A 72,089-nucleotide genomic window follows, 5' to 3' on the forward strand; every position below is an offset into this window, starting at 1 on the left:
TAGGTTGTTTACATTTTAACCTTTTGATATATGGTTCTTTCTTGAATCTTGCCTGAATACAAAATGTTATGAATAATACTAATAATTATGTTAATGGTAACAATAATAATAATACTAATACCACTAAATGCTTAAGTAATACTCTAGCTATACTAAATTTTTGATATATTTCAAAAAGATGTATACATTACTAGCTAGTTACAATGTTAGGGAGTTCTTAATTTTAAATCTTTTTATTTCACACTTAATGATATGTTTTTTTAAAAATATAAGAATGACAGAATTGGCAATAAGAAAGAAAATATTAAAGTATAAATATGTTTAGTTTGTTGTGTATATTTAGTCGGTAAATCATTATTTAAAATTCTTTCTTAAATTTCATGCTCAATAATAGTAGGATATACCTAATATTTTTTGTAGAATTTTTTCACAAGCTATTATCATTATATACGCAATATTCTTATTTCACATTCTATCAGAACATCAAAGTGCATTTAAAAAGCGAAATTATATTACATATGTTATTTATGATAAAAGTTTCATTAATTGTTCCAATAATATTCTTTAATCGATCTATTATTATATGGATCATATGAATATATACCACTATCTAGAAGTTCCCATGTACAAATATGATCACAATTTTTTGTCTGACTTTCAGAATTATAAACCTCAAAACTACCCTCAGTATATTTTTCATAATTAGGATATTTCTTATACCAAATTTTGCACCAAAATAAAGTTGTGCCCCAAAAATTTGTTTTGAATGAAAATTTATATGTATTACCGATCAAAATCTCATGATCTCCTAAATAGTATGAGACAAATGTAGATCATATGAAATCTTGTACTACTCATCTTTTTAAATTAGATGTATTAGAATTTAAGAAGTAATTGGAGGCAATTAAGCGTTATATATGTATATATATATATATGAAGAAAACAAAACAAAATAATCATGAATGATGTAAACATGTGATATTATGTCTTAAAAAATAGTTTTGTAAGTTGATGCTTTATGATTGAAAAATTTAATCAATATTGTTTCATTTTCTTTTTACTTTTGAACACTTACTACAACTAAAACTTGTACTATCAACTATGCAAAATATTATGAGATAGGTTTAAAGGGAAAAATTAAATATAATCGATTTTAATTTATTTGAAATTAAAAATTCGTATATTATTATCTAAAAGACATAAAATAAAATCTTTATCCCAAGAACAAATAACTATTATTACACTATATGATATTGTATTTTAATATTCTTGAGTTGAGGTAAAAATCATTCCTTTGTAATTGTAATTTTTTTTTTCAATCTTTCAACCTTATTCACATTAAATGTCTATATTTAACCAATAAATAATTGACATGCATTTTGGTTGTTTGCAACTATTCATATACATTTTTTAAAATTTAGTTAATTATGATTAAATTCTACTTTACTTCTCCCAAATTATATGTGATGATTTCCTTTGCAATTTGATTGCAAAAAGATTGTTTATTTAATCAATTTTAAACCATCCATTTTATTGATATTATTTACTAGCACACGATCTTTTAATAGCGCACAATTATTTATGAGTATTCTACTAATTTTATTTACATATGTCGTTCTTATAAAAAATAAGTGTTGTTTAATATTTATCATTTTATAAAATCTATATATATATATATAAATCTGGATATGAAAGTGCTGATGTGGCACCCCTCATAGGCCAGCATTATAATTTATATATTTTTATCTTTTTTTTAAGCTTTTTTTTCTCTTAATTTTTTCTTGATATATTAGTTAAATAAAATAAATATCCTCTATTCATTATTTCTCTTTAAATTCCTCTATCAATACCTTTATTATTTTAGGTATATATAAGTTACAATTTATCCCTTTAAATATTTAAACCTTTCCTGTAACGACCTGTTTAGTCGTTTTGAGCAGCAGACTTCAATTTTGGAGAAACTGGCAGAAACGATGGACCCCACGACGGACCGTCATGGGCACGACGGACCGTCGCAGGGTCTCGTTTCAAAACACTTAGAAAATCTGAAATTGGGTACTGAAAATCGACTCTTTGAACTTCGTGACGGAATGGCAGGACGGACCGTCACAGGTGTAACGGACCGTCACAGACCCTTCAGAGAAATTGAGTCTCTGAACTCTGTGACGGGCAGCAGGACGGACCGTCGCAGGCGCGACGGGCCGTCACAGACTGCGCAATCCCAGTCTGGGTCGGATTTCTTGATACGTTTTAAGGGACATTTTTGACTATTCTTGCCTTAATTATAAAGTTAGTGGGTTAATGTTAATAAGTCTAATTACTTGGGGGTTAAAAGAGGTAACCTTAAGTTAATTAGTGGGACATTATTGTCATCTTTTATTCTTAATTATATACTAATTAGGGTAAAAGAAAGAGGGTTGGAATAAGAAAAAGAAAAGAACAGAAAGAGAGAGAAGGGAATCGATAGAGAGAGAGACGATCGAGAAGGGGAAACACAAAGCTTTGGAGAAAATTTGCTTGCTTGATCACTAATCTTCGGTGGAGGTAGGTTATGGTTTTCATGCTATTCGTAGTAAACTCTTAATAGCGAATGATATGTGTTAGTAGTATTGTGAACCTTCTATATGCTTAATTGTATGCTTGCATGAATGATGTGATTATGTAATTATGAATAAATAAGTATGATGAAGCTATTGAATCCCAAATCTTGAAAAGAAACCCTAATCTACTTTGTTAATGATGATGCCTTGGTATAAAAGAAGGCTTGATGAATGAAAGTAGTGAGATTAGGGGATCGGGTGCCACGTTCCGGTACCAGGATAGTATATGAGGATCGGAGTGTCACGTTCCGACACCAGGATAGAATATGGATCGGGTGCCACGTTCCGGTACCAGGATAGAATATGGATCAGGTGTCACGTTCCGACACTAGGATAGAATATGGATCGGGTGCCACGTTTCGGTACCAGGATAGAATATGGATCGGGTGTCATGTTCTGACACCAGGATAGAATATGGATCGGGTGCCACGTTCCGGTACCAGGATAGTATATGAGGATCGGAGTGTCACGTACCGACACGAGGAGAATAAAGATAAAGAATCTTGAAAGATGTTAATATATTCAATCTAATGAACCTAATTCCCAAATGAGTATGATGAGAAGGCGTGAGTCCTCATTGATGAGCTTGGTGTTGTAACCAAGGGCTATGGTAATTGTAAATGCTGCATGCTAAGGATATTAGTTGATTTTATGATATTATCTAATATATACTGTTTTCTATTTTGAGTTGGCCGATGATATCTACTCAGTACCCGTGTTTTGTACTGACCCCTACTTTTATGTTTTCTTCTTGTTTATTTGTGGAGTGCAGCAAACGTGCCGTCGCCTTCGACTCAAAAGTAATTCAAGCCAGTCTTACTACACCGGAAATTCAGGGTGAGCTAATGCTTCTAGCTTGGACTGGATCTTCTTCTTCAAGTCTTGATGCCTTGAACTTCCGGCATGGACTAGCTTCTTATGTATTTTTAGTTTTTAGAATACTCTTAGTTTAGTCATTTGATCGTAGATGTTCTTGTGGTGATGACTTCCAGATTTTGGGGATAATAATAGTTATTGATTTTATTAATGAGTTTAAGTCTTCCGCATTACTTTATGTTGATATTACATTGAAATGTTAAGGTTTAGATTGGTTGGTTCGCTCACATAGGAGGGTAAGTGTGGGTGCCAGTCGCGGCCCGAATTTGGGTCGTGACAAACTTGGTATCGGAGCATTAGGTTCGTTGGTCTCATCACACAAGAACGAGTCTAGTAGAGTCTTAAGGAATGGTAGGGGGACACCTTTACTTTTCTTTAAGAGGCTATAAGACTTTAGGAAAATTCCATTCTTTCTTTCTTTCGTGCTACTACTTGAATCCAATTGGTATCTAGGTGATACAAATTGGTATCTGACCATCTTCACTCTCTTTCGCAGATGGTTAGAACTAGAGCAACGACTACGCCAACACCAACACCAGCACCGGCTGGACAGGGTGCGTCTGAGCCAGCTACTGGGGCTGTAGCTCGAGGAAGAGCAGCGGCAAGAGGCCGTGATAGAGGTCGTGGGAGGACGTCCTCTAGGGGAAGAGGACAAGCACCTAGCCCATCTGATACTAGGGCAGTGACTCCTCCACCGACTGAGGAAGTAATAAGAGAAGGAGAGGATGGGGAAAATGAACAAGTGCAGAATGAGGGATTGCCACCCCAACCTACCCCAGAGATGATCAATCAGGTTCTCGCCTATCTCAGTGGGTTGTCTGATCAAGGTCAGGCACCTCTAGTGTTTTCTGCGCCAACACCTCCGGTTTCAGAAGTACAACATGCAGCCACTATGGCTCCTCGTATGGATGCCTCATTGGACATAGGCACATTTCCACGTCTGGCTACTGGGCCTATAATGACAAATGATCAGCATGAACTTTTCAGTAAGTTCTTAAAATTGAAACCTCCGGTCTTCAAGGGTGCTGAATCGGAGGATGCTTATGATTTTCTGGTTGACTGTCACGAGCTACTATACAAGATGGGTATAGTAGAACGGTTTGGTGTGGAGTTTGTGACTTATCAGTTTCAAGGGAACGCCAAAATGTGGTGGCGGTCGCATATTGAGTGTCAACCAACAGAGGCACCACCTATGACTTGGGCCTTATTCTCTAACTTGTTTATGGAGAAGTATATCCCCCGGACGTTGAGGGATAGGAAAAGGGATGAGTTCTTGAGCCTAGAGCAAGGTAGGATGTCGGTCAATGCATATGAGGCTAAGTTCCGTGCACTATCCAGATATGCCACCCAACTTTGTTTCAGTCCACAAGAGCGGATTCGTCGTTTTGTTAAGGGGTTAAGGTCAGAGTTGCAGATTTCAGCCTTACAGGTAGCGGCTACGGCAAAATCCTTCCAAGAAGTGGTAGATTTCGTGGTAGAGGTGGAAGGAGTGAAGCCAGATGAATTCACCATGACATCGACATCAAAGAGGTTTCGAAAGGGAGGTAAGTTTAATGGTTCTTACTCTAGAGGACAGGGTTCCGGAGGTTACGCAGTTTGACCCATTCAGTCTTCACTACAGACTGTAGTTGGGGGTCCACCTCCGACCGGTCAGCACTTCTCTGAGAGACCTATGCATGAACCAGAGAGTGCTATGGATGTGGGGAGATTGGACATATTAAGAGATATTGTCCAAAACAGAGTTACAGACCTCCAAATGTTAGAGGTAGAGGTGGTCATGGTAGAGGCCGTTATTCTGGAGGACATGGTGGCCGAGGTAATGGTGGCCACCAGAACGGCCGAGGTGATGGGCAACCTGTAGCCACTACATCACAACATGGTAGGGGCAACGGACAGACGGGTGAGAGGGCCCATTGCTACGCTTTCCCTGGGAGATCTGAAGCGGAGGCATCTGATGCTGTCATCACAGGTAATCTTCTGGTTTGTGATTGCATGGCTTCTGTATTGTTTGATCCTGGATCCACATTTTCTTATGTATCTTCCTCATTTGCTAATGGTCTAAATTTACATTGTGAATTACTTGATATGCCTATTCGTGTTTCTACTCCGGTGGGTGAGTCTGTGGTAGCTGAAAAGGTATATAGGTCCTGTTTGGTGAACTTTGTGGGGAGCAACACTTATGTAGATTTGGTTATCTTAGAAATGGATGATTTTGATGTAATTCTGGGTATGACTTGGCTTTCTCCGCAATTTGCGATCTTGGATTGTAATGCTAAAACTGTAACGTTAGCCAAGCCTGGGACAGATCCGTTAGTGTGGGAGGGTGACTACACTTCCAATCCGGTGCGTATCATCTCCCTTCTTCGTGCTAAGAAAATGGTTAGTAAAGGGTGTTTAGCTTTCTTGGCACATCTCAAGGATGACACTACCCAAGTACCTTCAATTGAGTCGGTTTTCGGTGGTCCGTGAGTTTCGGGATGTGTTCCCTGCAGATCTTCCTGGTATGCCACCAGATAGGGATATTGATTTCTGCATTGACCTTGAACCAGGTACTCGCCCCATTTCTATACCCCCTTATAGAATGGCTCCCGCGGATTAAGAGAGTTAAAGGCACAACTTCAAGAGTTGTTGAACAAAGGCTTCATTAGACCAAGTGCATCCCCTTGGGGTGCTCCGGTTTTGTTTGTGAAAAAGAAGGATGGGAGTTTTTGGATGTGCATAGACTACCGACAGTTGAACAAGGTAACCATAAAGAACAAGTACCCTCTTCCTCGCATTGATGACTTGTTCGATCAGTTACAAGGTGCTTGTGTCTTCTCTAAGATTGACTTGAGATCCGGTTATCATCAATTGAAAATACGGGCAACGGATGTGCCAAAGACTGCTTTTCGAACGAGGTATGGGCATTACGAATTTGTAGTGATGTCTTTTGGTCTTACGAATGCCCCTATTGCGTTCATGAGCTTGATGAACGGGATTTTTAAGCCATATTTGGACCTCTTCGTGATCGTATTTATTGATGATATACCGATATACTCAAAGAGCAAGAAAGAACATGAGGAGCATTTGAGAATGGTATTGGAAATGTTGAGGGAGAAAAAGCTTTATGCCAAGTTCTCTAAGTGTGAGTTTTGGCTAGATGCAGTGTCCTTCTTGGGGGACGTGGTTTCAAAGGATGGAGTGATGGTGGATCCTTCTAAAATCGAGACAGTGAAGAATTGGGTAAGACCTACTAATGTGTCAGAAATAAGGAGCTTTGTTGGGTTAGCTAGCTACTACCGCCGATTTGTCAAGGGATTCTCTTCTATTGCTTCCCAACTGACGAACTTGACTAAGCAGAATGTTCCATTTGTATGGTCGGACGAGTGTGAAGAAAGCTTTCAGAAGCTCAAGACTCTGTTAACTACTGCACCGATTCTCACCTTGCCAGTGGAGGGTAAGAATTTCATTGTCTATTGTGATCCATCCTATTCGGGTTTGGGTGCAGTGCTAATGCAAGAGAAAAATGTGATTGCTTATGCTTCAAGACAATTAAAAGTGCATGAACGTAACTATCCAACTCATGATTTGGAATTGGCTGTGGTAGTGTTTGCATTAAAGCAATGGAGACACTATTTATATGGGGTTAAGTGTGAGGTCTACACGGATCATCGTAGCCTTCAGTATGTCTTTACTCAGAAGGATTTGAACTTGAGACAAAGGAGATGGATGGAGCTACTAAAGGACTACGATATCACTATCTTGTATCATCCGGGAAAGGCGAATGTTGTAGCGGATGCTTTAAGTAGAAAGACGGGAAGCATGGGAAGTCTAGTTCACTTGCAAGCTTCTAGACACCCATTGGCTAGAGAGGTTCAGACTCTAGCTAATGACTTGATGAGATTAGAAGTAAATGAGAAGGGAGGATTGTTGGCTTCTGTGGAGGCAAGATCTTCCTTTCTTGACAAGATTAAGGGAAGACAGTCTGATGATGAGAAACTGCGCAGAATTCAAGATAAGGTATTGCGAGGAGAGGCTAAGGAAGCACAAATTGATGAGGAAGGTGTTTTGAGGATCAAGGGAAAGGTATGCGTACCCCGCGTCGATGATTTGATCAACACTATTTTGACAGAGGCTCATAGTTCAAGGCATTCGATACATCCGGGTGCAACCAAGATGTACCGTGACCTAAAGCAACACTTTTGGTGGAGTATAATGAAGCGTGACATTGTGGACTTTATTGCCAAATGTCCAAACTGTCAACAAGTAAAGTATGAACACCAAAGGCCCGGAGGAACACTTCAGAGAATGCCCATTCCGGAATGGAAATGGGAGAGAATCGCAATGGACTTCGTGGTTGGTCTTCCAAAGACGATGGGTAAGTACGATTCCATCTGGGTGATTGTTGATAGGTTAACTAAGTCTGCTCATTTCATTCCGGTCAAGGTGACTTACAATGCAGAGAAGTTAGCCAAACTTTACATCTCGGAAGTAATGCGATTGCAGGGGGTTCCACTCTCCATTATATCAGATAGAGGTACGCAGTTTACTTCTAAGTTTTGGAAAACACTGCATGCGGAATTGGGTACTAGGTTGGACCTTAGTACCGCGTTCCATCCTCAGACCGATGGTCAGTCTGAGCGAACGATTCAAGTGTTGAAGGATATGCTTCGCGCATGTGTGATAGAGTTTGGTGGCCATTGGGATAGCTTCTTACCCTTAGCGAAATTTTCATACAATAATAGCTATCACTCAAGCATTGATATGGCTCCATTTGAAGCATTGTATGGTAGGAGATGTAGGTCCCCCATTGGTTGGTTTTATGCGTTCGAGGTTAGACCTTGAGGTACTGATCTTTTGAGGGATTCGATGGAGAAGGTGAAATCTATTCAAGAAAAGCTTCTAGCGGCGCAAAGTAGACAAAAAGAATATGCAGATCGAAGGGTTAGAGACTTAGAGTTCATGGAGGGAGAACGAGTCTTGCTGAAGATTTCGCCCATGAAAGGGGTGATGCGGTTTGGTAAAACGGGTAAGCTAAGTCCAAGGTACATTGGACCATTTGAAGTACTTAAGCGAGTAGGGGAGGTGGCTTATGAGTTAGCCTTGCCTCCAGGGCTGTCCGGAGTACATCCGGTATTCCATGTGTCGATGTTGAAAAGATACCATGGGGATGGAAACTACATTATCCGTTGGGATTCAGTTCTGCTTGACGAGAATTTGTCTTATGAGGAGGAACCTGTTGCCATTCTAGATAGGGAAATTCGCAAGTTGAGATCAAGGGAGATCGCATCCATCAAGGTGCAATGGAAGAATCGGCCGGTTGAAGAAGCAACTTGGGAGAAGGAGGTCGATATGCGAGAAAGATACCCACACTTGTTTACAGATTCAGGTACTCCTCTTCGCCCTTGTTTTCCTTCTTGTGATCGTTCGGGGATGAACGATGGGTAAATTAGTATCTATTGTAACGACCTGTTTAGTCGTTTTGAGCAGCAGACTTCAATTTTGGAGAAACTGGCAGAAACGACGGACCACGCGACAGACCGTCATGGGCACGACGGACCGTCGCGGGGTCTCGTTTCAAAACACTTAGAAAATCTGAAATTGGGTACTGAAAATTGACTCTCTGAACTTCGTGACGGAATGGAAGGACGGACCGTCACAGGTGTAACGGACCGTCACAGACCCTTCAGAGAAATTGAGTCTCTGAACTTTGTGACGGGCAGCAGGACGGACCGTCGCAGGCATGACGGGCCGTCATAGACTGCGCAATCCTAGTCTGGGTCGGATTTCTTGATACGTTTTAAGGGACGTTTTTGACTATTCTTGCCTTAATTATAAAGTTAGTGGGTTAATGTTAATAAGTCTAATTACTTGGGGGTTAAAAGAGGTAACCTTAAGTTAATTAGTGGGGCATTATTGCCATCTTTTATTCTTAATTATATACTAATTAGGGTAAAAGAAAGAGGGTTGGAATAAGAAAAAAAAAAGAACAGAAAGAGAGAGAAGGGAATCGATAGAGAGAGAGACGACCGAGAAGGGGAAACACAAAGCTTTGGAGAAAATTTGCTTGCTTGATCACTAATCTTCGGTGGAGGTAGGTTATGGCTTTCATGCTATTCGTAGTAAACTCTTAATAGAGAATGATATGTGTTAGTAGTATTGTGAACCTTCTATATGCTTAATTGTATGCTTGCATGAATGATGTGATTATGTAATTATGAATAAATAAGTATGATGAAGCTATTGAATCCCAAATCTTGAAAAGAAACCCTAATCTACTTTGTTAATGATGATGCCTTGGTATAAAAGAAGGCTTGATGAATGAAAGTAGTGAGATTAGGGGATCGGGTGCCACGTTCCGGTACCAGGATAGTATATGAGGATCGGAGTGTCACGTTCCGACACCAGGATAGAATATGGATCGGGTGCCACGTTCCGGTACCAGGATAGAATATGGATCGGGCGTCACGTTCCGACACTAGGATAGAATATGGATCGGGTGCCACGTTTCGGTACCAGGATAGAATATGGATCGGGTGCCACGTTCCGGTACCAGGATAGTATATGAGGATCGGAGTGTCACGTACCGACACGAGGGGAATAAAGATAAAGAATCTTGAAAGATGTTAATATATTCAATCTAATGAACCTAATTCCCAAATGAGTATGATGAGGAGGCGTGAGTCTTCATTGATGAGCTTGGTGTTGTAACCAAGAGCTATGGTAATTGTAAATGCTGCATGCTAAGGATATTAGTTGATTTTATGATATTATCTGATATATACTTTTTTCTATTTTGAGTTGGCCGATGATATCTACTCAGTACCCGTGTTTTGTACTGACCCCTACTTTTATGTTTTCTTCTTGTTTATTTGTGGAGTGCAGCAAACGTGCCGTCGCCTTCGACTCAACAGTAATTCAAGCCAGTCTTACTACACCGGAAATTCAGGGTGAGCTAATGCTTCTAGCTTGGACTGGATCTTCTTCTTCAAGTCTTGATGCCTTGAACTTCCGGCATGGACTAGCTTCTTATGTATTTTTAGTTTTTAGAATACTCTTAGTTTAGTCATTTGATCGTAGATGTTCTTGTGGTGATGACTTCCAGATTTTGGGGATAATAATAGTTATTGATTTTATTAATGAGTTTAAGTCTTCCGCATTACTTTATGTTGATATTACATTGAAATGTTAAGGTTTAGATTGGTTGGTTCGCTCACATAGGAGGGTAAGTGTGGGTGCCAGTCGCGGCCCGGATTTGGGTCGTGACATTTCCCTATTCCTTCTTAAAAGTATTACTAAATTATAATTAAGACACTAATGACCAATATAAGTTACAATTGTAGGTATTGATTACTCCATTACTCTTTTAATTTATTTATTCAATAGTTAAGAATTTATGGATTACTATAAATACTAAAACCATGTCATCTTCACCAATGCAAGAATTTTTTTTCCCTTTCTTCATCATATTTATACTAAAGTACATCACTTTGGTTATTTCTAATTTTATAATATATAGTTTATTTGTTACTAACTTTTACAATGTGGAAGATAAGATGCGCATTTGACAATTTTGTAAATTCAAATTCAATGAGAACAATATCTAATTTGAGTTACCAAGGTACATCACTTTGATTATGTCTATTTATATATATATATATATATATAGATTCTTTGTGACTAACTTCTATTGTTAACACTTAACAGTGTGGACGAGTAGACGAGTATATGACAATTTTAGAAATTCAAATTCAATTTTGATGAGTACAATATTTCACTCATGTTACTCTTTTTATTTCAGTTTGTTTGATGTCTTTTATTTATAATATTTTTTTTAATTCTTTTTTTTGTTTTTATTGCTTTTTTCCTCATTATTGATGATTTTAGTGTACTTCTTATTTTGCGCATTTTTTTTAATAATCTTTATTATTTATAATGGAAGACAAGATGAAGATATGACAATATTTAAGTTTAACTTTCATAAACTCACAAGGAAAAGGAACCCTACATTAATGTTTATGTCCATTAATCTTCAAATGGTGTAAGTGAACATTGAGAGTGTGCACAAATTGAATAATTAGAGGCTAGGATAATTTTCTTTGGTATTCCTACAAAGATTATTTTGTTTATTTGTTTAATTTTAATTTATTTTAATTTTCTTTGGTACTCCAACAAGGATTCTTTGATTAATTTATCTAAATATAATTTATACCTACACTAAATAATATTGTTGAAATTTCAGGTATATTAATTTTAACTTTGAAGACTTGAATCGTTTTGTTTATTATCTTTTAAGATTTTTTTAATGGTTTCAACATTGTATATATTTTATTTTGAATAATGAAATCAATTTTGAGGATTAGGAAATTTCACAATTTTTATTTATGTTTACCTTTTAGAATAATTTAGAAATTGTAACTAAAATATAGGTAAGTTTAAAGTTGTATTTTAGTTAATACATATATATAATTTGAGTTTAATTTATTTGAATACTTTATATTATTTACGTATTTGAGACTATTTATTTTTCAATCTATTCATTTTTATATAAATAATAGGCAGTATATTATAATCGTAGTAAAATTAGTCAAGATAGAAAATGATTTACAAACATTTCATAATTTAAGATTAGTGAAAGATAAAAAAAAAAATTCATTACTAAAGGAAAGTATAATACTTTTGAAGGAAAAGAATAGATATTAGAAAAAAACTATATTTACATTAAGCTTATTATATTATTAAATTAAATTTAAATTTCATAAAGAGTTCAACTTATTACATTAAATTTATTTTTCTTATTAAAATAAAGAGAATAAATTTAGGATTTTTTTTATAATTTCGAAAATTCTTAAGCGATTTCAAATTACAAAAGATATAAAATTTAAGTTTTAATAATAAACTTAATTAAGACTTAAAATTTGATATATTTAGATTAAAGACTATAAAGAATCTTTAGAAATATATTTAGTAATCAACTATTCAAAAAATTAATTATTTAGCAAATTTAACGAGTAATTTTTTATCGCGCAAAGCGCGGCTAAGTTCACTAGTTAATGGATAAAAGATAATATTTTTCCTATTTTATTCTATAGAGTATTAAGCATGAATTATTTTATTCATGTTTATTAGTCAAATTAATTAATTAAAACAAATTAATTTCATGCTCATTTATTGAAAAATTCACTTCAAGAAAACAATAAAAATAAGGATAAAATAGTAAACTAGCCTAATTTATTGAGGAGCGTGAAACTTAAAATGATGATGATTAAATAAGAACGAGGAGAGTAATTAGATCACAAGTTTACCAAGCTCCCTTCATTCAAAGATTTTGTATCTAGTCAAACTCCATTATTTAATTATGATGATAATGATCATAATCAATATAACAATGACATTATTTTTCTTGTTTTATCCTTGAGAGTTATTAACTTTGAGAGTTATGAATATGACTTTTTAAAAGACTGTGAAATCTAAAATGGTGATATATAAATATTCCATCTTTTTCTATTTAATTGTTCACTTTAGAAGTGATACACATATTAAGAAACCAATTACTATCATATGTTAGTTATAATTTTTACTCTTTAACTTAAAAGGTTACGCAACTCCCGAGGTATAATAAATGTATTTTCTGGTTTCAAAAATCATGCATTATAACTTAGTAATACTAGAAATTTTCTATTAATTAAATAAGGACATATTAGAAAAAAAATTGTTATCCTTTCTTGATTTATTAAAATGGACAAGTAAATAGGAACAAATATAAAAAATATATGAACAAGTAATTAGGGACAGAGAGTAGAAACAAAGTATAATTACACGCCATACGATGACGTTGTTATAGAAAATCAAACGACGTCATATTAAGCATGATTGGCCTCTTATCTTTACGCGCGTCTGAAAAGCATGGGGAATGGCAAATTTGTTATTCCCAAGAAAGGTCAGGGGTATTTCTGCATATAAATGAATTCATTTCCATCGTTCTCAATTTCACTTTCTCCTGGACATTTCATCGAACAGGTAGTAGTCAAAACCCTAAACTTCTTCAGAAATTGTAAGCATAATCGGAAGAATTTGGAGCAGGAGAGATCAGAAATGGGCGATGTAGCTGATAAAGTTGCTTATTTTCAAGCGATTACTGGACTTGATGATCCCGATTTGTGTGCGGAGATTCTCACTGCACATAATTGGGATCTCGAATTAGCGTTATCAAATTTCACTTCCAATCCTCGTGCTGCTGCTGATGCAGATGCATCTGAAGCTACTACTTCTAGCACGAATCCTGAACAAGTAGAAACCGGACTTGTTGGTGCTGCTGGTGGTCCGCCGGGGCTTGCTTGGAAGATTGTTACGTTGCCGTTTTCAATTATTTCAGGTAGTTTAGGGTTAGTTTCAGGTGCGGTTGGATTTGGCGTGTGGGCGGTTAGTGGTGTTCTATCGTATGGGTTAGGTATGATTGGGCTGAATTCGGGACGGAATGGTGAGTCGTCGTCGTCGACACGTTTGTTGTCGGTATCTGCAGCGGTATCAGAAGCTATGGATTTTGTTGCGTGCTTCGAGAGGGATTTTGGTAGTATAAGGCCGAATTTTGTTGCTGAAGGTTTTATGGATGCATTGCAGAGGTCTAGGAATGAGTATAAGGTACTGTTTGTTTATTTGCATTCGCCGGATCATCCAGATACGCCTGTGTTTTGTGAGAGGACGCTATGTAATGAGGATTTGGTGGCGTTTATTAATGAGAACTTTGTTGCTTGGGGTGGGAGTATTAGAGCTAGTGAAGGTTTTAAGATGAGTAATAGCTTGAAGGCGTCAAGGTTTCCCTTTTGTGCTGTTGTAATGGCTGCAACAAACCAGAGGATTGCTCTGCTTCAGCAGGTATGACAATTTATGCCACTAGTCCTACTTAGCCTTGGAAATTTCCGTGAACTTATTTGGTTTGACACTGTAGTTATATTATTGACATGCTTACTGCAAAATGCTCAAACGTTTAATAAAAACACTTTATGAGGAAACAACATCTCTACCTTGCAAATGTTGGTAAGGTATGCTTACACCCTACCCTCCCATTGCCCACTTGTAATTTTTTCCCCTTTAATAAATTTTAGACTTTATGGATGACCACAAGTAACAAATTTGTATTGTAAACCGATATTTAGGTAGTTCTGTAAACCCCTCTACAAAATAAAACCATGAACACTAAGAAGCTATGAAAATAAATTCGTAGCACCAGTCAAAGACTTCTAGTTTGATTCTGCATTTACAGAGGAATTCTTTGCACACCAAAAACATGATAGCAAAATACAGTCTTGCTTGATCTTCTATGGAGTTCTACTTTTATCCTTTCCATATATTCCACCATATGCAGCTGGAATGATCCTCCAGTAGCTTCTATTCCTTGCCCCAATCCCAGCGTCCTCCCAGATAGAAAGAGTGTCATCAATCTTGCTAGGCATTGTCCATGATATGCCTCCGAGATGGATAAAAATCTTGTACAGCTGATGAGTAATGCTGCAGGGTAAAAACAGATGTCCTACTGTCTCAGCTGCTTTCCCACATAAGCATCAATTTGGAACTAAGATAATACTTCTCTTTTTCAAGTTTTCATGTGTCAAAACAGCCTCTTTGGCTTGCAGCCATGTAAAACATGCAACCTTAGGAGGTATCTTAACTTACCAAAGTTGTCTCCAAAGGCACTTAGAGGTCTGGGGCTCAGTCATGTTCATGATCTTATAGCCTGAACTCACGTTGTATTGCCCCTTATTATGTCCAGTCCACCACAAGCAGTCCACCTCCTCCTTCAGTCATTGGAAAGATTACAAATGTTTATAAAGATGAACTAGTCTAGGTATTTCCAACTCATTAACATTCTTTTGAGAATCAACTCCCGGTCATGAGATGACCACATTTCAGCCGCTGTTGTGTTCTGATGTTGTGCTAGAGCAAACGTTTCAGGAAATAGCTCATCCAAATTTTTGTTTCCCAACCACCTTTCTTTCCAGAAAATTGTTTTGTTTTCCATTATATACTTTGATAACAAAGGGGCTCTTTAAGAAAGGCCATCATGCTCTGATTGAGCCCAAATGTCTAGTTAGTTTATTTAGTTGGCATTTTTTTGCCACTGTAAACAATGTGGATAACTTTTTGGATTTTGTTAGTTCCCTATCTCTAGTACAGTAGAGTAGTTAGGGCCCTTTTGACTGTTTCTCAAGTTTTTGCCAAGCTAGCTCCATATATTGCTGTTTGTAGCAGCTTTCTTGCACATTGTGCTTTGTGACTTTGCATCTTCTTGATGCTTTCTAATATCATTTAATTTCGTTAACATAAAAAAAACAGTTTCACCATATGAGTCATTGACCTCCTTGGTAGCACAAAAGTCTAGCTCCCCATACTTTTAATTTGATCATATTTTCCCCATAAATAATGTGATTCCTGAGCATACCCAGTGTTTGGAAGGCGTAATTGATAGATACTAATAATAACGTAATATAGAAATTAAAATATAACAGATCTTCTTCTCACATGCTCAAACGCACTCCAATTTTGCTCTCATCAGAATGAGCTACAAGTTAGACTTAATACTTTCATGGCAAACTAGTTTGACTACCACCAAGTCAACTATATAAAAATAAATTTAAAGGTAAATAAGTATAAATGAGTCAATTTACTTTACACTATAAAGACAACTAAACCAAGTAACTCTACCTAATTCCTAAAGCTGAACGCAACCAAACACCCCATCTGCTATTTTGTACTTACGAAGCTCAATGACCAGTACATCTTGTGTTGCTTCAGCGTGGACCATCTTCTCAAGACATTTATGGTAATCCATCCACACTTCTTAATCTAAAGTGTCATTTTCATTGGTATTATAAACCAATCCCGGGTTCTAATATGGCTCACTATATGCAAAGGTCGATGGAATAAGTTGCTTAGACTTCACTTTTGGTGTTGCACTCATGTCAACACGACGTGGGTGTGGGATTGGTAATGGATTTGGTCAACCAATTTTGGATTGTTGATTAAAATCGATGGAGAAATTTGGGACTCATACCTATGTTTCTGAAAATTAAAAAAATAATAAGGTGAAATTAAAGAAAATGGAATAGCTTGTACGTAGGAACTTCTATGTCTATTCTTTTCCTTCTATATCCTTTTGGGATTCTCCTCAAAAGACCTTGTTATTCGCATAATGTCATTAGTTAAACATATAACTCTATTCTTAGATCTTTGTATTATTTTTAGCCGAATTCCTATCTCTTGCACACATCCGTATCCTTAAATTTAGATCACGAAGGATCCAACCTCTAGATCCACATAAAAATGGACACACGCACTCGCGTTCGGGCAAGCTAATTACACCATTGCCTTCATGTTTGAATGAACAATCTTATATCCTTTTGGTTCAGTATGCTCAATGACCTGAAATTATTTGGTACTTGTTTCAAAATAAGTTGCATAAACCTAAATGACCTCCTATTGAAGTAATATAATAGTAAAGATGGAATGCTAGAGTATATAATATTCATTTAAAAGGTAGAAAAAGTAAGTTTACTAGTCACATGGTTGTACAAAGGAATGAGATTAAGGTGAGAATAGGAGAATACAACTAATTTATTCACAATGAATTTGAAAACCTGCATGCCTTTTGATGCTTACATATTTTCTCAGAATGATTTTAGTGTGGACTTACTGTTTGAAATGGTATATGGTCAATTTGTTAAACATATTGTCCTCCCCGTTTCTTGTAGTTTGTTTACCTTGTTCTCATGGTATTTTTTTTGTCATTAAAGGTCAACTGATTCTGACTTCCATTATCATTTATATGAAGCTAGTATTTGACCATAAATTTTCAAATACTTTTGGCAAGTCATTTTTGAGTGAAGTTTCACAATACAGTTGGCCATAAATTTTGGAGGAAATATTTGACTTTTTAAAGAAATATGATTTATACCCATAAGCTCCACAAGGCTACTAAAAATATTCATAAGTTTTTATTATCATTTCATGTTTCGTGAAATAACATGACAACAAGAACAATTAATATGAATCTGAAAAGAGAGGGAGAAAAGAAAAGGAAAATACCATTGATTTGTATGCGAAAACTACTATTACTACTTGTGATTGAAAGTGACTTCAGAGAGCATGCTCGAATAAAAACTGTATAAAATATGTATATAACTGTATAAATTTGTTACAATGAACTAGGACTGAATTTCGGTCCAAAATTATAAATGATGGGTGTTTATATAAAACATAAAAGTATGAGCCTATGGGGTAATTTTCAACCCTTAAAGTTTCCAAATAATATAATTTGGCACAAATACTAGTTTTTTCTAGTATTTGTGAATTTGGATTGTATGCCAAAAATATTTGCCAAATAATGGCAAGTTGTATGGCCAAACTATATTTGCCAAGTTTTTTTCCAAATATTTTTGGGAATGTGTATGGCTAAACGAGTTCGAAGAATTAACATGCTAGGCAAAACATCACACTTTCTTTGTTTTGATAAGGAGCAAACATAACACACTTGTAGAATATATTCTCGGTTTATTATTAGAGGCAATTGTGATTAGGAAAAGAAGACAAATTTACCCTTGAAATTTGATAAATGGTACGCCTATGCCCTTCGTTATACTTTGCGTTTCATCTTAGCCCCTGCTGTCCAATTATCGGTACACACATGCCCCTCTCACTAACGCCCCCTCATTCCTTACACGTGTCTAAATCCTAAGCAAATACCTGTTTGACCATTGCTTTTAACCCATAAACCAACAACCCGCCCCATAAATCCAGTACCTACCCAATTTCCTCTCAAACATCCTTAAGTCAATTAAAAGACCCAAATATTTTAAGTCTCGTTCGTATCTCACAAATCCTAGCCTTCATCAGTGTAAGCTCGTTGATTTCATATTTTTTCTTGGTTTTCACTACATGTTCGTTTATTCATTTTGTGTTCGTCATATCACTGAGATCCTAAGTCACTTTCGTATCTCACATATATTGTTTTCCTTTTTTGATTTGCATTCATAGGTAGTAAAGAAATGTGTTGTTGCGTTTTGCTTTTCACTTTTCATTTGTTTCTTTAGCTTTTGTGTAGAATATGCTTTTTACAGTGAAAATGAAGTTCACGTTTTAGGGTTTCACTTATTCGAAAAATGAAGTTTGTTTTCGAGGGTTTCACTTTAGAGTATTTTTATGTTGCTTGTTAGCTTTTGGCAACTTTTTGTCAAACAAATAATTTTTTTGTATTTATTTGTTGGTGTGGTAATTTCATTTTCTATTCCTTTAGTTTCAGATTCCGCCGACTTTATTCTATTATTTTGTCTTCATATGTCTACTTTATCCATTACTTTGTCTTCATGCCTTTATGTTGTAGGTCCATAAGAAATAATTAATTGTTATTAATTTCATTCTAACTGTAGGACCACTTGTTTAATTGTTAATTACTAAACGTGGACTGCTTGATTAATTGTTAATTGGGATCTTTGTTAATTACTAAGTGTGACTTACTAAATTAGTATGTGACTGTGATTTACTAACTTTTTATGTAACTGTGACTTATTAACTGTGACTTACTAACTTACTATGTTACTTTGACTTGCTAACTAATTCCTAATTGATTTAATAACTAACTAATATGAATATTGCAAATGTTGCATAGTTAGTTAATAACTAAACTAATGTGAATGTTGCATAGTTAGTTACTCCCTCCATTGCATATTAAGTTAATTTTTAGGTGTTTCACACCCTTTATTTAAGTAGATTAAAACATAAATTGAACTTAGTTTTTCATTTTTACCCTTATTAATTATTGTCAAATTTATGATTAAAATAACTAAAAATTAGTTAATCACTAATTCCAATACTAATTAATGAAGGAAAAAATTGAAAGAACACTCTAAAAGTAGCTTGAAAACTGAACATTTAAATTAATTTGAAAAATGAAAATGCCTCAAAAATTAACTTGATATGAAATGGAGTGAGTAATAACTAACTATGCAACATTTGTAACATTTACATTAGTTAGTTAATAACTTGTTAGTTATTAGCTAACTATGCAACATTCACATTAGTTATTTATTAAGTCAATTAGGAATTAGTTAGTAAGTCACAATAACATTGTAAGTTAGTAAGTCAAAGTCACATTGAAAATTAGTAAGTCGCAGTCGCATAGTAAGTTAGTAAGTCACAGTTAGTAATTAATAGGTTCCAATTAACAATTAAACAAGTGGACTGTCTACCGTTTGTAATTAACAATTAAATAACAATCAATTATTTTTTATGGACCTACAACATAAAGCATGAAGACAAAGTAATTGAATAAAGTAGACATGAAGACAAAGTGATGAAATAATGTCAGTGGAATCTGAAACTAAAGGAACATAAAATGACATTACCAAACCAACTAATCTTAATACAAAAAAAAACAAACATTTTTTAACAAAAAGTTGCACGAAAGTCTAACAAACAACATAAAAATACTCTTAAGTGAAACCCTAGAAAACAAACTTCATTTTTCGGATACGTGAAACCCTAGAAAGTGAACTTCATTTTCACTATAAAAAACATATTCTACACAATAACTATAGAAATAATTGAAAAACAAAACGCAGCAACACATTTTTTTACTACCTATTGATGCAAATCAAAAACAGAAAAAATATGTGAGATACGAAAGTGACTTAGAATATTTGGGTACCTTTGACCAGATCTCACTGATATGACGAACACACGTTGAATCGACAAACATGCGGTGGAATCGACCAAGAAAAACTATGAAATTGACAGGTACCTTTGATCGGATCTCAATGATATGACGACTACACGATGAATCGAAGAACACGCGGTGGAATCGACCAAGGAAAACCATGAAATCGATGGGTACCTTTGACTGGGTCTCAATGATATGACGAACTGGCGGTGGAATCGACCAAAAAAACTATGAAATCGACGAACTTTACAATGATGAAGGCTAGGGTTTGTGAGATACGAACGAGACTTGGAATATTTTGGTCTTTAATTGACTTGGAATATTTTAGAGGGAATCGGGTGGTATTGGGTTTATGGGGTGGGTTGTTAGTTTATTGGTTAAAAACAATGGTCAAACGGATAGTTGCTTCGGATTTAGACTCGTGTGCAGAATGAGGGGGCCGTTAGTGAGAGGGGCATGTGTGTACCGATAATTGAAGGGCAGGGGCTGAGATGGACGCAAGGGCATAGATGTACCATTTATCAAAGGTCAGGGGTAAATTTGTCCTTTTTCCCTTGCGACTAATTTGATAAAGATTCCCATTCATGTATACAACATTTATATCTTTCAAATAATTGAAATTGCTTCTATTAGTGTCTTTCCTTCCATCTTCTTCTGCCCCAAGAGTATCCACTCTTTCTGAAAGGTTAGTTTAGCCATTGTTATGTGTCCTAAAAAGTTATTGGATTCCATTTCAGTTCTCCAAGATATGCTTAACAAATATTTGAACCTTAAGGGGTTGTTTGGTTCAAAGAGAAGTTAGATAGGGATTAGTATCACAGGAACTAGTAATGCAGGATTAGTTAATAGTTTTGTAGGGATCAGTTTGTACATGAATTGTTAAAAGTGACCTCATTGTTTGTTGGAAAGTTGTGCTTGTCATATTCCTTATTGCTGAGATATTACAATGTAGAATATTGTGCCTATGAAAAGGAGTCCGCCTACTATGGTAAATAATAGACAGACCAAAGATTATGCTACTGCTCTAATATTCCTCATTGATGGATTTTCTGTACAAGTTCATTGAGGCAAAATGTATATTCTCATGATATTAGCTGTTTTTCATTCATGCCCTTGAGCATGTTGTGTTCCTTATTTCTGTAGGTTGAGTATTATAATCCGATGTAAGCAAGTGAATGTTCTAGTCTGGATTATAATTGTTTTCTTCGGATCCAAGGGCTGGCTGCCTCTCCCCTTTAACTGTTACTTTGAAAAAGATTACATGATTTAGCACTTTGTAACTGTTGACTCATGTTTGTGTGTATTTCACTAATCTATTCTATGTCCTAGTGCATATGCTTCCTTTTTTGTGTTTGTTCCACTTAATGCCTTTTTGCTAGCTAGCTACAGAATGCTATTAGGCTTGTGGCCTAATGTGTTAAAAACCAATTGATGCTATATTTGCCACATAAGAGTCGCACACAAAAAGGTAAAGAGTCCCACACAAAAAGAAAAGGGCAACCTAGATCTGTCATACTATAGTTGGTACTACTATTTTCTGAAGGAAGCACACTTGTCTCAATGACTTCTTTGTGTGTGGAAAAATGAACTTGCTTCATTGATCTTCTTCTAGCCCGATAACTTGTGTACTTATTTTGGTGAACAACACTGTAGGCAGAAGGGCCAAAATCTCCCGAAGAATTGCTTACAGTACTGCAAAGAGTAATCGAGGAAAGTGCCCCCGTGCTTGTCACAGCCAGGGTTGAGGCAGAAGAAAGAAGAAACAATATACGTTTGAGGGAGGAGCAAGATGCTGCTTATCGTGCTGCACTAGAAGCTGATCAAGTAAGTGCTTTTAGGATCCAAATATGCATTCCCTCTCTTCAAGTTACTTTGTTATGGGGAAAAAGCTTTACACTGATCAACTGTTTGCCCTTTACTAGGCTAGAGAGCGCCAGAGGATAGAAGAGCAAGAGAGGCTGGAGAGGGAAGCTGCTGAAGCTGAAAGGAAAAGAAAGGAGGAAGAAGAGGCCCGGGAAAGAGCAGCACATGAAGCTGCTGAAAGAGAAGCTGCATTAGTAAAAATACGCCAGGAGAAGCTATTGTCATTGGGCCCTGAACCTGAGAAGGGTCCTGATGTTACCCAGGTAATCATGTTTCTCTTGGTTTTCATTGTACCAAAAAAAAAATCATTATTACAGATATTGGTAATAAGGGGATCCTTGCAGCAATAGTAAAGCTGTATCTATTTGACCAATAGGTCATGGGTTTGAGCTGTGGAAGCAGCCACTAATGTTTGCATTAGGGTAGGTTGTCTATATTACACCCCTTGGGGTGCGGCCCTTTCCCGTAACTTGCTTAAGCAGGATGCTTTGTGCAGCGGGCTGCCTCCCCCCCCCCCCCCCCCCCCCCCCCCGAATTTTGGTGAAAGACATGGTTTTCCGGTAAAGATTGAAGCATTACTGCTCATACCTGATTTTATTTCTTGATGCTCCTCTGTTGCTTACCAATATTTTGTTTCATTCTATTGGATGTTCTAGAGTGTTTTCTATGGAGCTAGAGTGTTTTCTATGGAGTCTCATTGATTTGATTTGCAAAGATTTTAGTGCTCAAGGTTGGAAATTATGTATAACTGGCTTAATTTTGAGTAGAAAGTTCATGTTAAATGCATATAACTCGAGGGAGGGAGAGGGGACAAAGTGCATAACTGAAACTGAATCCCTCAGTGAACAGAAAGGTGTTCATACTGTTGTCTTAATTAATTTGGATAATTCAGGTTTTGGTACGGTTTCCTACTGGAGAGCGCAAGGAGAGGAGATTTCATTGTACTACAACATTACAGTCGTTGTATGACTATGTCGATTCTCTAGGATGCCTAGCGGTTGAGAACTACAGTCTTGTATCCAACTTCCCTCGCACTGTATATGGTTCAGAGAAGCTCAGTTTGTCCCTGAAAGATGCCGGATTACATCCTCAGGCCAGCCTTTTTATCGAATTGAGCTAAATGAGAACTTTAGAAGTCGGTATGGTTTAGAAAATTTTCCTACTATAATGTTTGTAATTCGTCAGAGTAGTTTTAGCAATTGAATTCAATAGAAAAAATTGTTTCCTATACTGTTCTTTTGTTTCTGTGACAACAAATAAATAAGCGAATGGATTTTACTTGTGGTAGCAAATTTTAGTACACATTTGTAAAGAAGCTTGTTTTCCTGTATTTTTGGGCAACACTAACGTCTGCTTGGCTGATCTGTCTTATATATTCTGCAAAGATGACACAAAAAAAAGAAAATATAATGTGACCTGAAATATACAGATCATGAGTATTGATAAGCAAATTTATACTATTTATTACTCATCATAGCTATAATTACCTTTTGAGATTAACAATATACAGTAATTACGTGGGTTGACTTCGAGTTTGTAGAATTAGTCATGTTTGTATATGTATAATTCGTCAGGATATACAAATAAATATGTATAATATACAAATTTTTTGCTTATATACATATACAATTCCAACTCTCTGCCTCTCTCGCTCGCCTCTCTGCTCCCTCTCTCAATCTCGCTCGCCTCTCTCCTCCCACTCCCAATTTCGCTTGTCATTTATACAAATGTATATGCATAATATACAATTCTAATACATATACAATTCAACTCTCTCCCACTCTCTGCCCTCTCTCGCTCGCGTCGCTCCACCCTCTCTCGATTTCGCTCGCCTCTCTCCTCCCTTTTTCAATCTCTCTTGCCATATATTATAATTAAATATATATAATGTACAATTATTTAATCAATATATATATATATATATATATATATATATATATATAAAATTCACCTTTCTCCCACTCTTTTTCCCTCTCTCTCGCCTCTCTCCTCTCTCTCCCAGTCTCGCTCGCATTCTCCTCCATATAACATGTAGCTACAAATTGTAATTATATCTCCTCCATATAACATGTAGCTACAAATTGTAATTATCAAAGTATAGATATGAAGAGTATAATTATTTTTAACCATATAACATGTAGCTACAAATTGTAATTATCAAAGTATAGATATGAAGAGTATAATTATTTTTAAGTGGCTATATGTAAAAGTTTCCTATAAAAAAATCAAAACGATCATGTGGGCAAAAATAATGGCTTCGCCCGGACTCGAACCGGAGACCTTCAGTGTGTTAGACTGACGTGATAACCAACTACACCACGAAACCCTTGTTGGTATCAAATTGGATCAGCAAGGTTAGTAATCCAGTGGACTTCTACTAACATCCTTTTGTTAATAATATTATACCTTCCAAATTCAGATGATTATTTAATGAAGGGCAGACTATCATTTTTCACTTTGTTTATCTGATTGAATGAACAAGTTCAACTTAAAACTCATGCCAAATGTGAAATACAATTTCGAATCTGCTTTGTCTACGAACAAGGAAGCTGTAGGGTAATGAAACTACGAATTTCATGGATCATGTAGAGTTTAATCCCGGCTCAGGATGAATGTTGACTGACATGCTTAACACATGCAAGTCGGACAGAAAACAAGGGAAACGCTGTTTACAGTGGTGGACGGGTGAGTAATGCGTACTAACATGCCCTTGGGAGAAACAATTGTTCAATTACAGGACTTGAATAAGTGAAGTAAAATAACAAATTCATACCAAACTTGAAACTGCTACATCTATCAGAGTATAGGTGCAACAATTCCAGAGACATTATCAAACAATTTCTCATTGCTCCAGCTATGTCATCATATTACTTGATGGCATAATCTATCGGGAACAACCTCTCTGCCCAACAAAGGTAGGGCTAAGGTATGTTTATTGTTGTCGTTGTGGTATTTACAAATTATAATTTTGGAGATAGATTATTCACAAGATTGTTCAACATATCCAATCCAATCGAACAACAAACATAAGAAATTTATACAGCAATGAACAATGAATCAACATTTTGAATTGATGAGAATTTGATCTAACAGCATAACACGTACATAGGAGCATCGACACACTTTCATAGAATTCAGGGTGGACTATTACCAGTTTTCCTTGACGATCTTTGACTTCTCAAGTACGAACTTTCCTTCCTTGTACTTCTGTGCCTCTTCATATGCTCGTTCATATTTCCACCCAAGCACCTCACGACAGTCGCAGCAATGGACATCAGCAACTGTATGGAGACCAGTCATGAGATGCCTATCCTCTTTTGGTCCCACGACAATGTTCATTGCGTGAGAGAACAAAAATGCTCGACCATTTCTTCCCTGATGTCAATTAGACAACAATATATTACTGGTAATATCTTAAGTAAACAAAAGAATAGATCTTGCACCGAAATAGATTTAAAAAAAACAGAATATCTCATATAGAAAAGACCGAGATGTATTCCTCGTTGAGCTACATCTTTCCAAGTTGTTTCCTTTTCGGTATATAACTGAAATACAAACACATATGCTCATATAAATGCTCATTTCAATAGCAGAGGAGCCAATTTTCTTGAATTCACGGTGAGATCGTTGCCTTTTGCTATAAGAGAAGAATAGAAATAGGTGTAACATTGTCAAGGTGTGCTAAAAGTGCACTTAAGCTCAGAAGCGAGGCACAAAAATCTACAGGGCTTCACCTCAGTCAGCATAAACCCGAAGAGGTAAGTGCTAACACTAAACCATTGATATGTCAGTTTATCGATTTCTATTCAGTTTGTTTGTCCATATATGTGTTATATTCATGCTTATAATCATTATCTCGGAATTCACGTACATAATGGAATCTATTTGCACCTTTTTTTCGTTAAATCCCAATGGTCAATAGATCTTTTTGTGTGTTTCGCCTTTGATAACGCACTGTTATCTTTGATATTGTGAGCACTTGTGGCAGTCACTAACTCAAGAACTACTGATAACCTTTTTGTACTAGGAACCTCTAAGCAAAAACGGCATACAATGATCATACGTTTAATCAACACATAATGCATGCATAAACAAACATACACTTAAAGTTGGCCTCAAATGGCAAGTAAACACTTCAACTTTGAGTATACAAATCTAGACACCCCAATTCATCTTCACTATGTAAATTGAACAGCCCAACTAACACAATGATCATCTAGACACCTCCAAATCACGTGACACATTAGTGTCGGATGTCCATGAGACACGATAGGGACAAATTTGGAGTATTTAGTTGTCAATTGAGACCAAGTTGATGTGTTTAGATGTACACTCTCAAAGTTGGAGCGCTTACTTGCCAGCCGTAAACTATCCACGTTCATACAGTTCAAAGAAAATGAAACATAATCTAACCTGAAAAGCCTTAGAAATAATGTCATCATGAAGTGCAACTTCATTCTTACAATTGCAGCAACTGTACAATCTAGGTCCAATCACCTCAGCCATTTGATAATCAAGATTCTATACACAGTCAGTTTTCTCAAAAAAACTGTGACACACTGAGATCATCACAAACAAAATATAATTCCAACACAACAAAGTTAACTACAATAACAGTGTACAGAGCAAAAAGACTATACCTTTATCTTCAATAGCCACAATTTGTTATCTACACACCCTTTTTTCTCTTTGACTCTGCTACTATAACCATCAAATCAAGTTTGTCAAAAACCAATTTAAGTCATAATCAACTAATTAGGAAAACTAAAGCATCAAAGATTCAATTTTTAAAACTCACACCCAAGACTAAACATTAAAGACCCAATTTTTATCTCAAAAGAAGAAAAAGAGCACAACCCAATTGAGAAAAACAAAAAACCCATTTGACAAATACTGAGATATCAACAGAATTCAAAGGGAAAAAAATGAAAGTAAAACCATCTGGTGTAGTTAAAGAATCAAGATTGAACCTGTTTATAGTGTCATCATGGCAACAAATGAGAGATTGATCAGTTGCTTTTCCCTATTTCAAGGAGACAAGAAGAAGGGGTGGGGGGTAGGGTAAGGAGTTTGGTGAGTTATGACAAAGATGAATGAGGAGCATCAACATACACGACAACTTCTATACTCCTTTCTTCTGATAATGATTGTGATTGAAATTTTTGCAATTTTTTTTTTGGACGATAGGGTAATTAGAAATTTTCTTTTTATGAATCGTTTTAGATTATAAATTTTATTTTTAAAAGAATATATTTTTTTGTTTAATAACATGTTAAATCAAATGACATTATATTTATGAATTTCATAAAAAGTTATTTATGAATTATGAAGTGTAAAAACCTATGATTAATGTTATTTTGTGTTTGTTTCGAGGTTTTGAAATGCCAATTGATTATTAGAGCTTTTAATATATATGAGTTTTTTTTTTTGAAATATTGTTGATAAATTTTGTGTATTTTGGAATTTGAAGGGTCCATTCCAAAAGGTACAGACGTTGCCATCATTGTTGTTGTTTTTATTTTATAAACTAGTGAATTTGACCGCGTTATGTGTGGGTTTAATATTTCTGGTAAAATTTTACTTTATTTAGCAAAACTTATCATTACAATTGTTTTGTTATCTCTACAAATTTATAAACCATTATTTCCTTTAATTTCTACCTTTACATAAACTTGGTAACTTTTGTTTTATCTTTTAAATATTTGATGATATTGTTATCTCTCATGCACTTGTTATTTGAATTATAACTATAAAATTTTCCGAGTATATACATATTCACATACATAACTTTTGTTATTTTTATTTTTTATAATTTTTTCTATTTTAGAAGGTCATGAATATTTCATCCCGCAAACATAGAAAAGGTGAATGTCAAATATTAAAAAAATATAATTTTTGTAAGTTTTTGTGGTATAAACAAAAATAATAAAATGGACATTTTATTTTTAGTTGTATCAAATTTAAATTTACTTAATTTTATATAGTTGCTTGTTTAATTATTATTTTTCTCTATAATTATAACAACCTAGTATCCATTTATTGCTTCAATGCACAAATAATTACATGTAAATAAGAAACTTTTACAAATATTTTTGTAAGCAATTTCAAAATAAAATTCTTAGTCGTCCACCACGATATTGCTCCATCTCTCATATTATTTTTTCACTATTATGTTTTATAAAAAATAAAATACAAAAAGAGATGAGCATGAGTGTATTTACTGATTTGCAAAACGAAAATCATACTTGAATGAAGCTTATCTTGCTTCGTTGATAAATCTTCTCTTTCTAAATATGTTGTCGCTGATAATATTACATTTTCATATAATTTGTAGTGAAAAGAGTACATTGACCATTGGAAGAAAATTTTAATTTACAATGAACCAGTTAGATGAGTAATAATTCTAATCAATAACGAAAAGTCAGTAACTTCGTATTCTTAGTAACATCATATATCTATGTGATCTACAATAAGAAATTTAAACGACAATCATATTTTTTTTAACGGAAAACTAATTATTACGTAATTACAATTTATAAACCTTATATACAATTAATAATGATAAGTCACTATATAACTTTTAGAAATATTTGTGTTGAAAAGTTAAAGTATTAATTTTTTTGGTAAAATTTGGACACCAACCAAAAGAATGATAAAACAATTGCTTACATTTCATATTTCAACTCCTCTCATAAATCAATAAAGAGATAATATCTATATAACTTGCAAACAATTAACGTCTAATTAGAGTATTATCTTCATAAGATATACAAATTAAAATTTATTGAGGTAAACAAAAATAAAGACAAAAATCAAGATATTGTAATACTAAATTGAGAGAGAATAAAGGAAGAGATATAAAATGAACAAATAGGGGTAAAAATAAAATAGCGCAGAAAGAAAAATAGAGAAATTGTGTTAGAATTTCGAAGTAGTTCATTTGATAGTAAAATTCTGAAACGTTGCATTATCTTTTTCATCAAAGAGTTGCAATTAAGTGGATGCATTTCTTTTTTTTTTATTGAAATTCTGTATCCATAACCATTTTTTCCATGATTAAGCACACTAATTATCGGAAAGTACATATTGATTACGAGGAATGAAATGAGTATAATTTTAAAATGCCAAAATGATAGCCTTTGAAATTTTTTATTTATAGCAAGGTATAATTGATCATTAATTAATAATTATTAATAATACAATTGTGTAAAAATAGAGAAAAATGCATAGATCTTAAGTAAATAGACAAATACCTTTTGTGATCATGAGGCATGCCGTACATTAACATGATAATAATAAAATTATTATTATTATTATTATTATTATTATTATTATTATTATTATTATTATTATAAAAAAACTATTGGCTTATATCAAAAAGTTTCATGGTAATATCCTTAACATATATACATACATTAAAAATTAATCAAGAATAAATAAAATAAACTCTTAGCTTACCTCTTTTGCTCTTCATATAAAAAGCTTCATAATACTTATCCTGTTTAAAAGGATGCTAACATATATACATCAAAAATAAATATCATGGATGGATAAAATAATAGAAAGAAGATAAAAGAGAGAGAAAAAAAAACTACATGAAACCCTCCAAAAAGGTATAAGAAGATATGAAAAAAAATACTTACATGAAACTCCAAGGAAAATATCTAAGAAGGTATGAATAAATAGGGAAATGAATTGTCTAATTGATTACATGTGATTAAGAATTAAAAAAAAAAAAAACAACTGACAATACGTGGGTTGCTGGAAAAAATGTGTGATCATGCACATTAATTAAACTATTATGTATTTAGATGTTACATATTTCCTTTTGAAAGGAAGAGTTAAATGTACTAAAGGCTAATAATAAGGAAAGTGAATAATTGTTTTTAAAGGTTATTGAACAGAAAATGAGAGAAAAAAAAAATTCTAAAAATTAAATAAAATAGTATACTGATCAATGAAGCATGCCACATCAACGTGATTTTATTCAGTTTTATATTATATATAGATTGGAATCTTGAAATGTGAATTTCTAAATATCAGAGCTTTAAATATATCTTAGCACATGAATTTTTTTTCATCATCTCAAAATAAAAGGCTCTCATCTTTTTAATTTCCTTTTTGTTTTATGGGGGCTTGAAACATGAATTCATTGCTTATCAGATCTTTCATTGTGTATTAGAATATGATTTTTTTGAAAAAGTTTATTGAATAACTTTTTTTGCTTCGAAATTTGAAGGGTCCGTTTCAAACATCCTAGACTTTACTATGGATGATAAGTCTTTGCGTTTCGAGATCTAGAGACGCAAAATCATATGAATTTTTTTAAAAGACTTCATCATGGACGATAATTCTTCGCATTTCAGATCTTGAAACACGAATAACATAAATTTGATGAAAAAATTTCATCAGATTACATTTTGTCGTGAAAATCAGAGGGTCCATCCTAATCAACTTTGGGTTCACCATGATTGATGTCGCTTTATTTTTTTCATTTTGGAATCTTAAAATGTAAATTCATAAATTGAAACTTTTGGTGTGTACTAGCACATGTATTTTCAAAAAATTATCGCTCTCTGTTTGTTCTAAAATCAAGAGGGTCCATCCCCAATGGTGTGAGTTTTGCCATGACTAGCGTAATATTTTTTTTTTATTGTGAGTCTGTGAGACGCGAATTTATAATTATTAGGGCTATATTTGATGCAAATTTTTTTAGAACCATCCATATTGATCTAGTAAACCATTTATTATATAACTTCAACAAGATACACAACTTTTTATTAATTTGAGATATTTTTTTTTTCAAATTTTTGTGAATCTTAGTCCATAAACTTTTGAGAAAAACTGATAGGCTATATTTGATCCAAAAGTTAATAGAACCATTTGTATTAACCTAGAAAACCATTTCTATAGTTTCTACATTATTTAGACCATATTTTTGTTTACCATTTAGTGTCACGAAATAGAAATTTAAATTCTCAATTTGCCATGTGTGTTAGTCCATAAATTTTGAAGATATGATTAACCGATTACGTAGTGGCCTAAAATATTTTTCAACCATCCATATCGACCCAGTAAACCATATTACCATATCATCTACCATTTAGAATTATTTTTTTAGGTTTTTGTGACTGCTGTTAGACCAGCTAAGTATCACTTAATTAACCAATCAAGCTGAATTAAGGAGTCCGAAACTTAAAGGGTACAAATATTAACAAAAATTTCAAAACGGTATATAAAATTTTATATTAACCAAAACGGTAAAATCGCTGCAGATGCAGCGACTTACCTCACCTGAAAATTTGCAAAAGTTATTTTTTTAATAAAAAAAAGCAGCGATTTCAAAATTTTATTTCTTACAAATCGCTGCCTTGGCAGCGATTTTAATTTTTTTTTAAAAAATAAGGTATATTGCTGCCTGGTCAGCAATTTATAAAAAAAATAAAGTTTATAAATCGCTGCCCAGGCAGCGATTTAACACTTTGTAAAATTAAAAAAAAAAATTTATCAATCTCTGCCTAGAAAGCTATTTTCAAAAAAAAATGTTAAAGCAACAATTTTATATAAAAAAAATTATAATATTTTTTAAAATTTAAATATATAACTTATAAGAAAATATACATTATTTTAAAAAAATTAAAAATAAGTAAGTAATAAATATATTTTCTTTCTAAAAAAGATATTATATTGAATTTAAATTTAAATAATATTTGAATTCAAATAATTAATTTTTTAAATAAAAAATTAAAGGCAGCAATTTTATTGATTTATTTTTAAAAAAACAAAATGATATATATATATATATATATATATATATATATATATAATTAAAGATGATCACATAGTAAAGATTTTGTTTTTGTTGTAAATAGTTGAATAGAGAGGTCACATGTAAATAGTATTAAGGGAAATATTTTAAAATGTCAATATTTTAGCATTTAAGAGGACTCATTAGCAACAATTTTAATATTTAGTAAAAATGTCATTTTAGTTTGTTATGTATATTTTTATTATTTATTTTTATTTAAAGAATATAATTATTTAATAACAAAAAGGAGAAAATTAAGGGGGAAATATTTCAAAAAAAGGTAAGCATCCTTAATTTTTTCATCAGTTACATTTTCAAATTAAATATAAATTTGTTTTTTTTCCTCCAGAATTTTACCTTTTTAAAATTATATTCATTCCACAATATATTCTATTTATATTTATCATAGTTTTTTATTAGTTTGTATTCATTTAATAGGTATGCCGAATTTATCTATATAGTCATTTAAGAAATATATTTGTATTTTCATATATTTTTTCCTTATATAGTTATTTTTTTCTTCAAAAATCTTGTATGTATTTATTTCAATATGTATTTCTTTTGTATTTCTATTTATTCTAGTTTTTATTTAGAATTTTGTATAATAATATATAAAATACAAAAAATTATTATGATGAAAAAGTGAATGAAATATAAAATTGAAAAGAAATAATTGAATATTTGGTGTACTAATTCTTAAATAAAACACATAACTAGTTGACATACCTTTAGAATAAATACAAATTAGAAAAAAATATCAAATTCAGTTGACATACCTTTGTTAGTTTGTATTCTTTCCAATATGTATGTCAAATAAAATGTAGCTATGTAAAAAATACATTTGTATTCGTATATATTTTCACTATGTATTTATTTTTCTTTTCAAAATTTTGTTTCCCTTTCTAAGTTGTATTCATTCCAATTTGTATGTCAAATAAAATGTAGCTATTTAAGAAATACATTTGTATTCGTATATATTTTCACTATGTATTTATTTTTCTTTTCAAAATCTTGTTTTCTTTTCTAAATCGTATTCATTCGAATACAAATAAACTAATAGAAAGTTGTTCTTCTTATAAATAAAATACATAACTAGTTGACATACATTTGGATGAATACAAATTAGGGACAGATACAAGATTCATAAATCATGCAACATGAAATTTTTAATAAATATAAATATTGATAGTATACATAGTGATTTGAATACAAATTAAAGAAAGCATACCAAATTCTAAAAAAGAACTATAAATACAAAACAAACTAATAGAAAAATGTTCGACAACTATCCGATCTTCGTCATTTTTTTCAAGATCCTCACGAGTAGACAAAGATTCTACATTTGCGTTCTGAATTTGAGGAAGGTTTTGCACACCAATGAGTCTTGCAAATGTTCTTATCCTCTTTCTTCCCTCATTTTAGCAGCAGATCATACATTATACACTATTTGTTAAATAATAAATAAATTAAAGGATGAAAAATCACCAGAAATTGGTTGATTAAGAAGAATACCTCTAGTAAGCCTCTTGGATTCAGCCATTGGAGAGTAAATCATAACGGAAATTGAAAAATACAAACAATATTTTTTAAGATTTAAACAAAAATAAAAAATTAGAAAAGAAATCTGAAAATAGGATAAAGATTAGAGATACCTTAATCAAAGGGATTCTTGTTCATTCAATTTTGGATTAAAAAAACAACCAAAATATATGGCAAAAAAATATTTGCAACTTGAATGTTGGAGGAAAATCAGAAAAGATAACCATGAGAGAGAAAAAAAAATAAATGGGAGAGAGAATTAACAATTTGAAAAGATAAATATGAGAGAGAATGATTTTTTTTTCTAAAAAAAGGATATATAGAATTAATTGAAAAAGAGAGATAAAATAGGAAGAAAATTGAGACACATAAATTTTTTAAAATAATGACATTTTTGATATTATTGCTAATATTTATAAAGTATGGATATTTTTACTAAATATGTTATTTATTTTGACTAATTTACTAATTTTTCCTAGTATTAATATGTCTACAATGCTATAAATTGGACTCTTATACTTCATATTCATATTTCATTCTACTTTCAATCTTCCAATAATTTTAGGTAAATAAAGTCATTTGAATATTATGGGAAAGTCTAGCCAAAATATGAATATGAAGGATAAGAGTCCAATTTATAGCATTGTAAACATATTAATACTATTTACATGTGACCTCTCTATTTGACTATTTACAACAAAAACAAAATCTTTACTATTCACATGTGATCCATCATGTGCTCATCTTTAATTTTATTTATATATATATATATATATATATATATATATATCATTTTGTTTTAAAAAAATTCAATAAAATTGCTGCCTTTAATTTTTTAAAATAAAAAATTAATTATTTGAATTTAAAATTTTATTTGAATTCAAATATTATTTAAAATTTAAATTTAATATAATATCTTTTTTAGAAAGAAAATATATTTATTACTTTACTTATTTTTATTTTTTTTAAAATAATGTATATTTTCTTATAAGTTATATATTTTAAATTTTAAAAAATATTATAAATTTTTTTTATATAAAATATTATTTTTTTTTATAAAGTCGCTGCCAAGGCAACGATTTATTTTATAATTTTTTTTAATAAATCGCTGACCAGGCAGTGATGTACCTTATTTTTTTTATAAAAAAAAATTAAAATTGATGCCAAGGCAGCGATTTGTAAGAAATAAAATTTTGAAATCGCTTAGGCAGCGATTTCATTTTTTATTAAAAAAAATTACTTTTGCAAAATCGTTGCTGAGACAACGATTTTGCTTTTTCAGGTGAGGTAAGTCGCTGCATTTGCAACGATTTTACCGTTTTGGTTAATAAAAGTTTTATATACCGTTTTGAAATTTTTGTTAATATTTTGTACCCTATATACGTTACTGGTTAGCAATTAAACCAATTTCAACTACTAAAATACTTATGGAAAAAACAACTAAATGGTAAAAAAGGAAGCAATCAACCAAAGTCTTGATGAAACAAAGAGAAGACGGCTATGTTGCATAAGTAGCTCAAATTCGAAAAACTTGAGCTACTCCAAATCAGAGACGGAGCTACAAGGAGTTCAGGAGTTTATCCGAACCCCTTCATCAAAAAATTACACTTTATGTGTGTATTTTTAATATTGAACGCCCTCAGCGTAAGCCAAAGACATGGTTCAATGGTAAAGCAGGTTCAAGATGTAGCTATTTGTTTGGCTTCAGCCGAATCAACTTTTTTAGAACCCCTCGGTGGAAATCCTGCCTCTGTCACTACTCCCAATACTCGAAATCAAGAAAAAGCAGAAAATAATAAACCCTAAATAAAGAAGTAGAAACTTGAGCTAGTTCCAATACTCAGAATTCAGCAGCTAAAATAACCAAGGAAAAATCAAACAAAACCCAAGTTTTGCCCAGAAAAAAAGAAGAGGATCTACTGCATAAGTAGCTCAATTTTTTTTTGATAACCGAGAATTCCGTCGGTGACCCGCCCTTTGGACCAATCACAACCTTCTAAACTTGGTAGATAATGGACCCTCCCCTCCACCCTTCTCCACTTAAATGTCAAGCTTCGCTTTGCATGGTACGGAGCTTGACCCTGTGACCTAAGCTACAAGTCCTCCACCTTTTGCCACTCGAGCTAGGCCTTGGGGCTAGTACCAATACTCAGAATCAAGAAAAAGCAGAAAATAAATCTTCTAAACTCTAACACAAAATCAAACAAAGTTCAAATGTTGATTCACTCCAATACTTCTCTTCACCGTCTTTACGATCCTCTTGATCATCACCATACTCATATCGAACTTCATATCCTCCACACAACAGCTATTTCTAAAGTACTCTACACGAGTATTTCTATTACGTAACGAACTGTCAAAAAGATGCAACCTATCATACTGAGACTGATCAACAATACCCAAAATTCGCCAACACAGTAGACCAGCATTAGACTAGCTAGCAAATCAACCAATTTCAACTACCAAAGTTTTGCTCAGAACAAAAAAAAAGGCTGTATTGCATAAGTAGCTCAAATTCGAAACTTAAGTTAATCTCCAAGACTCATAATCAACAAAAAGCAGAACATAATACTTCAAAAACTAGGATGTAATGTAACAAAAGTTCAAATTTTTACTCACTCCAGTACTTCTCTTCACCATCTTTATGATCTTTTTGATCTTCAAATCCTTTATCCAAACTCATCTTAAACTTGTTCACATCCTCCACAGCTGCATTTCTAAACAACGCGATATCTACTGCTCCTGAAACCATATGGTACCCTCTTGATTTCAAATTCTCAGGACTATCATGAGGCATTGCAAATCCAGATAAATACGCCCCACCGTCAAGTGGCTTCTTCTTCAATGCTCCTTTTTCAGCTGTATTCATCATCTCCTTCACTTTCTTATTCCCAGGATCCCATAAGTACCCTAAACTCGCACTCAAATCCAATGGTCCCATTTGAATACAATCAACCCCTTCCACTGCTGCAATTTCATCAATCTTCTTCACTCCATCTACACACTCAACTTGACACATGATCAGTAGATCATCCTCGTAATTACTCAAATACCCTTCATCAATTCCATAGCTCGAAGCTCTAACAACAGTATGAGCAGATCCACGTACGCCATTAGGCGGGAAACGGCAGTAAGACACTGCCTTTCGGGCTGATTTCGGACCGTCGATCATCGGAAACATAATGCCCTGTGGGCCGAGATCGAGGGCTTTTTTAGCCCAAGTAGCTGAGGATTCAGGGATACGGAGAATAGCTGGGGTTTGAGTAGCGGCTAAGGCATGAAGACAAGGGAGTGCATCGGAGATACCTCCGTGACCATGTTCCATATCGACGACGGCGAAGTCGTATCCGGCGAGTCCAGCGATCTCAGCGAGGGTTGGAGAGAAACCGAGAAGGAAAATGCCGTAAAGGGTTTCTCCATTTTTCAAGCGAGTTTTGAGGGATTGTCTAACTTCGGCGGAATCGGCGGTGGCGGCAACAGCGGAGGAGAATCGGCGTGGTAGGGAGGGTTTGAAGATTGGGTTTACCGTTTTGAGTGATGAAGGTTTTGGAATTCGCGGAAGCAGAGAATGGAATGAAGGGAAAATAGGCGAAGTGGAAGTAAAGGATTTTCGAAGAGTTGATAGAGATGAAGAAGAAGAAGAAGAAAATCCGGCCATGGCAGCCATTTTAGTGTCAATACTGTTTGGGTCAATTGATATGAATAAGATAATACAGAGTTCTTAAAAATATTACTCTCTCCGTTTTAAAAATGATATTTAATTTAATTTCGTCATTTTAAATTAAAGTTTTGTCAAATATATCGTAAAGAAAAAGTCATTTTTTTAAACAGACTAAAAGAAATATGACCATTCTTTTTAAAACAGAAATATAAATTACGATAATTAATAATTTAAAATATATGTGAATAAATGGCCATCGGTTTCCTGTCTTACGCAGATCAAATGATTCAAGGTGAGGATAACCACGAAGTATAGTTTTCGATCCTCATTTCTCATCTTAGTTCCAAAAAGTTGAAGTTGGTGTAGTTTAGGCATGTTCTTTGTATTTTTTTATGGCTTTGTTATTTGCAGTTTTGACGATTTGACAAACTTAGGGACCAGGTAAATATACTAGGATTCTTACTTGAGTGTTGAAGATGAAGCAAACTCAGGGACCTTGTAAAGGTACCAGGCTCTCAATGTGACGAGCCGATTGACTGCCAGCTAAAGAAAGTACAGAAAGTAGGTGCACTCTTCCCAACGGCGTCAGAAAGTCAAACTTCTCCAACCATTGGCAAAGAGTTTAAGGAAAGTGACTTGTCCATATAAAAGTCACTTTCCTAAATATCATTTATAGTTTTTGCAACTTGACAAAGAATTTTTCAAGAACACTTGCAAAGGCTATCAGCAAACAAACGGTAGAATTATTCAAACAAAATCTTTGGAGCATGTAGTGTAGTTGTTTAAGAATATATTCAATTGGTCTTACATTGTAAACTATTCCTGAAACTATAAAGGAATCAGTGGGTAGTAATGAAATTCTAAGTTGTCTAGGTGGAATAGCTTAGTGGGTAGATTTATTTCTACTTAGGCTTGTTGAGCAATAGAGATTATTGCTTGAACGTGAGATTAAAAACTTCTTCTCACATTTGTTGTAATCGTGTTTCACTTTTGCTTGTGAAGATTAGTGAAAACGATTGAAAATCCTGTGAGACAGGTCGTGGTTTTACTCCCTTAAGCAAGGAGGTTTCCACGTAAAACCGTTGTGTTGTTTAAACTGCATTTACTTTCTATTTATACTTATTAGTGTGTCAAGAGACCTGGTCTATTGACTGATAAGTAAAAGCACATATTCTATCAGGCTTCTTCAACGTATACATGAATCTAGCCGTTCAACTTAAACGACTTTAAAGAATGACTAAAAAGGCTTATGGTTCCAATGGAATCTTTGATGATTGAGATGTAGCAAAAGCGGAGTTCCTCCAACAATGACAACTTCTTCATTGCTGCACTCAACATATGAGTTGAAGAAATTTTAAGTTCGAAGTAGAATTAGGTAAAAACTACTCCTACTCAGGATGCACAGGAAAATTTAGCCCAACAGGAGGCTAGTTTAAAGGTAAAAGGCCTCAGTATAAGAAATCAAGAAGAAACAATTGATAGTCAAACTTCCCTCGTGATAATGGAGAGACATAAGAAACATTCTAATGAGCTGGCTTATATGGAATGTTATCAAAGGAATAAATGGTATCTACTCCTCAATCAATTCATTATCTGGTAAATGGTATCAATGAAACCCTTTCTTGTCTTATTATTGTTATTTATACATTTAACTCTATGGAAAAGAGAGAGGACATGTAGAAAGAACTAACACTCATTGAGCAAAAGGGTGGATAAAACTTGGATAATTTTTTGTGGCTCAATTAAGGATTCTTTTAAAATGGGTTGAGATTGAACCCAATTTAAATTATTTTGAACCCAACCATTAAAGTTCTGGGTCAGTTACCTATGTTTGAGTTTATTTTTGACACCCCTAACAAGAAAGAACCAATTTGCAAGGACAGAAGCAGTCTATGTTTAGCAGTGCAGTTACATCGATTGAGCAAATTTACATGATCGTTTGCTGTACAGAATTCAGACGCACCATATAATTTAGTTTTAGTCGTAGTAGTCATTTACATCAGATATTACATCAACGATACTAAAGAAACTTGAGATGATAGAGATTAAGACTGGGCACTAGGCCGGAATCGAATCACTAGATCGGAATGAACTAGTATCAGATCGGACCAGGATGGTTTGACCGCGTTGTTGATCGGTATCAGGATGAATCAGATAGTCGATTATCGAGATGGTAACTCGATTCTGTTCTGTCCATCATATACCGATATAAAATAGAACAAACTAGAACGAAACGAGACATATATCTATTTCAGAAAACAATAGTTTTTTTTTGAGTTATTTTGATTTACAAAAATGAATGTCTTTTTTTATTTTCTAAGTTAAATAAGGTATTTTTTTAAGTTATAAGTTTTCAAGATTTGAATCTTTTGAAGTTTATAAGTTATATGTTATAACTTAAAATTTATAATTTAAATAATTTAAGTTTGTAATTTTTGAAATTTATAAAATTTTAAAGGTTTTAGGTTTATGTTATTTGAAGTTGATGAATTAAGTTGTAATTTGTTTTTTTTTTTAATAAAAAAGAAACACTAATAAAAGTATAAAATAATGACAAAAATTAAAAAGAAAATAACAGATCCAATTTCATGGTTCGGACCCGAATGAATTACCATCAAATCATGATACCGTCCCGTTCCGAGTATCGATTCAATGTATCCCATTCCATCCTGAATACTATTGGATCGGAACGGACCGATGGAATGAATGGTAATCAAAACGGTACCGATACAACTCGATCTAATGTCCAACCTTAATATTGATACTGAAAAGTGCCGATAAAGTGTGTACAACATGTTGGAGGATGCACAATCGTCGTCAAGTTGCACATACACTTTATCTACATGCATCAATATCCCTATCATCCCAAGTTTATGTAGTAATATTTAACCACTAAAAAATAATCTAATTATTCTCATAGCTATAGTTTGAAAATTACAATTCGTAGCTACATGTTATAGGGAGGAGAGAGACGAGCTAGATTAGGAGAGAGAGGGGAGAGAGGGGGCAAAAAGGCGGAGAGAGGTGAATTGTATATGTATATTGGTTAGATAATTGTCTATTATATATATGTATTAGTATACATGGCAAGCGAAATTGGGAGAGAGAGGAGAAAGGCGAGCGAGATTGGGAGAGGGAGGAGAGAGGCGACCGAGTGAGGGCAGAGAGTAGGAGAGAGGTGAATTGTATATGTATATTGGTTAGATAATTGTATATTATACATATGCATTTGTATAAAAAGCAAGCGAGATTGGGAGAGGGAGGAAGAGGTCAGTTTGTGGGAGAGAGGTTAATTGTATATGTATATTGATTAAACAATTGTATCTTATACATATGTATTTGTATATTCTGACGAATTATACATATACAAATGTGGTTAATTATACATAATCGAAGTCGGCCCACAGAATTAATGTATAATGTTAGTCTTGGGTAATAATTATAGCCAACTATATGATAAGTAATTAAGTAGTATAAGTTTGTTAAACCGCATAATTTTCCCTTCTTATTAACACATACAATGCTCTACTCCGTCATATAGTAATGTTTAATGAGTCATTTTATAAAGTTAATTGTAATATTAATGTCTCTCACTTATTGAAAATAAAAATTGCAAAGACAAATAAAAAAATATCAATTTTTTCTATGATTTCCAACTATACAAACTTAGTAATGAATGATCAAACATAGTGTACTTATTATTATCTCCAAAAACAAACACATACTAGAACTGCTAATATGCTTTTAAGGAAATTCAAGATTTTGATGTCATCAGGCAAACATGAGATTGTATTAATTAGTGTTGTGATCCAAATGATACCACCAAATAAGTGGTTAATCAAAAGCTAATACATACGTATTATTTTCTCTCCTATACACGACGTACCAAATAAGTGACTAAACAATATCAAAGCTATACAAAAAAAAAAAAAAAAACAGATTAAGCTGAAAGTTCACTTTCTCTATTGCTATTTGTTGAGCCTTCCAATTTTTTCCATGATCTACTCAATAATATCAGTAGCGATAAGCCAGACGATTGGCAAGCTAGACCAATATCAAGCCAATCCATAAAACCTGCATCACATTTTTTTCATAAACAAAAACTTTCATCGAGATTAAATCTTAAATCTGTCTACACAATGACATAAATAAAGCATGTGACTGTACTTGAATTACCTGAGCGTGTAGGCTGAACTTGAAAACAACGAGCCAAGTCGATGCACATAGCATAACGCTCCCACCCAAATCCTCTAACCACCCCTGATATATCGAATGACAAAGTTATTAAGCTTATTTTGAATGTTAAAACTAATAGTGTATATATATATATCTACGGTGATAAATTTCCTTGAGTGAATTCGAGTACAAAGCCTATTAAAAGAAGAGGTACCGTGGAGGCAAATTTGTTACTTATCTCCGCACTATCACTAAAGAGGATAGCCCAGGCAACATGATGATTCAATAGAGCCAAGCAAAGTCCATATACTAACACAATAGTTTGCTTGAAAGCAACAACCACAACATGTTTAGCTCCATCAGGATTTCCAGCTCTTAACTCCTTTGCAACTCTGGTGTTGCATATATATAATGCAATACTTACATACATGATTTACAATGTAACACTCCCTCCGTTTCAATTTATTTATCTTAGTTTGACTGACTACGGAATTCAAAAAAATAAATAAGACTTTTGAATCTTTTACTGGTCTAAAAGCTAAAGATATGTATAATATATCTAAAGTAAAATGAAAAAATTAAAACGGGGGGAGTAATTGTTACTCCTAGTACGTTATATATGCATGAATATGGCTTAAAAGTGGATCGGAAATACCTCATAATCTTTGGCTGCTGAAAAACAATTTTAAGGGGTTAAAAAACTGTTTGTTTTTTTTTTTTACAAAAATGACAAAATAACCCTTTTAAAAGTTTATTACAAAAAATTTGAATACAAACAAGTACAACTTTGTGTTCCATCTATGAAGACAGACAGGCATCAGCATTAGTAGTATTTACAAAGTTAATTGAAATAGATAAAAGTGTGATGATAATTTTAACCCAACTTAATCTTAAAAGTGTAGTACTAAGCAAAATACAAGGTCAAAAATATGGCTTGGATACTCCCATAAACGATTTTTAATGGGACTACTATAAGTATCTGTTGGTGTTATTAGGTATACATATGAACAAAATTACAGCTTAATGGTGCATTCAAATTACAAAATAAAAAAATAAATTAGGCCAGAACAAAGTAGATTTCGCCCCAGAACCCTCAGCAGCTCGGCCCCCACCTTAGGGGAGGCCAATCAAGAGCGAGGAACCCGTCTGTGCATCCAGCATAAATAAAAATTAAACTTCAGGGACTGGAGACATGGACAGCACAGAAGGATTGTTTTCAGCTCGAACTCACCAAATAAATGAAGAAATTCTCTACAAACTGATGATCTTCTTTATTCATCAGTTGGAGCTGGATTATTACACGTTGAGCTTCTATTCATCGATGAATTTTTCCAGCCACACGGATAGTGAACTCTGCTCCGTTCTATATAACTTATAATCTACACAACCAAACAAATGTGTCTGAGTTGGGCTTCAACTAGGATTAAAGAATTTAAAACTCTGGCAGTAGTAAACATCAAACAGAAACCTGAATATACACATTGTTAATACTTCACGAAGATCTTTCAGCTTCAAGATTCAGATTCTCTCCTGTCCCAATCTTCCCCCTGATTTGACATGGAATTTAGCCGCTGTTGCAACTGCCAGCAGTAGAAAATCATGTTAAGAAATGAGACTTCATATTCCCTTCAACTTCTATTTTACTTTTATTTTTATTTTTTTGTTTTGTTTTGAATTTGTGGAGGGAAAAAACAGTTACTGATCCTAAGCCTGATAAAATTTTGTTTGTGGTCTCTCTCTTATAGTTTCTTTCAAATTTTTCAATCCATTAGAATAGTTAGATGACCTATATGCATTAATAAAACCAATTAGGTATTCTACCTGCATGTATTTAAGCTTTTCAGTAGTTAATTCATCCGTCAAGCTACTCATCCTGCATGATTACGTAAGATCAGTTTAAGCAAAGGTCGGTATAAAAGAGAAACATGACAGCAAAGTTGATCTGAGTCCACAGCTAGCTCACCTAGCTTGAAGCTCAGATATTTTGACCAGCAGCATGCGCTCCCTTTCAGAAACAGCTGCATCAACCTGCAAAATAGGTGAAACTCTGAAATCTTGACGAAAATGAACAACAAAAACAGACGGTTTAATAACTGGAATGTTTAGGTCTTATCTAAGTAATAAGTATAGAGCTATACACAATGAAATACTTCAAAAGTACTTAAAATGAATACTTCAAGGCATTGAGATTAAAGTTCATACAAAGTTGTCAGCAGCAGTTACATAATTAGTCAGTTACTTTTCCAGTTGCTTATGGAGTGAAGACTAAATAAAAATCAGGTCAAAGATAAAATCAAACACCTACTGATAGAATCTATAGAGTAATAGGTCACACAGGTATCACAACAAGGGGGGGAAGAAATGCCGGATAAGTTTGGATAACGGAACACCCTTATACTATGTACTGCAATGCATTGTCACTACTAATAAAAATGTCTTCCCTGTCATTTCTAATAATGACCGTCTAACATGAAGTTCATTTGTGAGTGGTATGAATTTCACTAAAAGAAACTTGACATATGTCAAGCAGACATTTAATAAGGTGAGTCAAATTTATAATCAATAAAATGGTAAACAGATTATCTAATAATCCAAAGTTTTATCTTGTTTGACCAGCTATTTAGATATCATTGAAGGAAATCAGAGCACTATATCTGGTTGGACATCTAGTTGGATAAATATTTTAAAATGGTTTAAGATAAAAAAATGGGTAAAACAACTCTAATAAAATGAAAGGGGCGGGAAAGATAGTACAGGTTGCACCTGACCAAGTATCACGCAGTTCGTTGCCTTGAATAGTATACGTCGAGTACAAGGCAATTCATCCAAATAATTTAGGAGTGCATGCTTCTTGGTTATATTCATAGGAGTATAGTTTAAAAGCATGAGATAAGACATCCATTGTTTATTATACAAGAAAACAAAGTTTTTTTGCTATAGAACTAACTACTGGATGATGCTTGGGCATATAGTATCTACAGACTCTTCCAGAAAAGCATATTGTAAAATGCTGACATATGTACTTACACTTCCATTATTCTCTGCAACACACTGTGAAGATGACTTTCCATATTGCGGAGCTGAGATAAACCAAGAAATTCAGAGCATTGAAGAAACCATATTACCATTAGAACATGTGTTCTCTACACATTAAGATTAGACATTTCTTTAGATAGTTACTCACCATCTCCTGCCTCAGGTGGTTGCAAGCTACTCAGCAGATTCACAATTAGATCCTAGTAATAGAAAACAGTAGAAATAAAGAGAGATCTCTGTTCAATAATTAGAAATAAGGAGAATATTAAAATAATGGACAAAGGACTCTTTATTCTTATGCTTTTTTATTAGGAAAGGAAGGCATACTGAGGAAGTAGTCTTATGTTCCTATCATAAACTTGAAACATTACCTGTTGGATTGATGTCTGTTGAAAAAGATTTTGTAGGTGAGGCATCAGAACTGAGGCAGGAATATTATCAAGGCCAAGCTCTTTTGGTATTCGACTGGGAGGCTGAAAATTGATGAGCAATACCCTACCATTAGATCCATTATATTTTTTTCTTCTATTTTGTTTTAACTTGTTTAAGAAAAATGGAGTTACTATATGGGGAAGGGAAGTTTTTAATTTTCTCATATCACTTAGCCGTGGATTTAAAGAAAGGACCAATTCACAAACCATCAGTTTAGATTCCATTATCCAGTCTCCAACACTAGCAGTCTTCCTCAACTGTGACCCCTGGAGATCACATGGATCTTATGTCAAAGATAGTACAGGATGTAGATTGTCTTGTCTTAAAATATATAAGGCAACACTACACACCTTACATGAGAAAATTGCAGAGGAACTATACATGATACAATATCCTGCCATACATATTGTTTTAACAGAAATGACATACCTTTACAAGATCTACATTTTCTGATGTCACAGAAAACCTCCCTTTTATTTGAACCAAGTTGGCCGTGGACTTGTCTTCTGATGAATCTTTGAATCCTGGCGAGAAAATAATAAATATTAGCATAAAGCAAAGTTCAGCTTCAGTTGACATGTGACTGGAGAAAGACTATCCCTACAGTGCACAATAAAACAATTTTAGCAAAAAAAATTTGTGTGGAATGGCATTAATACCCCCAGATGAGTTAATTGGGGCTGATTTACTATTTGCTGAAGCTCGATTTGGAAGCATTAGAGGTCCACTAAAGCTGGGCGCCCTTCGTACTTGATGAGCTTTTTCTGCTTGTTGGTTTTCAATCTTACTTCTGTTGCAGAAGCACAAGTTACATGAGGCAAAGTTTTCATTTAGATAACATGTAGCAAAAGTGCAAAAGGATCATCTAAAATTAACAATTTATAATACTTTGCTATGCACAAACTGACAAACTAGTGAGTAAACACAGCCATCATTCTACTGAACTAATCCCTAGTCTCAAGATTAGCCTCGTTAAGAAGTTACCAAAGCACTAAACATAGACTGAGAGAATTCTTTATCTTTTGATATTCTTTTTGTTTCTTCAAAACAAATGGAGTAATAATCTGATTAAAAAAATGGGTAACTGACAAGAAAGATGGTAAAAAGACCAATTTTGAGCTTATGGTTCGGAAAGCTTCAGGCACGAGGTAATTTAGATAAATTTCTTTCGGCATAACAGCTGATTACATGAACTGATAGAAACGACTCTTTGCTCTGGAATCATCAGACTCCAAATTGTGTTGGTGAAACACATGATACAGTAGATTAAACAAACAGTATCAGACCTTTCGAAGTTGGCAGATCTTTCTGATGCCGAATGACTTAGCTCAACACCTGGCATAAGTGGTCCACTCTGACTTCGACAAGTTTTTGCTGTTTGGCATTTACTTTTGGCTTGCACTGCCTCTTTGTCTGAGGTAAGGGGTGGCAGCTCTGTTTTTGATGAATTCTTCTTCAGTCCACCTTCCTCCTGATGGTCCGAATCCAGCTTATTACATTCCAAGTCTTCTCCCTTCTTTCTCTGGCATTCAGCTAATGTCACTTCACCAACACTTCCGTGCTCACTAGAAACAGAAAAAATTCAATAAAAATTTATTGACATGACAATACTTATGATGATACATAAAATAATGGTAGTGTTTCTCATATGATACCCAATCTATCATATTTGATGTTGATGACAAAACCTTTTTTATATTTTCTCCTGGAGACAGACATGCTTATGCTACCTTTGAGAAAATTGATTATTGTCAAAAGTAGAAGATATGAACCCCTAGAACAAACTTTTAGTGAAAACACACATCATTTATGGGTTCTCACTTTATTAAGCTTAAAGAACTCGAGTTCATTAATACTTGACGTTCAAACCATGATCAGATTTCCTCACTGCTAATTAATGCTACAAAAACATCAGCAACTAACTTGGTATTTCTTCTATGATCTAAAACACAAGTGACTGACTCGTAGGTCACTTTGTTAATCTTAAAAAACTCAAGCTCATTAATACTTGACGTTCAAACCATGATCAGATTTCCTCATTTCTAATTAACCCTACAAAAATTTTCAGGAACTAAGGCTGACTCGTAATTCTTTTTCCCTGCCTAACTGGGTAACATGGAATAGATACAAGGGTACTTTCTACAGTCGCTGAAAAGAAATAATTTGATATATACCTGGAAATGATATCTTGTTTTAAGGATGATTTACCAGCATTTAGAGCAGAAACTGAATTCTCCTGCAATATACAAACATTCTCATGCCCGGAGATACTAGAAGCAAATTTTTAAAAATTCAAGGATGTATTATTATTTATTGCAGATGAATAACTTGAGGATATAGCTCAAAAGTTTTTTTTGATTACAAGATAAAAAATAATAATCTGAAAACTGCATAAATATAACATTGCTAGGGACCTTGTAGTTCATATAAGATTTTATGCTTTCATCTTCTTCCCTAATCTCAGGTATTTCGTCATCATCTTGCACCTGCCACAGTGAAAGTGAAGTCGGCCTTTTTTGAGTTCAGGAAAAACACAAAGAACAAGTTGAAATTATCTTTATCACTTTATAGATGCATTTTCACGTACATACCATTGAAGCTTGAAACTTCAAATCCTCCAGATCAAAGTTCCAGGCACTAACACCTCGTTGGTATTCACTCTGACAAGAGCATACAAGATATTAGAACAGAACAAATACTAAATGAATCAACCATCCTGTTTATATTCAATTTTAGGAGCCACTGGTAGAGATAATATAAGCTAAAATTACAAGTAGACAGAAGCAAACCACCCCAAAAGGAAAATTTCTTTGCTAATTATGTCAAGAATTGCCCCAAGCTTAGGCAGAATATGTGTATGCAAACATTTTAGCCAAGAACATATAGCAAAAGAACAGAAATTAAGCTTCAGACAACAAATATATGCAGGGAACTGAAGAGTGCCTTTTTCGGTCTTTTGGCTAAACTCAAGTTAGTATAAACACAAGAAACTGAAGATGGTCTAGCTTAAAAGGCAGAAAAGTACCAAAAGAAAAGCTTCAACAGAGCTTTACAAAGAGAGCAGCATAGTAGCAGATCTCCCCTTTTTGGGATGTTGAGAACAACATGACACAAAAAAATGCCAACAATCAACAATTGCCTGAAACAGTTCCACAGGAAAAAAAATGCTTCAAACCTGTGATATTGCTTCTTGCTCGGATGAAGGCATTTTCTTCGAGGCTAGTTGTGCAGCATCTTTAAGCTGCAGTAGTTTCGTCAAGGAAAAGTTAGACGATGCTAAGCAGGAAAGAACCATAGAACAGACATATTATGAGATACCTGGAGCATTTTTACTCGACTCCCTAGCGATGGTAAGTCGGCAAACAGTTTCTTTACAGACAGCTCTGGAGGCTTAACTTTTTTGAAAAAAATGTGCTTCAACAATTTTTCAGCAGTTGGCCTTTTAGTTTGATCTTTCACCAAGCACATGGCAACCATTTCCTTGAAAGACTGTTAAAGAATAAAAAAGTTTTGGATTTCATACATGAAAAGAACAAAAGCATTGAACCATACTCTAGAGCAAGATCATCAAAATATATCCAGCATCTAAATCAACCAGTGCAAACTAAAAAGATTACCTTCGAGAATTTCTTATCACGGTCATAGTCAAGTCCAGGAGGAGCACTGTTTATGGTCATCAGCAGAACCTATCACAGGAGAACCAAGGTCTCTAAGTTCAGTTAACACATATACAAGCATATCGCTAAATTATTTATTTGAAATTGATAACAACTTGTATTAACAGTAAAACTCAGCTACAAAGGCTGAGTTGTGATCGTTACAAACAAAAGTATAAGGGGGCACCTAACAAAAAACTTACACCTTCCACCCCAAAATAAAGCATACACTTTTCCTATTAGATCTACCAGTTCCCCTATCTTCCCCCACATGTTTCTTTACACCAAAATAGATGAGACTAAGACAATTCATCCTGATTTTCTGAATAGGACTGAGTGTGCTCAAAACAGTTCCTTCCCTTCCATATTATCTACCATATAGCTAAATTATTATTCTTGAACACTCCTGAAAATGACTATATACCTTCATTGGAGGGTACTTCGAAAATGGTGCATGACCATGAGCCAGCTCTAAGGCAGTTATTCCAAACGACCAAATGTCAGCCCTGTAGATGGATGATGAAAAAATCATGCCTCTCAGAAATTAAAGCAGTCCTTCTGGTAACTATCAGAAATGCTCTGAAACCATAAATAGATAAATATTTTGGTAGACATATCCACACAAATGTTTACTTGGTCGAACAAAATGTATATTTTAATTAAAGTTCAATATCACATCTTAACAAGGTATGCAAACATGTGTCGCCAAGTTTATACTGTGACAAGAAAACTCACTTGAAATCATATCCAGTTCCAGGCTGCAAAACTTCTGGTGCCATCCTACAAACTCAGTTGAAACAACAATGAGAAAAACAAGACATTCAAAGAAACAAAGATGGACGGAGAATCAATCAGTAAGATGCTTATACACTCACCAGCACGGAGTTCCTGTAAATGTATTCCTAGAGCGCTGCCTGTCACCACTGTCAAACATGCATGCAGAGACACCAAAGTCAGCGAGCTTTACTACCCCATTAGTGTCCAGCAATATATTCCCAGCCTGGAGTGACACCAAATGTCAGAACAAGCACAAACATCACCATTAGAGGAATCAGCATCAGGAGGAAACATTAGTTATAATCAATACCTTAACATCTCGATGAATGTGCCCATGTGAATGGAGATATTCCAAAGCCTTGAGAGTTTCTTTCAAGATAGAACCAATAACAGCCTCCTCAAATCCATCTGGATATGATATCTTCATGAGGTGCAAACAAGAACCTTCAGCCATGAAGGGCATTACCACCCAAAGGTAGTGATCAACAACGAATGAACAAAATGCTTTTATTAAATTTGGATGGCCAATTAAACTCATTGTTTGGGCTTCCCTACGAATATCATCCTGCGAAAAAGTATAATTTGTTTTCAAGAAACATATAGAAACAAGATTGTACACAAATAAAATTGTAATTTTACGAGATAGCTTTAACATGACACCTTAACTACAAACCATAAGAAGTCTTCCTTTGCTGTGTACTCAAAAAGGCAAAATGGTGTGTTATCCAAAATTGGTTTTTCAGTCAGTAATGAAAAGAAAAAAGAGTATGCAACAACAAAGAACCAAAAGTCAATGAAAAGTATAATGCCTCAACTTATAGAAATTCTGACAATCTTCTGTGTCTTTTTGGTAGGGGGAGGGGATCAAGAATCGAGAGGCACAAATGTGGCTGTTGTTGTGTCATGGAATGCAAAAGATTAAAATTAGCCTATTTCTTAAGATGATGGAAAGGAAATCTTCGTATGAAAGTATACATCAAACCAGTCTCATTAGAACTTTTTATCTGCAGTTGTGAGTAGAAGTTGCTATTTGGCAAGCTTCTTTTAAACTTTAAATTAATAAACTTGTAAAAAAAGGTTAGTTAGCCCAGTTGGAGTTCCAGATTCTGTCTTTAAGATAGAGGTTTGAAAGCATTGTCTAACTAAGATAACCAACAACTCCAATATTTTTCATAAACACAGAAGTACTCTGTAACACGCACATATCCAACCTCCACCACCCAAAACAAGAAAAGAATAAGAGAAATCATAGATCAAGTTAATGCATACATATAAACAGTGATACCACCAACAGTTTTTTGCAGGAAACTACTTTCCAAGTGTAACAAGGGCATACCCTTTTTGGCACTTCCATACCAAGCAATAGCTTAAAGTGTCACACGGAGGAGGTCCAACTGTAGTTCCATTATTGAGTATGGATAAGATTCCAAATGTGAACATCGAAAGTAGAGTAGATAGAATCAAACTAGCAATATATCATAAAGAGGATCAAGTATATTTTTCTTTTCTTGAAATTGTAAGTATTACTACAAACATAATAGCACACAGATTTTGCCTGAATACATCCCAAGAAAACAAGGTAGACCCTGACTATCTATGTAAAGAACCTACAAACTGTAACATGAAAAAAAGAACCAAGTATTCATGTAATGACATTGTGAAGTTGAAACTGGAAAATGGATTTTGAAGATATTTTAACCCGATTGATACCTTAAGTTTATGAAGATACTTGGTCCAACTGATGGAAAATCTTGAATGGATCATTTAGAATTAATACAAATGTCATCTCTTCCATGCATCCAAGCTAAATAAAAATCATGAGCAGGTCCTCAATGGTGGTATATTTTATTACAGACAGACTCGATAAAATTTATTGGGAGGGACTCTCTTGTTTGGATTTTTTTTTATGTGTGCCTAGTGCTAAAATTGGAGGACAAAATGAAGCTGGTGAAGATCTCTATGTGATCGTTTTTAACCTAGTCATGTCAAAACATGGGAATTTCTGCAATTTATAATGACATTTTATAGCACGGGATTCTTTATTGAAGATGTCAATTCTATAGCTAACTTCTATAATGCTTGAAAATTTCAGCCTTGAAGACAAAAGGCTAATTCCAAAGAGCTAATTGTCTAAGACATCTTTACAAAAGGAAAAAACAAATTGTATTACACAAGAGGTTTCGTTGAAGATTATAGTTTTCTTTCCAAGTGTCCTCGAAGATAACGTTGGAGATTAAAATTAATGTTACTCAGATAGGCATAGGAAACCTAAATCTTCCAAAGGATTTCAAGAGAAAACTAGATAACATCATTAGAAGCTCCAACCACTTCAGATATGAGCTAGTTAAATAAAATAATCTTTCAAAATATGTCGTATTGCGCGAAAAGTTGTGGTTGTAGTACATTTTTGTATAACTTTCGCAAAGCAAATCTATGCCAGCGCATGAGTTAATACGACAACTACCCCCACGCAAATTTCATGATTCAACTAACAGTTTGCACTTGGAACTCTTTAGGAAATGAAGCTCGTTACTTAAGCACTAGCAAACTATAAAAATGACACACTCATTTTTTAGCCAAAGCTAAAAAGGAAACTACAATTCCATACTGAAAACTTGTAGCCCTCATTTCCCCCAAAATCAAAGAACAAAGCCTTCATTCAACTCAATGATCTCAATACACCAATTCGCAACCCAATCCACTCCTAAATACTTATCCGTATCTACACAAAATCATATAGCAAAACATCAACTAAATGAAAAACCAATTCAGAGGCAGATCCACTATACAGAGACTCGATTACTTTCTGATTGTTTTCTACTTTAGATGATCCGAGCTTCGAAGAGTGAGATCGATACTACCTACTGTAATGAATCTCATCCACCTCGAAGTCAAATCAAGTCACATTCGAACTCAATTCAACATACTTAAAACAGCATAATCACAACTAATTTTTTTTGTGTGTAACAACCTCAAAATCCACTGTTAAAAGAGATAAGAACAAACCAGATTGCTGTTACATCGATCGAGATCCAAACACTTGACTGCTACAACTTCATTAGAAGGTATATAGATCGTTCTATAAACAGTTGCACTTGCTCCATATCCAACTTCTTCTAGAAGCTTGTAATCGCTCGGATTAACCGAGTAACTTTTCTGACCGCCGGTCATCGGTAAACCAGAAAACTCTGATCGGAAAACCAGTTAAGAGTTCTCTCAGTGTTTTGAAAACGAAATTATTAGCTTTGGTTCGATATTATTCAGAAATAATATTTATTTCAATTTTTTACGTATTATCGGTTGACAGCCATGGGAAACGGAGGAAGACGTACGGGTTAATGGGTTATTGGGTCGGATCGGACTTTTTACGTGCTGACGTGGAGACCCGTACGAAGGGTACAGTACGAATACGGGTATGGAGTGCTGGTAATGATGACGTGGCGACCCGTGCTGAGGGTACAAATACGAATACGGATCCGGGTACTTATGCTGACGTGGGGACATGCATTTTAGCGTGTGATGATTGATAATGACTATAGATATTGTTTTGTCCAAGAAAAAAATAGATAAATTTTCTATTTTTGCTTTTTTGAGTGACCCTCCACCAAAAGTTGTCGATATTTTTTAATAAAATTTCTTCTTGTTATGAATAAATAAAAAAAAATTGTTATTCATGTCTTGTAGGGGAACAAAGAAAGACTAAATAATTTAATAAATTAGAATTATATGGTTTTATAATTTCAAATGATTAGACATAAATGTGATATTTGATAGAGATGGCAATGGCGCGGGGCAGGGCGGTTGAACCGATAAGACCCGATTTTGATCCAGTCTTATTCGGTTCTTATCTGATTACTAAGAGATTGGGTGGAACTTTGGAATTTTCTGGTAAACTTGATTTCGATAAGAAAATTCGATAAGAAAGTTTCAATATCAATGTTGATAAAACCGTACCTGTTGATCCAGTACTGTTCAATTGCCAGACTTAGGTGGAGTTGGCAAGTGATAAGTAAAAGAAATCTCTTGAAAGATGTAATTGATAATTATGAACTTATTCTCTCATAATTTTCTCTTTCTCTCACCTAGTAACATTATATAAATTAATTAATAAAATACAATTCATTTATTATAAACTAAAACTGATATGTTAATAAATGTGATAGTAACAAAAGAACCGAATCCCATTATCCCCTATTACTTTTAAAATTCTCCAAAACTCTTTATTTTCTTAATGTATCCGAGCTACATATTAATGTATCTGAGCCGTATTTAATGTATTCGAGCTAGTTTTTAATGTATTCGAGTTACAGATCAATGTATCTAAACTAGTTTTTAATGTATCCGAGCTTTATATTAATGTATCAGAACTTCAATTATTGTATCCGATTTTTTTAATTTTTAAAAGATTAATGTAATTAACTTATTAAAAATAAATTGTAATTTCATATTAAAACAAGTAAAAATTTAAGGAATCTCATAGTGAAACATAATAATTACAACCTGTCACAACTAATTTAATATTTACAAAAAATCACTTAAAAATGTAGTCGCGTGATACATTAGTACATTGTGATACATGGTAAATGATACACAGTGATTTAATAATTGTTAAGATAAAAAGGGAGAAAACATAAAACATTTAAGTTTGTTATTTAATTCAGCTTAAGTTACGGTAACAAAGCATTAAGAAACAATAATTCAACACATAATTGAATCATACTTTCACATTTTGAAAATTCAAGATTATATTATCTAGGTTGAAGACAATTTTATGAACATCCATTGAAAAGGCGAAAAATACGAATTAGATTTCTGTTATTTTGGATGATACGTGATGAATACATCAATTTTGATGAGGCATTCAGAAATTTGGGTGAGCGAATTGCAGTATGAAAGTTACAAAATCGACGAAATTGTTGTTGGAGATTCAATTTCATTTTCGAATCTCAAAGCAGCAATTGCAGCCGATTTGGATATCGATGTATCAAGGAAAGATATTGAAATTCGTTACATTGTAGAAGGTAACTCCTGTCCAATGAAGGTTAAGAATGATATGGGTGTTAAACTATATTTAGAATTGGAAATAAAAATGAGCCAGGATTTTCAATGTATCCATTATGTATTGACACAATTGAAAAGATTGGTGGGACTATACATAACTTTGATGGAACATGTGGAGAAATTACATGTGTAGAAGGCACAACACAGGATACACAAGCTTTGGCAGTGGTTGCATCTAGTTTATTTGATTCGTATGAAAATCCAAAATTTGGAATTAGGAATGTTATAATCGATTCAGAAAGTGTAGAGGTGAAGACAGGTCATATATATAAGGATAAAGCAACACTTGTAGATGTGATGACGAAATATAAGATAAAGAACAACTTCAATTGCAAACTAAAGAGATCTGATCAACAAAGGTATGCTAGTGTTTGAAATTTATATATATTTACATGCTGATAAAATTAGTACATGAAACATTACTGTTTTCTATAAAAACCTCCATGTATCATTATTCGTTGATATTTTGAGTTAAATTTGTTTTAATCTATGATTCACTATTTCGCTAAGTTTATTGATATATTGAATTAACTATATTGATACTTTAATATACTACTGATGATATATTAAGGACTATATCAATTTAAACAAGCATAGCAAAAAATTCTGATACGTGTAAAAATAATTTTCTTCGAAAATGGTGGATACTTTCGTGTAATTTATTGTGTGATTACTTTAAACATTATTGATGTATATATTATTTGATGTAATTTCTATAAGTATTAATATGATGAAAAAATGTACGCAACTATGTGTCACGGACTTAGAGTATTTGCTAAGACTCCGTGCGGCCCTCGATGACTTACTCACTAATCTTTCAAGATCTTGTCAGTTCAAGGAAGCCTTAAGAATCGAAACGCTAACAGAATGCTTTGAAAGACTTAGAAAGAAAAGAAAGAGAGCTTTTGAAGAAGGCTTTTGTATTGCTCTATTTATACTACTTCCTAGGGACTAAAGTGCAATTAATATTTACTTTACAAGTCCCTAAAATATTTACATTTTGATCCCTTTTCTAGAGAATTCTACACTACCTTGGGACCTTCTTTAGCCTTCTTGAGAGTTCTAAAGTGTTCTAAAGTTCTCCACACAACTCTAGAGCAATCTGCCCCTTTTCAGACGCGAAATCAGACTAAAATTGTGGCGGGACGTCACATATGTGTTGGTATACTTTTCAGACAAATGTGGTTGGACTATGAAGGCATCCTGCAGGAAAAAATATGATATTTTCATTGTTAGAAGTTTCAGTAATGAACATGCATGTCCGATAAGGGAGAAGGTATTAACCAAAGTCCAAGCAACAGTCGGATTTGTAAGTGGAGTTACTACTCTAAAATTGGTCAATCATAAACGAATTTATACTTCGAAAGATATAATTGATGATATTAGAGAATTCTTTGGGGTTCAAATATCTTACCAGCAATCATGGCGTGCTAAAGAATGTGCACTCTCCATGAATAGGGGAAAATCATCTGCAGGATATAGCCGGTTGCCGCAATACATACACATGTTAAATACCGTATATCCAAATTCTTATATAAGAATGTAGAAGACTGAGGAGGATGAATTTATGTATCTGTCCTTCACCTTAAGACCATTCATTAGGGGATTCAATTACTGAAGGCCAATAGTTGTAGTGGATGGTGCACATTTTGAGTGGAGCTTACAAAGGGTCATTTGTATCAGCAAGCACACTTGATGGCGCAGGTATGTATTTTTTTGTAGTTGTGATGTGTTTGTATATGTTACGTCCAAATGCTACATTGTGTGTCTGTAATCAGGTTGCATATTCCCATTGGCATATGGTGTTGTTGACACCAAAAATGATTGTTCGTAGACATGCTTTTTCAAACAATTCAAAAAGGCATTTGGAGAGATAAAAGATATGTGTGCTGGTTCTGATAAAAATGAGAGTATTATGTAGAGTGTGAGGATTGTAATCCCAAATGTACCTTATTATGCATGCATATGGCATCTTTGGAAGAATGTATGTGGCAATTTCAAAAGGAGCAGAAAGACGCTAAGTGATCTATTCAACTCTATGAAATCGCAGCCCGCTAGGGCGACCTCCTTATGCATGGACATAGAGATAACTAAAGGAACCCGAAAAAGAAGTCCCTTTAGTTGCAAGGCATATAGAAAAGAAGATTTTGATAAGTTGATGGCTAAGGTTGATAGAATTGATCACAGGGTTAAGGGGTACCTTAAAGATGCAGGTTATGAAAAGTGGTCACGAGTTCATGCAACAGTAAATAGAGGTAGAATGATGACTTCGAACATTGCAGAATATATCAATTGTTGTCTTGTTGAAGCATGCCAATTAACTGTATTAGAATTCTTGGAAGAAGTTAGAATTCTATTTGGTTCTTGGCATTGCAAAAACAGAGAAGTAGCCTCATATACAAAGGACACATTAGAAAGAAAATTTGAGGAGTTGTTGATTATAAATGCGGCTAAAAGTTCAATGATGGAGGTATGTATCATTATATAATATTTTATATTATATATCTAATTCATTGTATCATTTTGCAGTTTGAACATGATTTATGTTGAAAAAATTATATATTTAAATTTTTTAACGTACACAGGTTGTTCCATCATCTGAATTTATTTTCTCGATTTATGAAGCTGGAAGAAGATATATTATTTGTCTTGAGCGGGAAAGTATGTTCTTGTTGTAGATTTCAACTAGATGAGATACCTTGTGCACATGCAATCGCTGTATTGAAAGAAAAGAATGTCACAGATATGCATCCATATTGCTCTGATTACTACAAGCATGATGCATTGGCAAAAACATATGAAATTCCAATGGTACCAATGCCAGATAAGGCAAATTGGTCAGATCCTAATAACGTGGTAGTTGAAACTATTTATCCACCTAGATATAGAAGATTGTTTGGACGACCAAGAAAACGAAAAAGAAAGAATGCAGATGAAAAGATTTCGGTGAACACAAACTGTTGTGGACAATGTGGACAAGAAGGACACAATAAAAGAACTTGTACTTTCTTCCCAAAAGAGAAGTGAATTAGTCGTAGTGTTTTTTAAGATATTAATATTTTTTTTGAATAATTTATAACGTAAAAATTTATCATTTTCAGCATTCATTTCAGTTACAATTTGGACACTTTTGGTTTTGATAAATAAACTTATAAATAACCTGTGTTAATTAAATTTTAAGTTGCGCTTTTGATTATAAATATTTTGTTATTATTTATGTTGAAAAATATATTTGTGTCAATATTTCTTTTTTATTTAAATTTTGTAATTCTTATGTTACACTATGAGATAAAAATTCAGGAATTATTGGGTAACATATCGTACATGATACATATGCTTTAGCCAATGTATCATGTGCTTTTAATTCAAAACACAAATGTATATTTTGGGTAACGTAACACACATGTATCATGTGCTTTGCCCAATATATCATCTACATTTAATTGAAAAAACACACTTATTGAGGTTACTGTATACATTACAATGAATATAAATCACGTATCATGTAATTTATATTATTTAACTTGTGTAATGCTTTATCTGATATACTTTACTTGAAATATACAGTAAATAGCTTTACTTTTACAAAACTATCGCACTTCACACAACTATGATATTCATTGTAACTAAGTATCATATAAATTTAGGTTTCAAATAAACTATTTATTACTAACTATGATTAATTAAAAAAAGGCAGAACACATAAGCGGCCCCTTGAACTTGTCAAGATTTTCCGTATAGACACCTTAACAAGAACTCCTTCCTATTGAACACTTAAATCACTCAAAAAATGTACCTATCAAACACACTTGGCTGACTTGTCACCTTTCGTTTAAGGCACGCCTTTTGAGCACGTGTAGTGAGAAAAAAAGCTGATGTGTCTGATTGGCACACTTTACGGTCCAAATCTTTCCCTTTTATTTATCTAACCCTAGATTTTTCCATTTTTTTTATTTCTCATCTTTTTCTTCTCCACATCTCAGCATTGTTGCTGAAAATCAAAAAATTCTTCATTCATCTTCTTCACAGAGAAAGAAATGTACAATTTGTCGATTTCAACTTCTTCAAATGTCCTAACTTTCTCGAATCAGCCGTAGAACATGTCTTATTCACCTCTTGAAAATATCTTCTTCACTCTCTAAATTAACTTAATATTAAAATTGTGTTATTAAAGCAACATCAATTCTGATGGTTGAATTAAAAAAAACATGATTAAACAAAATCCATAAACAAAGTTGCTAAAAATAACTAAATACGGAGTTGTGCCTTTTTGATTTCTTGGTAATTTTAAGTTTTAATCATATTTGTTAATGATAAAAAAGAGAGGAAGAAGAAGAATTGAGCTATGCAAGTTAGAGAATATTGTTTGGAAGGAAAGGGGAGGATAAATTATGAAATAGTTTTACATTGTTTGGGAGGAAAGGAAAGAATAAATTATGAATTATTTTTATAATAAAAATAAAAAGAACAAATAGAGAGTTCATAAAATTATTAATGGCGGAATTTAAGTTGGCAGTAAGGAGGAGCTTCAAAGAAGAAGATGCAGAGGGGCTGCTGAATCTGATAATTTTTTTTTGTAAAAAATATTTTCTTTTTAATTTGCCACGTGTCACGTTATGATTGACTCTTTTTTCATATTATAGTGTTTAAAAGTTACGCACTCTATATATTTTTGGATAATGTCATTGAAGTATCTAATAGACACACTTTGTGTATACATAAGGTGTTCAATAGGAATATGGCCTCATTAAGGTGTCTAAACGAAAAAAGTGTGCAAGTTCAAGGGGCCACTCATGTGTTCTGCCTTTAAAAACTTTGACTACACTTTATTAAACTTGTGTGACACCATAATATGTTTGATATTTATGTTTTTTAAGCAAAAATACTTGTTCTATAATGTAACAACAAAAAAATCCTTGAAGGAAATTGACAAAATCATTAAAGTAACATTAAAAACATCAAAATACTTGTTCATTAACATATCAAAACAAGAAATATAACTTTAAAACATTGTTTATGAATAGATGTTACACTATGTGAACCAAATCTTCTTCTGGTGGTGGTGTTACTACGCCCTTAGATTTTGGTGGATCATCATTGTCACTAATTTATCCACACTTAGCCTTCTCGCTACCATAACTCCACAACAATGCTCCATATCTTTGACCTAGGTATTTAGGACAAAATCAGCATATGATATATTGATTTGATCACTCATATACTCGGCAAATGCAGTAACATTAACCCATAGTCTCTACAAAAAAAATGCAGAATATAAATTAAAAACTTAATGATACATGATTAAGAACAAACGAATGAAATTCTTGATACTTACAGGCTATCACTATTCTGTTAAGCAATGTCTTGTGTAAATTCAATCATGAAAGGAACTTGAGGCTCCAAAAGTGAACCAGTAATGTTGTCCTTGTATGCATGACAATCACCAAATTTTGTTCGCTCAATTTCTTCAAAATATCCACTGTTCAGTAGGTAAGAAGAAAGCATTTTAGACCACATTTTTATCTCATGATGAATTACTTTTTTCCTTGTGCATATTGATGAGTCAAAAAATCTTATCACCCTGTTTTTCAACTGAACAACTGCCAGCACTCAATGAAATTCTTGATCGCAGTTAATTACGATGTAGACCTCATCTACAAGATGTCATGGTAAAGTAGCAGGGAATCCAAAACCTTTGATGATGTTAATTATTAACCTCTCATATACATTTATAGCTGAAGCGCGATCAACATGTTTTTGTACTAAGACTATCATCATCATTATCCATATAATACCTATCATAACAATTTTTTTCATGTGACATGAACAGGCAGTGGGTTGTTGTGTATTTATATTGATCCATGTTGCAGAGTTTTTATTTTTTATGAAGGTAGTAAAAAATCACATCGATATGCTATAAAAAATAAATAAAAACATAATAAGAAATTACATACATTTAAACAATATAGAACAATATAATTATTAAATATTAATCATAAATTTTGCTAATTAAATATTATGATACTTCTACAAAATGTATCATGTTATAATAATATAAGTGTAACTGATACACATTTGATAATTAGTTTAAGAATTTTACCTCATCAGTCCAACATTTGTTTGGCTGTGACATGGCATGGAATCAATTCTTGTTCATTGGAAAAGCAACAACAAAGTCCATCATTGTAAATCTAAAAGAAGAAGATTTTGATCTGTATTTATCGTCTGATGGGTTCCTGCATACATGATACATAATGTTTGAGTATATGTACATGATACATAACAGTGACTTAATTATAAAAAATGTAGACAAAGTATCATGAATTAGTTATATAAAAAATAATTAACCCAAACTCTTGCAAAAAATTGTATAAAACTTACTTATTGTTATGATTTTTTAGGAGCCCCCTTCACAACCAATTCATATAATTCCCAATAAGTTTCGGCGAAACTTGATCTGTAATGCCATATCCTTCGAAGGGGAAATGGAGACGAGTCATATCCTTCAATTTCTCTTTTCCCTTCTCGCTTGACCCAAAAGAAGTACAATATGGATTGAATATTTCTCGAAGGCATTATGTTTCTATGCGCATGAGTGACTGAGTTGGTTCTAAATTCAATCTCAGTTATTGGAATGTCAGTGGGTAATTGACTATCGGTCAACAACTACTGCCTACTAATTATATTTTGTGGATTGTAAGAATACAATGGTCTAGCATTAGTAGGATCTTTCCCTAAATCTTTGATAAGTGCATCTATTGTTGCTTGAGTTGATGGCGATATTGTTGTTGAAGTGAAAGATTTATGTATAATATGATGTAATGATTTTTCTAATAAATTTGTATGTAATGAAATTGTGTGTCATAAAGTAAAATTGAAAAATCTACCGATGCATCCATTGGTGTTTTATCGGACAAAACGTGAGGAATATTGTGTTGAACATTGTCATCACCATCTTGCTCCATGATAGGTTCATTTAAATCTTGTTGCGAGACGTGCGTCACCATCCCGAATATGCAATTTTTATGTAAAAAGTGTTAATATCATTTGTGCTGATACATAATAGTGATTATACTCGCATGATACATAACAATGAATATATGTGCATGATCCATGACATCAACTAAATGACAAATCATATACAATGTATAATAAAAATACCTTTGGATTAGAATTGACTTGTTGTTCACCCTCGTTAACAGAAACACCAACATCATCCTCAACGACATCCCCCGCATCGTTGGTGACTTGATGTTCACCGTAATTACTAGAAACACTAACACTATCCTCAGCTACACCACCCATATCAGAAAGATCAATCCATATTTGTGGAGATGTTTGTTTCTCAGACTGAAATGTGCTTGTATTAGCCTTAACATCATGTTTTTCTTGCCTCGAGATTGCATCAACTAGAAGTGATTTTCCTTTATCGATATAATCAGTTCCTCAAATTTCTTGTCAACTTGTAAATTATAAATACCTTTAGGATAAAAATAAATTACATTTGATTAAAAATATCAAAATAATTAACTTATGTAATTTTTCAAATGTCCTTTCAACTCTTCAATATCTGGAATTACATAGTTGACTTTCTGAGAATCTACAGAACCATTTATACCATCAGTCGGGTTCGGAGACATATCTGGAGTAGAACCATGTACATTAGCAGTCGGAGTCGGAGGCAGATCTGAAATAGAAACATGTACATCATCGAAGACACATTTGATTGATCAGGCTGACTCAATTTTGAAATGTGTAATCACTTTTTTTCTTCTTTTGGGGATGGTGGAGGAGATGTATCAAACACTCTAGAAGATCTCCTCAATAACTGTTCGGGAGATTTGGTGGAGAAATTATCAAAATCATCTTCCTCATTCAGTTGTACTAAGGGTGGTGAAGAAGGAGGAACATGTTCAACTTCAACTAGGTCAAAAGCTTCAAGTTTCTCTTCTGTTGGGACAATGCTTTAACATGCCTTCTGAATGTATCACAACACATAAAATAATTTAAATTTTAATGCAATAGATATGTATCAAAACACATTAAATAGTTAAGATATATCGCAATATATCACAAGACATAAATAACGATATTAAATAGACAAACTTGAAATAGTTTATTCTAACAGTAAAAATTGATTCAATTTTACCTCTTGAAAAATGGTATAAGTATTTCAAAGTTTGTCTTATCAGACGCAACTCTCTAATTGCACATTCTTGGGATGACATTTCGTTCTTTGACAACAATTTCAGAATTTAACTGGGATGCACATTCGTATATCCATACGTTAAGTGCAAACGGCAGCCCATATAATCGATACAATTTTTCGCTAACATCAAAATTATGTCTAAGTGAACCGATGAGTTTTGAGAATGATAACTGACCCCAAGGATAATCTTGATATCTACCATCTTCAACCATTAGAAAATCCACAATGGATATAGTTGTATTATCAAGAGTAGTCAATATGAATGTATGAATAAAGGACAATATAGACATTTGGAGTGCATCCTGATCGTTCTCCCAGTTACCCATCTTAAATTGTTGAACTAGTTGATACTTGGTAACACTATTCACTGCACCAGGAAAATACTTTTAAAATAGCATACACTTAGTTGATTCTGGGTATTGGAAATCATTGGTATTGCCTTTGACTTTAAGTCCAGTTAATATTGCAAATTCATCTATACCAAATTTCAGGATACACCCATTTGAATGTCTAATATGCAACACATTAGGTTTGCCTTGTTCCAACTCTAACAACAGCAAGCACTTAGTGATTTGGCCTTGAAAATTACATTTAGTAATATCTAAAAAGGGTCCAAAAATTGTATCCCTAAATAGTTGGATTACATTCTCCCCTATATAATTTTTAAAATCCTTCAGAAAAGTGTTGTTAAAATTGACAGCAAACCTTATGGGATGTGTTGGTATCTTTTTTATCCTGTACTTGAGTGGATACAATTAAAAATAAATAAATTAACGATATTGAATATAAATACTAAATAAAACAACTAATACTAAATAAACAACTAATACCTTATTGATACATGATATCAGTTTTCAAAAATTCATACTACATAAAAAAACATATGATACACATCTAATTCATGTATCAACGCATCGACTAAACACTATAACACACTGAGTCGATATGTATTAAACTTATTGTCTAATACATGATAACAATTTTTAAATACTCGTGATACATAGAAAATTATCTGACACGCAATTAATTCATGTACCATGAAATCGAATAAACACTATAATACACTATAACAATATGTATCAAACGTACTATAACTTTAAAAATAATTTTAAAAGAAGTGTAAAAAAGACATACCCGAAGAAATGTCGGCCTGGCAATAATGGTTGCTGATGCATTTTTTTTTTGTGAATTTTTGCAACCTTTGATTTAGAGGATTCCGAAATATCTTTGTTTGAATCCTTCCGAACATTCAAAAGATCATGCAAAGACTTTTTTCTATTTTCTTTCCAATTTTCATCGTTCAAATCATAAATCCTCCTATTCGTAAAAGCATCCATTAATATGATGTAATGTAACGATGAACAAGAAGAAAAGAAGAATAAAAGAACAACGGATGATGGAGTAAGAAAAAGAAAAAGAACCAGAGAACAATGGTAGTTTCAATTTTCAGAAATTTTAGATTTTTGAATTTTGAAATTCAAAATTGCATATTAAATGTTGTGAAACGTGTTTGATTAAAAGTAATAATTCAAAATTCAAAAAGTGATTCAGAAGATTGATTATTTTAGTGGAGAAAAAATAAATATAATATTGGGGAAGCGTATGTCATAGGAAAGAGAAGGTTAATGTATTTCTAGACTTCTATTAAAATTTTAAAAAAAAAGAATTATGTAATTTTTTAAAAAAGAAAGAAAAATTAGAGAATAATAAACTTATAGTTGTGTATTTAAGTTATTTTTCTCACTATAGATTTATGTATGTCCAAATAAAATCAGGCCCAATAGTGACCCACTTCAATAAAGAAAGCAATAATTAACTATGATTAGATCCTAGTTGTTCTTTTCATCCTCTACAACAAGAAGGTGCAATATGATAAACTGAGGTTCCTTCTTCTTTGATTGATCTACATAAGTTATGATATACTTCTTCTTCTGGATCATCGATAGTGTCATTATAAATGATATTAATAAATTAAATTATAATAAATATTTGAGCGCCCATGTATTTTAAAAAAATATTAAAATAATTTAAATTTAAAATCGTTATATAAGTGGTCAATTTTGAACCTAAAGATGGATGAAAATGGTATTTTGGAGCCAATAGGTGAATGAGAAGGACATTTTGGAGCTAATAGGTAGATGGAAGATAGTTTTGTACCATTTCCAATATTTCAAGGGTATTTTAGACCCTTTTCCATTAATTTAATGAGGTTTTACTGTAGTTAGATCTTTTTCAATTGACACCTATTTCAACACGAGAATTAATTTAGAAGAAGAAATTGAAAGTTACACCCCAGATTTTCTTTGCAAGTTTGGTAAGAATCATCAAATTTTCTTTACATTACCATGCAAATTCTAATTGTGGGTATCAAACTATTATAGCAGTCTATACAATATATTGCACGTAAAAAAAATTAAAATTAGCTACAATGTCAAGAAGAGGTGGTGGATCGATTATATGATACAAATTTCGTTAAATATTTAATACATCTTTGACATCAAATATTATATATATTAAGATAATAACTTGAAATTAATATAGAAACTCAAGAGCTTGATCAAAAGCCTTTACGTACTATCCATAAAATACTACATACACATCATCAATATAAGTAAAACTAAAATTCTAAGAGATTTACTTAAATTTTATAATTCATTACAAATGTTACGCTAGTTATATATGATTATATAAAAATTAAAAACTTTGTAAAAGTAACACAAATTAGACTTCTAGACATTCACGATATTTGGAGAATAAAATGGAGAATGAGTTCTCCTACCATTCTCCATTTTACTATTTATTCTTCATATAAGGCTATGAATTAAATCTTTAATATTCGTAATTCTTTTTAAGTGTAATATAATATTTTAAAAAATACATATTACTAAATATATACTAATTTCATTCCGAATTAAAAATATTTCACATTTTTTTTGTCAATTTAATATAATTTTATTTTATTATTAGATTTCACTATAAAGAATGCATAATTTTGAATGGTTTACCATCGTTTAAATTATTTGTAATTTACATTCTTAAAAGAAGAAATATTTCGCGATGAAATAAGATTCATGACGAAAATGTGTTGAATGTACATTTGGAGGTTTGCAACCACGGTTTGTAGGCCGGTCACATTTTTGGAGAAAGTAAGTGTTACATGCACATGATGACTACATGTATTATATTGCACAACATGATAATCAAGGATGAACATGATTTTAATTGTACCAATTCAAAATGTTTTAGGGACTCCAACTACAACAACAAAAATGGTGGTAGATGAAAATCTTCGATTTGATCAATTTTTAGCTAGACATAATAAATTAAGGATAAAAATGCTCATTTTAAGCTGCATAATGGGCTAATAGAGCATTTATGGGAGCAACGTAATAATTTTGAAAGTTGAATATCTATGTAATCATAATTTATTGATAATTTCACTTTTATTTGAATTGTTATATTATATAATATTTGCCTCCAAGTTATGTAATTTAGAAATTTAGAATAAAATATAATTTTAAAAGAACTTTGGAAAAACAAAACTTTATGTCACATGAATATAGAAAAATGATTATTTGAAGAAAAAAAAAGAATTTATATTATGAAATAAGAAAGAAACAGAAATAATAATGTAATGTCATGGAAAGAGAAAAAAGATTTTTTTAAAGAGTAAAATAAAAAATTGAATTGGAGTTGATTGTATGAAAAAATAGAAAATTCTATATTTGGATAATAAAATAGAGTTTGAGGTTGAATCGATCAGTTATATATAACTAATTTTATATAATTGATTCTTTTCTATTTATTTCGAGTTATCATATATTTGACTTATATATAAACCTTGTATTCCTATCACGAATATTACACACCTAGTGAAATTTAACCCAATGATCAAGAACAAAGCTAGAAACTCGAGTATGGTTAAATTTTTTGGTTAAATAATATGTTTGTTTTAAAAATATTAAATTTAAAATTCAATTATTAATACTTGAAAATGTTTTAAATAATTTTGAAATTCATTAGTTATAATTCTAACTTTGCGGTTATTTGTGGTATAAAATTTTTATCTATGCTAAACTAATAGTCCATTTGACTAAGTTTGTTTAAGAAGTTATAAATGCTTAATGTTATTTCAGCAAAATCAAGCAACTTCTCGCCTTATACTTATGGCGGGTAAATCAGAACAAAACGCTGTCGTTTTAGACAAGCAAAGACCGGCAAACGTGGCTCAAAACTCGATGATGCACCACCTCAATTTGGAGGATCCAGCGGCGGCGTTAGCAAATGTCCGCCACGAATTCAGCGAGCATGGCGGCGTTAACATGTCCATTGAAGCCTCCATCACCTTCACCGTCATGGAGCCAGAGAATTTAAGCCGCATGTTCGCCGGCGAACTCGGACCTGACAACGATTTCTTCATCTACAGCCGTCACTTCAATCCAACAGTCCTCAATTTGAGCCGCCTTATAGCAGCTCTCGAGGGCACCGAGGCTGCTTACTGCACATCCTCTGGCATGTCAGCGATCTCATCGGTGCTGCTGCAGCTTTGCAGCTCCGGCGATCACGTAGTTGCTTCCCGTTCGTTGTACGGCGGTACATATGCTTTGCTCACGCATTTTTTGCCGAAGGCGTGTAATATAACGACGTCGTTTGTGGATATTAGGGATTTGAATATGGTTGATGAATCAATTGTGGAAGGGAGAACAAAGGTGTTGTACTTTGAATCAATTTCAAATCCGACGTTGATGGTATCCAATATTCCGGCGTTGTGCAGGATAGCGCATGATAAGAGAGTAACTGTAGTGGTGGATAATACATTTGCTCCGATGGTGTTGTCTCCGGCGAGATTGGGCGCTGATGTGGTTGTTCATAGCATTTCCAAATATATTAGTGGTGGAGCCGATGTTATTGCAGGTAATTTGATGATTTATAAGTCAAAAGTCAATCCAAACAGGCTCTTAAACTCGTTACATCTTGTATTAGTATAGAAATTGAACATTATTATGAAAACAGGTGCGGTTTGTGGAGCGGCAAGTCTGGTTAACTCGATGATGGATCTTCGTGAAGGGGCACTTATGCTACTAGGCCCAACCATGAATGCTAAGATCGCGTTCGAGCTTTCAGAGAGACTTCCTCATTTGGGTTTAAGAATGAAAGAGCATAGTAATCGAGCTTTAGTTTTCGCAACTAGAATGATCAAGCTTGGGTTCAAAGTCATTTACCCTGGCTTAGAAAACCATCCAGATCATGTCCTTCTCAAGTCACTAGCTAATAAAGACTATGGCTATGGGGGGATTTTGTGTGTTGACATGGAAACTGAAGAAAAGGCTAATTGTTTAATGAATGTTTTGCAAAACTACACCCAATTTGGGCTTATTGCAGTGAGTTTGGGTTATTATGAGACACTCATGTCATGTTCAGGCAATAGCACAAGTAGTGAAATGAATAATGAAGAGAAGGAGTTGGCTGGGATTTCACCTGGATTAGTGAGAATGTCAATTGGCTATAATGGTACATTGGAACAAAAATGGAGCCAACTTGAGAAAGCATTGTCACAAATGCAATAGAAAATGACCTTCTCTCTTCTCCTAATAAAATTTCTCTCTTACACTCATTCAATACTACAAAAAAAAAAAAAAAAAGGAATAATTTATGAGACATCCTCTTAAAGTTTGTTTTTCAACTTAAATTTTTCTATGATTTTATAATATTATGCTTACCTCCTGTTATAATTAATTATAATAATTTAAGTAGTCATCACCCTAATAATTTAAAATTACGCGGTTAAGTAAATTTATACTACTTAATTACTCATCATAGTTATAGTTTGTTATACTTACCACCCACGACTAATATTATATATTAATTATGTGGGCTGATAATTAGTCACATTTGTATATGTATAATTCATTAGAATACACAAATACATATGGATAATATATAATTATTTAATCAATATACATATACAATTCACCTCTCTCCCACTCTCCTCCCTCTCTCGCTCGCCTCTCTCCTCCGTCTCTCAATCTTGCTCGCCTCTTTCCTATCTCTCCCAATCTCGCTTGCTATATATACAAATACATATGTATAATATACAATTATCTAACCAATATAATATACAATTCATCTCTCCCACTTTTTGCCCTCTCTCGCTCGCCTCTCTCCTCCTTCTCTCAATTTTGCTCGCCTCTCTCCTATCTCTCCCAATCTCGCTTGCTATATATAACAAATACATATGTATAATATACAATTATCTAACCAATATAATATACAATTCATCTCTCTCACTTTTTCCACTCTCTCTCACCTCTATCCTCCCTATAACATGTACCTACGAATTTTAATTATTAAACTATAGTTATGGACACTAGAGAGTGTTACACTATTATTTAGTGGCTATGTGAAAGTTCCCGTAAATTAAATTAGCTAGGTAATGTTAACGGCTGACTATTTGCCTAAATATAGAAAAAATGGCACAGTATGATAACCTATAGAGTTTATTGGCAATAAATAGCCCACTTTAAACTTTTTTAGCAAAAAAGATTTTTTTATTATTTATTTGGCATTGAATAGCCATGTCTTTTTTATTTGAAAATAAATTTTTCCCCCTAATTTTCTCACTCTATTTTTTTATAGTTATCATGTCTACTTTTATTGTTCCTTTTTTCTCTCTCCTTGTAATTTGTCAATAAATTTTTTATGTCGTATTCTTCCTTATATTTTTCAATCTCTCTTTCTTCCTTTTTTCTCCCTCTTTCAAGTTAAGAATTTCTATCTTTTTCTCTAAAATTTTTTCATCAAAGATCAAACACAACATTAACTCTTCATGGTAAGTAATAACTCAAATCATATGAATTTTATTTATATTGATTGTATGGGCTATTTTTTTTTTAAAAAAAAATGAAATTATCTACATTCTTTATCTTGTAGTTGGATGCAAGATTTTTTCTTTTTACAAATTATCGTATTTGTATCTTTTGCAACGTTTTCCTCCCCCAAAAACTTCAATATATTCCTAAATTGAGATTTTTTCAATTTCTAATAAATAATTAATTAATATATTTCTGACAAGTTTTTAAAATATTGAATTTCATTGATTGAATTTGATAATGAATATTTATTTTTTCTTCAACAAATGTATCTAAGTTGTTAATGAATACAAACAAACACATAATAACTTAAAATTATCTAAATTTATTAATGATCAAAGTAGTAATGCAAGCAACTGTATACATATGTAAAATTATAAAAATACTAATGCAAACAAAGGTATACCAATTTATAAATTAATATGGACGAATTTATCCAGTACAAATATATACCAATGTTAATTTGAAAGATATTATTGGAAATAAATGTATACCAATTTATCATAAATACAAACAAATGTATACTAACTTATTATGAATATGAACAAATGTATACCAAATTATATGAATATGAACAAATGTATCCAATACAAATGTATGTCAATATATTCTATGAAAAATATTGATTAATAGATACTAATGCAAACAAATGTACACAAATTCGTTAAGAGAATGAATATAAATTAATTTATTATGAAAACGAACAAATGTATACAAATTTGTTAAGAAAATGAATATGAATTGAGTTCAAAGGCAAAATAATTGATGAGTAATGAACTCATATGAACTTTTGAAATAAGAGTAATCATGATCAAAATACTATATTAATTTTTTTTTATTTCTCAAAATATAAAATAATTTGAAAGAAGAGAGTTTTGAATAATCTAGTTTTAAGGAGAAATAGTTGGAAGTTAGAAGAGAGATGAAATTAATTTTCTTTTATTATTTCAAAAAATACTTAAAAATTTGAAAGGTGAGATAATTCTAAATAATTTTTTGCTAATTTTAAGGAGTAATGGTTGGAAGCTAGAAGAGAGATGATATTACAAATCTTTTATTATTTAAAAATAAATAAAAAATGTTGATAAGCTACTTTTAGGCTAATATGTGCCAATTTTTTTTATCGGTTTATTAATGAGCAACTTTCAATAAAAAATTCATATTTGTATGCTATAGCAAAGTTTGCATAATTGCGCTCCATAGCAAACATAAAACTGTATAATTTGCTATACATATACAGTTGAAGCAAATTGTATAAAACGAAGTGTATAAAGCAAGAAAGAGAAAGACATTTGGGCAGAGAACTATATAAAAACGAAGTGTATAAAACGAATTGTATTATTATAAGTGTATAAAACGATTATATACCATTTGAATTTGTATAAAGTGAGAAAGAGAGAAAGACAAAAGAGACTCGACAAGGAATATACAATTGAATCGAATTGTATAAAACGAGAAAGAGAGAAATTAGATATAATTTGAAAATTGTATAAAACGAGAAAGATAGAAAGACAAACAAAATTGGGCAGGAGAGTATTTTTATTGTATAATTATAAGTGTATAGGATGAAAATATATGTATTTGCATGTGTATATACAATTTTCTCACGCTTTATACAAACAGAAACGCAATTTATACATTTCACTTCTGTTTGTATAAGTGAGAAAGGCGAGGGTGGTGGGCGAGATTTGGGAGAGTGGCGAGTGAGATCTGGAAGAGGGGAACAAAAATATATGTATTTATGCGATTTTCTCTGCTTTATACAATTAGAAACAATTTTTATACACTTCTGTATAATAGCAAACTAATAACCTAAAATAAATGGAGTAGCTAGGGTTTGATTTAATTGTGCTCCATAGCAAAGGTTTGCAAAAAATTGCTAGACGCATCTCTCCCAAATATCTCGCTCGCCACCCTCCTCCAATCTCTCGCTCGCTTCCTCACTTTTTATACAAACACAAGTGTATAAAAATTGTTTCTAATTGTATAAAGCAGAGAAAATTGTATAAATACATATATTTTTGTTCCCCTCTTCCAGATCTTGCTCGCCACTTTCCAAAATTTCGCTCATCATCCTCGCCTTTCTCACTTATACAAACAGAAGCAAAATGTATAAATTGCGTTTCTGTTTGTATAATGCGTGAGAAAATTATATATACAGATGCAAGTACATATATTTTCATCATATACACTTATAATTATACAATAAAAATACTCCCCTACCCAATTTTTTTTGTCTTTCTCTCTTTCTCGTTTTATACAATTTTCAAATTGTATCTAATTTCTCTCTTTCTCGTTATATACAATTCGATTCAATTCAATTGTAGATTCCTTGTGAAGTCTCTTTTGTCTTTCTCTCTTTCTCATTTTATACAAATTCAAATTGTATATAATCGTTCTATACACTTATAATAATACAATTCATTTTATACACTTCGTCTTATACAGTTCTCTGTCCAAGAACCTTTCTCTTTCTTGTTTTATATACTTCGTTTTATATAATTTGCTTCAACTGTATATGTATAGCGAATTATACAGTTTCTGTGTCTACTATGGAGCGTAATTATGCAAACTTTGCTATAACATATAAATATAAAATCTTTTATTTGCTATATGTGAAAGTTGTCTTACGTGTAACACTTGTCTAAATATCCCACTATCTTTTGTCCTATGGACTATCTTGGGCCCTCATATTCCATAAGTTAGGCCCAAAAGCCTAAGCCATTTCGGAACTAAACCCTACATATAAATTTTTGTGTGATACGTAGGGGAGAAGGTGAAGGAAGAAGGCGAAAATGCAGATATTCGTGAAAACTCTGACCGGTAAAACGATAAC

The 72,089-nt window shown here is 33.0% G+C and overlaps 6 protein-coding genes and 1 non-coding gene across 12 annotated transcripts in view; 3 read left to right on the top strand and 4 right to left on the bottom strand.

Annotated features, from left to right (window-relative positions):
* The first annotated feature begins 13,161 nt into the window (after positions 1–13,161).
* LOC101263734 (plant UBX domain-containing protein 10-like) lies at positions 13,162–23,321 on the top strand. Its single transcript, XM_004244600.5, has 4 exons — positions 13,162–14,330; positions 21,820–21,990; positions 22,089–22,292; positions 22,922–23,321. The coding sequence occupies exons 1-4, from the start codon at positions 13,419–13,421 to the stop codon at positions 23,147–23,149; spliced, it is 1,515 nt and encodes a 504-aa protein (XP_004244648.2). The 5' UTR covers positions 13,162–13,418; the 3' UTR covers positions 23,150–23,321.
* A 960-nt stretch (positions 23,322–24,281) lies between these two features.
* On the bottom strand, positions 24,282–24,355 carry TRNAV-AAC (transfer RNA valine (anticodon AAC)). The gene has a single exon. It is a non-coding gene; the product is annotated as a tRNA-Val (tRNA).
* A 626-nt stretch (positions 24,356–24,981) lies between these two features.
* Positions 24,982–27,254, bottom strand: LOC101264037 (protein yippee-like At4g27745). Of its 4 annotated transcripts, none has more exons than XM_004244601.5 (4): positions 27,000–27,254; positions 26,670–26,730; positions 26,443–26,588; positions 24,982–25,404 (listed from the first exon to the last, which is right to left on the bottom strand). In XM_004244601.5, the coding sequence occupies exons 3-4, from the start codon at positions 26,533–26,535 to the stop codon at positions 25,177–25,179; spliced, it is 321 nt and encodes a 106-aa protein (XP_004244649.1). In that variant the 5' UTR covers positions 26,536–26,588; positions 26,670–26,730; positions 27,000–27,254; the 3' UTR covers positions 24,982–25,176. The 4 variants fall into 4 exon arrangements, with proteins under 4 accessions (XP_004244649.1, XP_004244650.1, XP_010324653.1 ...); XM_004244602.5 differs by having other exon boundaries at positions 26,443–26,550; positions 27,000–27,205; XM_010326351.4 differs by having other exon boundaries at positions 26,670–26,724; positions 27,000–27,165.
* An 8,590-nt stretch (positions 27,255–35,844) lies between these two features.
* Positions 35,845–37,141, bottom strand: LOC101264744 (uncharacterized). The gene has a single exon (XM_004244604.5). The coding sequence runs from the start codon at positions 37,041–37,043 to the stop codon at positions 35,988–35,990; it is 1,056 nt and encodes a 351-aa protein (XP_004244652.2). The 5' UTR covers positions 37,044–37,141; the 3' UTR covers positions 35,845–35,987.
* Positions 37,142–42,076: 4,935 nt separating this feature from the next.
* On the bottom strand, positions 42,077–52,419 carry LOC101265048 (serine/threonine-protein kinase BLUS1-like). 3 transcript variants are annotated; one of them, XR_742613.4, is made up of 23 exons: positions 52,121–52,419; positions 49,425–49,679; positions 49,213–49,337; positions 49,073–49,117; positions 48,762–48,843; positions 48,299–48,367; positions 48,000–48,170; positions 47,857–47,922; positions 47,273–47,341; positions 47,096–47,167; positions 46,856–46,917; positions 45,968–46,246; positions 45,341–45,471; positions 45,111–45,205; positions 44,888–44,947; positions 44,621–44,722; positions 44,398–44,449; positions 44,241–44,293; positions 43,177–43,241; positions 43,035–43,086; positions 42,682–42,793; positions 42,445–42,592; positions 42,077–42,359 (listed from the first exon to the last, which is right to left on the bottom strand). XR_742613.4 is itself a non-coding variant. In XM_004244605.5 (22 exons), the coding sequence occupies exons 1-21, from the start codon at positions 52,283–52,285 to the stop codon at positions 42,725–42,727; spliced, it is 2,139 nt and encodes a 712-aa protein (XP_004244653.1). In that variant the 5' UTR covers positions 52,286–52,419; the 3' UTR covers positions 42,077–42,592; positions 42,682–42,724. The 3 variants fall into 3 exon arrangements, 2 of the variants coding, with proteins under 2 accessions (XP_004244653.1, XP_069143832.1); XM_004244605.5 differs by having other exon boundaries at positions 42,077–42,592; XM_069287731.1 differs by lacking the exon at positions 52,121–52,419 and adding an exon at positions 50,451–50,483 and having other exon boundaries at positions 42,077–42,592.
* Positions 52,420–66,515: 14,096 nt separating this feature from the next.
* Positions 66,516–68,114, top strand: LOC101265352 (methionine gamma-lyase-like). Its single transcript, XM_004244606.5, has 2 exons — positions 66,516–67,298; positions 67,398–68,114. The coding sequence occupies exons 1-2, from the start codon at positions 66,551–66,553 to the stop codon at positions 67,949–67,951; spliced, it is 1,302 nt and encodes a 433-aa protein (XP_004244654.3). The 5' UTR covers positions 66,516–66,550; the 3' UTR covers positions 67,952–68,114.
* A 3,816-nt stretch (positions 68,115–71,930) lies between these two features.
* The window catches only part of LOC101265661 (ubiquitin-ribosomal protein eL40 fusion protein), a 4,840-nt gene continuing 4,681 nt past the window's right edge, over positions 71,931–72,089 (top strand). The window contains exon 1 of the mRNA XM_004244607.5: positions 71,931–72,089. This exon is cut by the window's right edge and continues 62 nt beyond it. Within this exon, the coding sequence (XP_004244655.1) occupies positions 72,049–72,089 (41 nt within the window). The 5' untranslated portion in view covers positions 71,931–72,048.

Source organism: Solanum lycopersicum, chromosome 8, assembly GCF_036512215.1.
Source record: "Solanum lycopersicum chromosome 8, SLM_r2.1".
NCBI classification, from domain to species: Eukaryota; Viridiplantae; Streptophyta; class Magnoliopsida; order Solanales; family Solanaceae; genus Solanum; species Solanum lycopersicum.

Excerpts from the sequence above, each read along its gene's own strand:
- LOC101264744 (XM_004244604.5), bottom strand. The coding sequence starts at position 37,043 with ATGGCTGCCATGGCCGGATTTTCTTCTTCTTCTTCTTCATCTCTATCA.
- LOC101265048 (XM_004244605.5), bottom strand. The coding sequence starts at position 52,285 with ATGACCGGCGGTCAGAAAAGTTACTCGGTTAATCCGAGCGATTACAAG. Across the intron at positions 49,680-52,120 it reads ATCGATGTAACAGCAATCTG|GATGATATTCGTAGGGAAGC; the intron begins GTTTGTTCTTAT and ends ACTTTTTCGCAG. Across the intron at positions 45,472-45,967 it reads AGATCTGCCAACTTCGAAAG|AAGTAAGATTGAAAACCAAC; the intron begins GTCTGATACTGT and ends CTTCTGCAACAG.
- LOC101264037 (XM_004244601.5), bottom strand. The coding sequence starts at position 26,535 with ATGGCTGAGGTGATTGGACCTAGATTGTACAGTTGCTGCAATTGTAAG. Across the intron at positions 25,405-26,442 it reads TTATTTCTAAGGCTTTTCAG|GGAAGAAATGGTCGAGCATT; the intron begins GTTAGATTATGT and ends AATTGACATCAG.
- LOC101263734 (XM_004244600.5), top strand. The coding sequence starts at position 13,419 with ATGAATTCATTTCCATCGTTCTCAATTTCACTTTCTCCTGGACATTTC. Across the intron at positions 14,331-21,819 it reads GGATTGCTCTGCTTCAGCAG|GCAGAAGGGCCAAAATCTCC; the intron begins GTATGACAATTT and ends ACAACACTGTAG. Across the intron at positions 21,991-22,088 it reads CTGCACTAGAAGCTGATCAA|GCTAGAGAGCGCCAGAGGAT; the intron begins GTAAGTGCTTTT and ends GCCCTTTACTAG.
- LOC101265352 (XM_004244606.5), top strand. The coding sequence starts at position 66,551 with ATGGCGGGTAAATCAGAACAAAACGCTGTCGTTTTAGACAAGCAAAGA. Across the intron at positions 67,299-67,397 it reads TGGAGCCGATGTTATTGCAG|GTGCGGTTTGTGGAGCGGCA; the intron begins GTAATTTGATGA and ends TTATGAAAACAG.